The sequence below is a fragment of the Thamnophis sirtalis genome, unplaced genomic scaffold (genome assembly GCF_051295495.1).
Source record: "Thamnophis sirtalis isolate CommonGarterSnake01/CBP01778 unplaced genomic scaffold, rThaSir2_p1.2 scaffold_10, whole genome shotgun sequence".
NCBI lineage: Eukaryota > Metazoa > Chordata > Lepidosauria > Squamata > Natricidae > Thamnophis > Thamnophis sirtalis.
This window is the reverse complement of record NW_028261390.1, coordinates 14,326,556-14,398,644: the sequence shown is the minus strand read 5'-3', so window position 1 is coordinate 14,398,644 and position 72,089 is coordinate 14,326,556.

The window sequence follows — 72,089 nt, the reverse complement described above, 5'->3', positions numbered from 1 at the left end:
ATGGACAGGGCCAGCCAGGAGTGGAATTTGGGGGTTCTCCAAACTGCACAGAATCTTAGCTAGAGGTTCTCCCCAACCCTTGTGAACCCCCAGCAGCCCACCCCAATATATCTCTTCATAAGCCACAGTATTCTCATCAGAGTTGCCATTGGCTTTTCCTATGTAACTTTGAGAGGTGTCCATCTCAAGGTTTCCATTGAATTCCCATCAATGGCATTGTTCCTCTAACGAACCAAGAAAGTCATTGCAATCTGTGACCATACTTCAAGCCGTAAGTTGCCATGGTAACGGGAATGCTGCCAACCTCTTTCCTTCCCCATGTAACGCTTGCTGGCATTGACCATAAGACCATTACTTAGGTTGAGCGGTTAGCTCCAACTTGTACCTCATCTTTATCTACAACCGAATGTGTGATTTGGGATGACCCTGGTGGAAGCTGGTTTTGCAAACCGAGCTTAAATGTGACCACAAAGCAGAGAGATTTCGGTAGCAACTAGGTTGCCATGGTGATGGATGAGTCAGGTCCAGGAGGAAAGATGTTTCAGGAGACAATGATAAGGGAGATTAATAAGGGTCTGATCACCTAATAAGCTTGATTTCTAAGTGACAAATGGAACCTATTTCTTAGGCTGCTTCCAGTCATACTAATGTTGATTATGAGGATGTAATGGTAGAGGAAATACTTCTGCTTGAAGACTGAGCCGAATTGTGCGTGTTTTAGACAGAGGAAAAGAAACATGAAATTGTTAATGGTTAAAAAAAGCAATAGAAACCTTACTTGACAAATGAAGTGAAACATTTGAAAATGGGATGTGTTAATATCAACACTGAAATTGCAAGATACAGGCCAGATTAGCAAATCCATCTGCTCCTGGAAAGCAGGCATGTCTTGTCTTATCATAGAGTATGAATGAGACTATGCATGCCACAGCTCACATATTTGCATTACAATCTTTTACTGGCTGGCACCTTCTGCAGTTCACAATCTCAGTTCCTCATCTGTCACACTCCAAAAGTAATCACACACCCAAAAGAGTTGTTTGGGAGAGCAAATGGAATAATTAATGCAAAACATTTGGCTATAAATCATTCATCATCATAAATCTGATTATCTGAGTGGAAATATAGAGCATGTTCACACTTCCATTTCAAATCGCAATGGATTTAGCCTGGTATTAATTTCAGCTGCAGCAAAAAAAAAAAAATAGCACTAAAATATTCACACTGCTACATCAGTAAAGAAGGAAACTTCTGTTGCCCTTTTCTGTTTGTCTCTGTTCCAATAAGAAACTGAGAAATATATTTTTATGCCCTTGATTTTAATTAGGATAAACAAGTGCCCTTTTGAAAATCTGACGCTGTCCAATAATTTCTGTTCAAACATTATTTTTTTCCAAACAATTTACCTGATTGTTTCTGGGAGTTTCTGCAAAGCTGGGTGCAGGATCTAAATGATACGTTCCCGTTATCATTTATTTTTCATTCTTCTATTAATCAAATGCGAGTTGCTATATTGTTGAAGTAAATACCACTGGTGGGTCAAACACGAAAGATCTAAGCTCAGAGAAAGCAAAATGATTTCAAAACCCCATACATTTTCTACAAATACTTTCTCAATAGTGGGGTACAATGCATGCATATTACTGAGCTTTGTGTCTCTAGCAACACATAAATCAGATTGTGAATAATCATCCCATTAATTATTACACTATCCAGAAGTAGGATGATGACCCCCAATTTTCTCAACATTTTCTCAAAGAGATAGATCTTTTTGGAGATTCCTAACAATTTTGAGAACACAGGCATAATTCCAACTCCTTTTGTTGTTTTGAGCCTTTGATTAATTGCGTAATTGGACGGTTTCCATCATCTAAACTTCAGAAAAGGGCAAAGATTACTCTAGAAAGCCTAATTTTAATGTTTGCATAGAGAATCTCCAAAGATCAAATGCAGCATGATGGAATTCTCATGTGTACACCCTGTTCCTTGGGAAGCAGCTTACCAGAATCCTGGATTTAGTATCAAAGCAATAGATACAATATGTTCTGACCGAGGCTTCCCAAGAGCATGAAGCAAAGTCCTTGTTCCGACAAAAAAAAAACCCTTTTATTAATTTACTGTGAATCTGCTCATTCACATCCAGCAAATTCTTTCAAGGGAAGATTTACAGTCACAGAACTTATCTGAATTGGAGAACTGCCAGGCTGATATCTACAAAATTTGGCAAGGAGTCTTGGAGAGTCACAAACCAATTAAGCGAACTAATTGTCCTGCAAACTCCACTCCCCTTTCACTCCTCTTTTATGTCCTCTGGGAGGGGCCATTCATCATCCACCTGTGGTCTTACTCCCAAGTCGACCCCTGTTCTTTAGCTGTTCCCTTCGTCTAGCAACTCTGTGCATGCGCACACTGGGAACAGCCTCCAGCTGTTCTTTTGCCTCACTGATGTCTGACTGCAAAGCAGCTGATAACTGTAATACAACCCTGGCCCCCACTCTGCCTCTGACACAGAGCCCTCATCAGAGCCTTCCCCAGACTCCAGGACTGGCCCATGTTCCTCCCCAACCTCCTCACTGTCTGAATCTGCTGCCAGTTCCACTGGCTGCTGGCAGGCTACAAAAGGTGAAATGAATATTGAGCTACTAACAAAGGAGAATATTTGCAGCTCAAGGTTTTGTACTCCAGGTTGAAAGGATTAGACAGAGACATCACAGTCTGCCTCACTGATGTCTGACTCTGAAGGCAGCTGATAACTGGCATGTGGCTCTGGCCCCCTCTCTGCCTCAGACACAGAGCCTTCCCCAGACTCCAGGACTGGCCCATGTTCCTCCCAACCTCCTCACTGTCCGAATCTGCTGCTAGCTCCGCTAGCCACAACACAATCCCTCTCTCTCATTATGTTCTTTATGGGCATATTTTAATACTTGAAAACTTCTAAAATCTATAGCACATGCAGGCTAGTATGAGGGAGAACTGTGTCAAAAGGGAAAAAAAGATTGAATTCCCAGTGAAATAGAGATGCTTAGATGTTCTAGAGTCCTTTGTAGAGCACATGGATGTTCTTTCAAACTCCAGTTGCTTTGTATTTTCTATTGCCTGTACTCAACATATTTTAGGTCCAGAGACTTCTTTGAATTTCTGAGAAAGTATTGATGGATTCCATCATATATATATGACACACACACACACACACATACACACAGACGAAAAAGCTATTCCTGCTACAAAACAGAAAATTAGTTTTATGTTGCAAAAAGAAGGGGGGAAACCAACCATTTTGCTGGGAGGCAATTCCCCCATTTTAGATTACTTCTAAATACATTCTTCAAAAATTAATTCCCTCAGTTTAGTTTTCTCCACTCAGAGTGTCAACTTTTTAATGTGAGTGCGATAGATGCTGCTTATTAAAATAGTGGACAGGTTGCCAGGCTGCACACAGCATTTTGACTGTTAACCCACCCAGCTGACACTTCTATCTGCCAAATAAGTTCACATATCACCTTGTTCTTTCCTCTATAACAGATAGCCCATATCATTCAACATACAAAGAATTTTGAGTCTCCTTAGAACAGACTTCACGTATAGGGAGGGACAGTTATCAAACTACCCTTGATTATATCAATGCCTCTGTTTCCCAGAGCTGGAGGTTGCAAACACTGCCAGCACATACAACATACAATTTCAATTTGAAGTGGAATTTTTAAGCTGGTATATCCTACAGCAGGGGCGTCAAATTGAAGGCCCAGGGACCACCCTGGAAACAGCAAAGGACCGGCCCGCGGTGCCTCTGCCAGTGAAAACAGAGTTTGGGAGCCTGTTTTTGCTGGCAGAGCACTCTGGCCATCATAGGCGCCCCTGACACAAGTGACGTTGAGCTGGCTATGCCCAACCTGGCCACACCTACCATGGCCACACCTACAGCACCCCATGAGGTCAACACAACCCTGATGTGGCCTTCAATGAAATTGAATTTGACAACCCTGACCTACAGGAACTTAAGAGGTGGCTCCAACTTTCTACCAGAGCATTAGGGGAACTGTTATCCTCAAGCAATCTATAGTATAACAACAAACATTCCTCTTCTTTGAGTTCTACAGTCTCCTTAATGTGTTGAGATATCCTAGTTGCATAGATAGTTCAATTTAATCAGGGCTGAATCTGCATTATTTTCTATTAGAAGCTGTTGATGAAGAAAAAAAGTCTTCATTTACAAGTCATTGTCAATAATACATAATTCATTAAATTGTTCAACAGATTTGATGAAAAGATAGTAGAATTTTCATAAAAATCATTCTTGTCCATACAAGAATGATCTGTAAATCCTGCGGAAATGCACTAATAAAACTCCATCTATTCCCAGGAAAAATATTTCAAAACCGTGGAGTGTTAAATGTATTTTATAAATAGGCTAAGTGGTACAACTACTACTACTAATAAGAAGGACCCAATAGGTAGATTAAAAATGACAAATGCAGTCTAAACATCTGGCTGATAGTACAATTAATCATCACCATCATAATCGTAACAATTGTCAATGAGAAAAGCAAAGACGATTGGTATGGATGCGGCCTGACCTGGAGATAGCAAAATAAAAGAGGAAAAAGTGGAGAAAATCGCAAAACATAAAGACCCAAAAATAAAAGCAAAATGATTATGGAGGGGGGAAAAAGGCCGTAAGTGTGAAAAATGGTCATCAGTCACTTTTCCCAATGGTGTTGTAACTAAATGAATTGTTGTAAGTCAAGGACTTACAACTGTACCAATGGTGATTTCAAAATGCATAAGAGTTAGACAAGGGGTGTCAAACTCGATTTCATTGAGGGCCACATCAGGGTCGCATGTGTTTGACCTTGGCGGGGCTGGGGTGTGGCCAAGTTAGGCATGGCCCGGATGACATCACTTGTTACATCACTTGTGTCAAATACAACGGAAGGCCTAGGCTATGGCTGTAGGCGAATATTAGGAATAATAATTAAGAATCCTAAAACACTCAAGTACTAAGGTTAAAAATAACTCACGAGAACTTCCTGGCTCTGACAAGATCATTCCCCAGAGCAGGAAAGACAAAGGTGCAAAGACGGGATTAAATCATTAGGGCAGGCAGACAAAAATGAGACACAATCACATACACAAAAGAGGCATACAAATCTCATCTAGCTACACAAATGTCAAAGGAAAAAGAAGTATAAAAATCACATACTCACATAATAACATTTGCTTGCAACCTAGGAATGCTTGAGCTGAGTCCCATTCACTCCTTGCCTTCCTTCAATAAAGAATCCTGCTTTCCGGCAGCTGGCTTTCCAAAATTCTTTTCAACGTCCACAGATGTTTTCCCCCCTAGCCGGGAACAAACTGGGTATTTTCTTCCAACAATGGCCTCCTGCAATCCTCTGCCAGCGAAAATGGAGCTTGGGGGAACCATGTGTGATCCTCGCGAGCTCCATTTTTGCTGACAGAGGCACCATGGGCCAGTCCTTCACTATTTCCAGGGAGGCTCCATGGTCCTTATCTAAGCATCTTGCAGGCCGGATCCGGTCCCCAGGCCTTGAGTTTGACACCCCTGTGTTAGACTAAACTTTGGAGCTAAGGCCAGTGTAAGAATTCTTCATATGTTAAAGGGGATGCGAAGATCAGAATTGGAACTGGTATCATGAATATATTGGGGTCTATCTTCCCCTTCACTTTTTCACTTTAAGTTCACCTAAAATCAAATCAGTGCTAGAATAAAGCTTCTCTTATTCTCCCTCTTCCTCACACCAGTCCCTCAAGCAGCATGGCACAGTTGGCGCTGCCAAGCCAGGTAATTACTGTACATAATTCCAAGTATTTAATTGATTGTCAGACTAGATGGGTAAATTTTCCTTATCATCGTAACTGCCTATGCTATTTCTTATTGCCTTCAGCTTGAGCCATGTTTCCTTTAGACCACTGATGGTAGGTAAATTTAACCAATCAACTCTCTGACATTTATTGCACATTATTTTTGTAAGTAAAAGGCATCTCTGCTTTTTTTCCTAGGAAGGTCAAACGGCGAATGCTTTAGTAAAAACAAAAAAGTCACAAAATACAGGTAGTCCTCAACTTGCAACCACAGTTGAACCCAAAATTTCTGTTGTTAAGTGAGATATGTGTTCAGTGAGTTTTGGGCCATTTTATGACTTCTCTTGCCACAGTTGTTAAGAGAATCACTGCAGTTCAACCAGGCTGTGACATAACCATCATAAATATGAGTCAGTTGTCAAGCGTGCAAATTTTCATCACATGGTCGTGGGGATGCTGCAAAAGTCGTAAGTGTGAAAAACGGTCATAAGTCACATTTTTCAGTGCCATTGTAATTTTGAACAGTCCCAAACGAACTGTTGTAAGTCAAGGACTACCTGTATTGTATTAGACTTATTGTCCTGAAGATGCTTTTGCAAACGATAACTGGACTTTCTTTGTTTTTCCTTGAAGACGTTTTGCTTCTCATCCAAGAAGCTTCTTCAGTTCAGAAATATTGGGGAGGAAAATGAACGTGAATTGTCATTTGAACCATCGAGTGATAGTCAGGCCTCTAATTTATCCAGAGGATACCAACATTCCACAATAAACTTATTGTATAAGTATAATCTTTATTGTCATTGTACTTAAATACAACGAAATTGGTTTTAACCAATTGGGAGTGCAAAATTATAACAGAAATGAAAAAAAGAAAGAAAAAGAAAAAAAGTAGTGTGTGCATGGAGTGATTGTGGTTGTCTTGCATAGAAAAGAAATGACAAACTAATTCAAACTCAACCACTAGAGCAGTGATGGCTAACCTTTTTGCCTTCATGTGCCGAAAGCACGTGCACACACATAACCAAGCCTCTACATCTCAAATGATAAACTTGCTCAAACAAGCATTTCCAAGGCATATATTCTGTTTTAAGGCTTAAAATGACAGTCTTCATACAGGCCCAAGCAAGCAAGACTGCCACTCAAGAATTCTTCCTTTTCTCTTGACTATGTTTATACCAGTGGTGGGTTTCAAATTTTTTTAGAACCTCTTCTGCAGGTGTAGTGCTGCTTTGTGGGAGTGGCTTACTGGCCATTTGACCAGGTGGGAGTGGCTTGTCGGCTATGAAACTGGGTGGGAGTGGCTTGCCAGCCATGTGGCTGGGTGGGCATGGCCAACTTGTAAAATGTGGTGAAACTCACTTAACAACACTCTTGCTTAGCAACCAAAATGTTGGCTTAGAAACTCTGGCATTTGAAGCATGCAAGTCTTAAAGCTGTCAAGTTACAAGACCTTTGCACCCCTAACCCTTTAGAAAAAAACCCCAGGGGTGTTCAAACTTGACAGCTTTAAGACTTGTGAACTATCTTGAAAGACTGTGGGAGAGGAAAGACTTTGCATTCACTGTAAATTAATAAAAGGAGTTTATCGGGATGAGGACTCCGCTTGGTGCTGCTGGGGAAGCCTAGTTCAAAACACAGAGGAGAAATTAATTTTTTTTTCTCCAATGGGACTGGTCTGTCAGGGCAATCTGGTCTACCCAATTATGGGACGGAGCATGCTACTTCCGCTTTCGTCTTTCAGCCCCAATCCAAAACCCGAGCTACAAGTATTCTCTATTATTTCAAACTGAAGCTCCCTGAGTGCATGCAAACAAAGTCCGCCTGGTCCTTGTTTGGGGGCCATATTTTCCCCCCCTCTTTGGTGGTGGCTAAAATATTGGTGAGTTGTCTGGAGGAGGAAGCTTAGACCGCTGAATGATGTTGCCCTCAACATACCTTGAAGCAACCCAGACTATTCGACCTTCAACTAATGCTGGGGGGGAGGGGGGAGTCTCCTCTTACTGCTCCTCAGTAGCAAGACCTCTGTAACAGAAGGCCGGAACCAGAATTAGGTGAAATAACATTGCAGTTTTGGCCTTTGAAGGGAAAAAAACCCACAAGACGGGTTCAGCAGAGTACATTGCTTGAAGCTTCATTAAAGCCAGGAAACTCTTCAAAGCTTGACACCTCTCTAATGAGTTGCATTATTACACTAGGCTTCACCTGTCTCTGCAGAAGCAAGAAAGGCCATCAGTTGGGGGGAGGGGGGAATCCCTATTCCTTTGCATGTCTCCTTAAAAGTGAAGTGAATCTCCCTAGATTTACTGTAACTTCTTTGCAAACCTGTAGAAGATTATAACCTCCTTAGAGAGACGACAGAAAGAATACACTTAGCACACATTTAATACAGCAGCAATAGAAACCCTACCAACCTCTCCATATCTGGCACGTACATCCTCCTGTACTCACCTTTGTTTTCATTCCCTGAAAACCAGAGGTGGTATTCAGTCAGTTCTGATCAGTTCTGGTGAACCGGTAGCGGAAATTTTGAGTAGTTCAGAGAACTGGCAAATACCACCTCTGGCTGGCTCTGCCCCCATCTGTTCTCTGCCTCTTGAGTCCAGGGGTGGGTTGCTAATCCCATTCCAACTGGTTCGGTTGGAACGGGGCCGGCGGCGTCCTCATGCACGTGCGCAGTTCACGCATGCGTCTTAGCACCTGCGCAATGCTCCAGCTGCTCGCGGAGAATCGCGCAGGTGCTGTATGTGCCATGCGCCTGCGTGGAAGCGCAGAAGCCTTCAAAGACCGGTAAGGAGCGCGGGCGGGTGGGTGTGCCCTTTGCCGTTCCCGGAAGTTACTTACTTCCGGGTTCGCCGACCAACTGGTTCGCGGGGACTGCCGCGAACTGGTTGAAACCCACCCCTGCTTGAGTCCCAGTTAATCAGCGTCTCAGCTGATCGGCTGGGTCTTCTTCTGTTACCCTGCACTAGAGAATGGAGCTGGAAAGCAGGATAGTGGGGTGGGGAGGGAATGGCGATTTTACAGTATCCTTCCCCTGGAGTGGCGAGGGAATGGAGATTTTACGTATCCTTCTCCTGAAGTGGGGAAGGAATGGAGATTTTACGTATCCTTCCCCTTGAGTGGGGAGGGAATGGAGATTTTACATATCCTTCCCCTGGAGTGGGGAGGGAATGGAGATTTTACGTATCCTTCCCCTGGAGTGGGGAGGCAATGGGGATTTTGTAGTATCCTTCCCCTGCTTTGCCCACTAAGCCACGCCACATCCATAGAACCAGTAGTAAAAAAGATTGAATCCCACCACTGCTGAAAACCATATCAGGAAGCAATTGTTACCTATACAATATTTCAGGAATTGCTGGGTAGGGGCATTGTACAATGCTATGCTACATTTGCCTACTTGTGCTCAAGTCCAATTGAGTTCCCTTAGGCTTATTCCCAAAGAATAGAGAATGTAGCTTTTTGAAAGAGAACAAAACGTGAAGAGCAGGGTCAGATAAAATTGATTGCACAGTAGCTTCGGAAAAAGACAAAAAAAAAATGAATCACCTCCTGATAATTATTGGTCTGTAATAAAAGAAATATTAATTGCTGCTGGCTGCATTAGAACTTCCTAGGTTTGCTCACATAATGGCTTTGTTCTTAGCCATTGATCAAGCTAATATTCTTTCTACCAATTTGGGGTCTTAGAAATAAAGGAAATAGACACCCAGTACATTTCTATGGCGAGGGTGAACTTGAGCCTGGATACCTTACTCTTAGCTCAAAGTCTTAAGAGCTCTATCATAAAGGAGGATATTGTCATTCGGCCAGGTGATTTATTTTATTTTAATGACAAGTAATAGAATGCATTGTTCCTGGAATGTCAGCTCTCCTTCTAAGTCATCTGCATAACCATGACTACAAAGAGAAATTCTGCATCAATAACAAGGATACACACGGTGAGAGTATCGCTGAAAATTGCATTTTAGCGTACCTAAGTTGCAAAAATTTATAGCTGCAAAATAGCTGCAAAGTGTCAGATTTTTTTTTCCTACCTCTTTCTGCAAATAGCAGTTGTGTGAAATATTGCAGCACAAAGCATAGAAAATGCTTCTCCAATTGTTCTGACCTTCTATACCATGGACACTGACTATTATTGGGCCTAATCCCTTATGCAGCCAAAACCATAGGACATCCATAACTTGCCCCACCATGCGCGTATGCAGAGCTGGACATGACATTTGCCTCTGCTATATAATATATATAACTATGTGGATACCTGTGCTTCACTACAAAACCATGTGATTGGGCCAGCCCACAGACCAGATGAGTCACATGCTAGCCACTCCCATATAAGGCAACTGGCAGTTGGAACAGAGTTTCTTTCAGGTGGGGAGGGGAAGTAGAACGCCTAACTCCTTAGCATCGCTGCATGTTAATATAATACTGTATAAGAAATACTGATGATCCAATGGTCATTTTGAAAAATCCTTTCTTAGCAAGCACCTAGAAGCCAAGAGGAACATACATGCCAAATTTCACGTTTGCAGGCTTTACAGTTCTGGAGCTTTCGTGATGAGTGAGCGGTATATGTGTGTGTGTGTGTGTGTGTGAGAGAGAGAGAGAGAGAGAGGGAGAGAGAGAGAGAGAGAGAGAGAGAGAGAGAGAGAGAGAGAGAGAGAGAGAGAGAGAGAGAGAGAGAGAGAGATCAGAGTTCAGACAACTACCATCATAATTTCTTTTGAAGAATTCTCTGAGGTGGATTAGGAAAACGAGATATCTCTTTTCAGAATCATGGCCAATGGCATACTAAGAATCATAGAGTTGGAAGGGACCTTGGAGGTCTTCTAATCCAGCCCCCTGCTCAGGCAGGAAACCCTACACCACTTCAGACAAATGGTTGTCCAACATCTTCTTAAAAACTTCCAGAGCTGGAAGGCTCCTATATTGTTTTGTTTAAAAAAACAAAACAAAATTGATATCATATAATTGGAAGGGACTTTAGAAACTATCTGATCCAAATCCTTGTTCAGTGCAAGATCTCTAAGATTACAAACCAGCTTCTATTGGAAGACCTTCAATGAAGGAAAACACAGCACTTCATCTGGCCCTCTAAAGCTATTGTCTAAAGCTATTTCATTATAAATTTAGCCCACTATATGACATTTCTCTTTAAGTACATTTTGTTGCACTTCATTCTTAAAAGTTCAAGGAGGATATGTGCTACCGTATTTTCCGGAGTATAAGATGCACCCTTTCCCCTCAAAAAAGAGGCTGAAAATCTGGATGTGTCTTATACATTGAATACAGCATTTTTTGCCTCCTGAAGCCCCGCCCATTCACCAAAATGGCTGTGCATAGCTTGTAGGAGGCTTTCAGAGAGCTCCTGGGGGTGGGGAGGGCAGAAATGAGCAAACAACAGGGCACTTTTTGCTCAATTCCCCCCCCCCCCAAGCCCGCAGGAGCACTCAATAAGCCTCCATAAAGCTATGCATGCAATTTTCTTGACAAAAAACAGGCCCATTTCACAAAAAACAGGCCATCTTTTGCTCATTTTTGCCCCCCCCCAATCCTCCCAGAAGCACTCTGGAAGCCCCCCAAAGGCTATTCATGCCCCTTTTTTTGAAAAAAAAGCGGGCCCGTTTTCGTAGAAAGGCAACAAGCGATCATACAAAAGGCATTAAAAAGGACTTTCAAATTAAAAGTCACTCTCTCTTTATGACCGACCCTGTCTTTCTACATAAAACCACATCTCTGTGCCATTTTGACTGCTGTGTTCATGAATACTCTATTCAGAGTTATCCCGAGACAAAACTTAGATAGTGGATGTTGGCTGTGAAGTGTAAAGGAACAATTATTTTGTTTATTTTTTTAAAGGAATGGTATAAAAGTAGATTATAAGGGTATAATAATAAGTATTTTCAAATTTTCCAAAGAGTTAAACAAGTTAGCGTTCTGCAGGGGAAAAAAAAAAGGTTGGGGAACTTTAAATTGTACTAATTTTACTGTTATTATCGCAATGCTTATATAAAAAAATCTAACTCATCTGATGTATGTAGCAAGGTGTTGAGAAAGAAACATTTTATATCCATCAAGTGTTTTCTTTTAGGATGGAGGGAAGGGAAGAAAAAAAATATGGAACAGTGAGGGCAGACACTGTGAAGCACAAAGAGACTTATTTGGGAGGCAAAAAGTAGAAATTCTTAGATAATGTCCATGAATAAACTACAAAGTGGTTGTTCCCAGGGAAATAGCACTATGAATTTATTGAAACAAAAATAATTCAGAGGCTTTTTGAAAACTAATAAATCAATTATCACCTGATCTTATTGTGCCGAAAAAGAAGTAGATTTATACTGTTGAGTAGGAGACGAGAGGGAGAGAAGAGGAAGAGAAGAGATAATTAAAGAGAGAAGAGAGAGAGAATAACAACATGAAAAGGAAAGATGACAAACCGAAGTGCATAAAGAAGCATTTAGCTACCATCTAAGTATTCTCACCCTGTAGAGGCCTGTATAAATATCCACATCCTGGGAACTGCTATCAGAATGATAGTGATAACAGATTTCTTTTATGATTTATTTTTTGCCAGAGAACTTTATAGACGTTGCTTTCCCCTTAAGACATTTAAACTAAAACAGCCACCGAATCAATACGTGGGACTGTATATGTGCTCTGAAAATAAGGCAACAATGAGTATAACAAATGACATTTTTGTTCTGTACGTTAAGATTTTAGAAAGTTTTACTTGCATTCAAGCATTTATTAAGTCAGCCAGGGAAGCAGAAATCTAACAAACAGTGTCAGTCACTTTAGCGATGATGGAGGGGGTGGGTGGGTGGGGATGGATTGAATACTACTTATTTATTTATTTACTACATTTATTTGCCATCCATCTTGTTTCAGAGTGTTGTGACCTTATGTTGCCTTATAGTAACATGTTCTGATACTACCCCTTTACTAGACCGGGCATGGGTGTGGCCAGTGCATGACTCATCCAGCTTGTGGACTGGGAATTTAGACATTCTACTCCCCATCCCCATTTAAAAAGAGCTCTGTTCCAACTGCCAGTTTTGTACTGAAGCATGAGTATCCAGTTAGTAATGCTTAAGCAGAATCTGGGAGATGAATTGAAACAATTATGTGTGCCTGTATGTATATATGTGTATATGTGTATAAATGCAGGCCTAGAGGGTGCATGGGTGGATGGATACATCAAAAGCAGGGACGTGCAGTCAGGGGAGGCAGGGGAGGCAGAGCCTCACCACTGTCATCATGAAAAGAAAAAAATGTAAAAAGAAAAAGGCAAGAGATGAAGTCAGGCTAAGCTAGTTGCTGCCAGAGTTACCGTGGATGACACTGCTTAACTGTTTAAAAAAGCCTCTAAAAAAGCGCCCTCTACAGGAGGAGCCAGAGAACGACGGGCATCATCTAATCTGACTGTAGGCATTTTATGATCACTCGAGCAGAGTTAAGCAAGGGTTAAAAGTCTAGAAAATTCCTGAGGCTCGTCGTGTTCATCCAAACTTCATCCTCAAGTGTAGATCCCTCCCCAAGTGTAGTTTGATTGCAGGCAGAGCCATGTTGCCTTTTCAAACACATATATACACACACACAGCTGGATAAAACTATATAAGCCCAGCTTCACTGATTACAAGTTTGAAAAGGCAATGTGGCTCCGCCTGCAATCAAAGGCTCAGATCGGCTCCAATCCAACTTCTGTGTTTGTGTTTGTTTGAGAGAGAGTGAGTGAGAGAGGGAAGGGGGTAGGAGAGACAGTCCAATCCAACTTCTCTGCGTGTGTTTGTTTGAGAGAGGGGGGAGGGAGGGAGAGCGCGAGGAAGGGGGAGGGAGAAGAAAAAGAATGAAGGAAACTTTTTCGCAAAGGAGAAAAACAAATGCTGTCGCTTTAAATTGGAACTGAACATGCCTGGCTGTGGAATTCTGGGAGTTGAAGTCCACAAGTCTAAAAAAATTTGAAACCCATCACTGTGTCAGTGCCTCACCAGCCATAAACCTCACCGCACGTCACTGAAAGATAAAGTAAGCAATTAACTCTGTTTTTGTACATGTGTATAAGATACACAGACCTGTTTGTGTAGGTGTGCACAACTTTTCTATATAGATGAACTCTTCATCGGACACGCCAGTTAATGGCAAATAACATCAGCAACCATCAGATGCTTTAAATCAACCATGATTTATCCTACTGCAGTGGATGGAACAAAATTTGACAAGGCCACCGTTGTTTTCAGTTCCAAGATTTCCTAGTATTTCCTTGCTGTCATAAGTTATAGGAGGCAAAGATGACAACACATGTTGGGCCATTAGTCTGTGACTCTGAGATTGACCTTGACATCCTAGCCCTCCAAGGAATGCTGGAGCAGATTGTTAATGTGTCACATCTAATCAGAAATCAAGACGTTGCCTATTCCATATGATTGATACGTTTAATTTGTGCTACATGAAGAATCAATCTTGTTTTCACAAAGTGTACAGTATAATACTTTTAGAAAACAATGCAGTTGGCATTATTTTGAAAGGACCTTTTTTTCTATTCGTTTTCTTTAATGTAATGACACTTTTAAGAATTTCTTTGTTTAACTCAACTTAGACTTACATTAGTTATGACCATTTATTAAATTCATTGGGTGTTCTCTGAATGTCACTACACAATAGTATTAATTGTGAGAGAGATCCAGTGGACAATCACTTAAATATGAGCCAGCAGTGTCTGGCAGCTCCCCGAAAACCCAATACATTTGTAGGCTGCATTAACAGAGGGATAGAATCAAGATCACATGAAGTGTTAATGTCACTTTACAATGCCTTGGTAAGGCCACACTTGGAATATTGCTTCCAGTTTTGGTCACCACATTATAAAAAAGATGTTGAAACTTTGCAAAGAGTGCAGAGAAGAGTGAAAAGTTGATTAGAGGGCTGGAAGGTATAACATATGAAGAACGGTTGCAGGAATTGGGTACTTTAATAAAAAGAAGGATCACAGGTAACATGGTAGCAGTGTTCCAATATCTAAGGGGCTGCCATAAATAAGACAGGGTCAAACTATTCGCCAAAGTATCTGAAGGCAAGACAAAAATGGAATGGAATGGATGGAAAGTAATCAAGAAGAGAACCAGTGGTGGGATTCAGCCAGTTCGCACCTATTCAGGAGACCCAGTTGTTAATTTTAAAGGCAGTTTGGAGAACCGGTTGTTGAAACAAATCTCATTTTGTTTTTTTCCACTTTACAGGGCTAATCCTGTAAGGAAGGCAGGAAGGAAACATTCTTGTGTTGTTTTTAGCCTAATCTTTATTGCCCTGCTTACAGAAACAGCCTCTCTGGTTAACCCTTATTACATTGTAATAGCTAAGGTGAAGCGCCCATCGACCTGACTGATGTTGAGTTGGCCATGCCCACCCAGTCACATGACCACCGAGCCACACCTACCCAGATAGTCATTAGGGCATAGAACTGGTTGTTAAATAATGTGAATCCCACCACTGGAGAGAACCAACCTAGAACTAAGGAGAAATTTCTTGATATAACGTTAGAACAATTAATTAGTGGACCGACTTGCTTCTAGAAATTGTGACTGCTCCATCACTGGAGGTTTTTAAGAAGAGATTGGACAACCATTTGTCTGAAATGGTATAGAGTTTCCTGCCTGAGCAGGGAGTTGGACTAAAGGACCTCCAAGTTTCATTCCTACTCTGTTATTCTTTTGCTTTTTAAATATAAATTCTATATTGTCATTTAATAACACTTATTATATAGGTAAAGGTAAAAGTTCCCCTTGCACATACGTGCTAGTCGTTCTTGACTCTAGGGGGCGATGTTCATCTCCATTTAAAAGCCAAAGATCCAGCACTGTCCAAAGACGTCTCCGTGGTCATGTGGCCGGCATGACTCAACACCAAAGGTGCACAGAACGCTGTTACCTTCCCACCAAAGGTGGTCCCTTTTGAACTGCTAAGTTGGCAGAAGCTGGGACAAGTAACGGGAGCTCACTCTGTTATGCGACGCTAGGGATTCAAACCACTGAACTGATGATCTTTCTGATCAACTAGCTCAGTGTCTTAGCCATAATATATACTATATACTACACACTATATTAGGGTTTGAAAATTTAGCTGATTGTTTCCAATAATCCTTTTGAAATAAAATTTCCTTTTTATCTATTCTTCCCGAGATACTCTCTCTGGAGCATACAGTATATTTCAAGTAGATTCCGGTTTTTGGTTAACCATGCATCTGGGTGATACGGCGGAATTATTATTCTGCAGCAGCTCTAATTTGATTGCTATCTATCTCAGCATGTTGCCTAGAAAGTTGTAAACTGTTGAAAGTACAATGTCTTAGTCACATCCCAGTAGAGTCGTACAGAGAGTACGTTGGATTGCAAAAGTCAGCATCTCATTTAAACATTTTAGTTCTTTTTAATAAGCACATTTTCAACATGACTAGAGAATAGCAGGAGACCAATATTTTGTTTTAAAAATATGTGATTGTAGAAATCCAAATTAAGTACTTATGCCTCTCTGTCTTTGTCTAAGGGGACCCAGTGATGTTCTAGCGCAATGCATTCAATGCAGTTAATCTACTATATTTTCATCATATTCACTGTCTTATTATTTACGTTACATTGATAATTATCATAAGACCAATATAGATTTCATCTTCATCGCTGCATGACCCATCAATATGCAGAGAACAGCAGCATTAAGATAAAAATGAAAAGAATGCCCACATTAGTACTAAACGCAAGTAAAATAATTACATTGAAATATTACAAGGTGAGAATGAACTATGCCATTGTTTCTCAACCTCAGCCATTTTAAGATATGTGGACTTCAACTCCCAGAATTCCCCAGTGCAGGCTGTGACATTCTGGATATTAAAATCTACCCATTTTAAAGTGGTACAGTTGAGAAACCCTGTACTATATGTTCGCACCTTCTTAGGAATGTAAGAGACTAGAATGCACTTAATTAGCCTTTTATAACTCTTTAATTCTTTTATCTCTATATATGTCAAAATAGCTCTGTATGTGTGTGTATATTTCTCCAGCCTAACTCTAGAATACCTTGAACAATTTCAACCAAACTTGGTAGACAGATGACTTACTCTCTGGAAATAAATACTGTGGGGGTAAGACACCCCTAACACCCCTTGGGGTGTGTGTTCTGTTATGATACAGCCTGTTGTGCCTTAAAATGGATTCTACTGTACTGCCATAAAATAGCTTCTACTGTACAGTGCCGTGGAGTCATGCCACCTGGAGGTTTATTTGTGTCCTCAGGATCACCTGAGTGGTGCAAATGAATGTGGAGCCTTCTTGGAACTGTTGAAAAGACTGTGTTGCAGACTGGAGATAGATGATTCTATATCCTCCTCCACTGTTGAGAGAAGGCTGTTCAATTTTGACACAGATGGCCTCTTTGATGGCACAGATAAACCTCCAGGTGGCCTTAATGACTCGCTATAAGAATGCAAATGACCAGCTGTCTGCAAGGAATATAAATCCTTTCATTCCGTTCTATCAGTCAGAACTGAAGAAGCTTCTTTAGATGAGAAGTGAAACTTCTTCAAAGAAAAACAAGAAAGTCCAGTTGCCTCTTGAAGAAGCACCTTTGGGACATATGACCCTTGATTATTATCGATATCTCTGATTTCTGAATTGTCTCGATGCATGTGCAGTTTCTGTTCAAGGATTGTTGTTGTTTTTTTAACTTATTTATGCTGAAAGGTAACCTTATTTTTCACTCCTCTGGGTGCCATCTACCAGCCAATGCCACCTGGCTATTACCCGGGGGAGGGCCTTCTCTGTGGCAGCTCCAGCCCTTTGGAACGAACTCCCCGCAGGGATTCGGACCCTCACCTCTCTCCAGGCCTTCCGAAAAGCCGTCAAAACCTGGCTTTGCTGGCAGGCCTTGGGGTGATGAGTTCCCTCCCTTTCGACATGTATGGTTGTGCGACTGTTGTCTATTTTTATTATCTGTATTTTGTCTTTTATGTTCCCCTTTTTCCCCGCTTGAATTGTTCGCCGCCCTGAGTCCTCCCGGAGAAGGGCGGCATACAAATAATAAAATACAAAAATACAAAAAATACAATGAATAGCTATTCAGTCACTTTAACTCTCCTAACAAATATGCTTTTCTTCTATCTCCAGTTGAGACATTTCTCTAAATTGTTCAGTTATTAAATTATTTCTTTCATTCTATTTCTAGTGATACTGGCACGGAAAGAAGCTATTGTTAAATATATATATTTTTCAATTTGGACCAGCTTAAAAGCAACAATAATGTTTTGTTTAGATTTCAAAATACAGTTGAAGTGGCAGGTAGAAGTCCAGAAGGTTGTCAGAAATGTTCATAGATTGTACCTTGATTTATTTTTTAAGGGTTGTCAGATTCTATTGTAAATCATGTGCTGTGTACACCTAGGAGTTTCAAAGATAACTGAATAAATGAAGTATGGAATGGCATCAACAGTTTCTAAGGCTTCCGATAATGCTGTCATGCTTTCAAATAGTGAACAAAATGATGAATACTGACCATAACATAAATCTTTATTCAAGCTCTTTTCATGCCCAGTTTCTGTAGATTTTTCACATCAGGGCTGGTTAGCACTTTACTTTCCTAAGAATATCTGGAATTAGGACAGTGGAGGGTTTCAAATTTTTTTAGAACCTCTTCTGTAGGTGTGGCCTGCTTTGTGGGAGTGGCTTTCCAGCCATGTGACCAGGTGGGAGTGGCTTGGCAGTCATGCGACTGGGTGGGCATGGCCAACTTGTAAAATGTGGTGAAACTCACCTAACAACGCTCTTGCTTAGCAACCAAAACGTTGGCTCAGAAACTCTGGCATTTGAAGCACGCAAGTCTTAAAGCTGTCAAGTTACAAGACCCTCGCACCCCTAACCCTTTAGAAAAAAAACCCAGGGATGTTCAAACTTGACAGTTTTAAGACTTTAAGGTTTAGATAGGACTTTAAGATTTAGAGGCAGGCGGGGCAATTGGTGAGCCAGCCAATCAGTGAGCGGTGGGCAGGGCAAGCGTGGTGCGGATGGGCAGGGGGAGGGAGCTGGAACCAGTTCTAAACAGCATGGTAGATTTGTGGAACCTCTTCTATAGATGGTTAGAACTGGCAGGAACCCACCCCTGAATTAGGAGGAAAAAAAGATACAAATCATTTTCTTATAACGACCCCATAATCCCTTGCGGGGTGGAGTCTGGACAATTGACTGGCCGGATGCCCTTCCTGTTGCCAATGAGGAGTTATATTCAGAAACATACTATTGTCACTGAAGTTTCTGGCTATCTAATATACAAGGACCTCCTTTCCTGCAACCTGCCTCCATTTTATTTAAACATCTTTCTCTCAGCTTGGAATCAGACCTGATTTTTCTTCCAACACCTTTAAAGGCCTTTAACCCTGGCCTGCAGCTGGGTTATCTAAGGCAGGTCTCAGTAGGTGGGCCTTCTCTGCCGTGGTTCCTGTCCTATGGAATCTTCTCCTCCCCCATGGAAGTGATGTTAATGTTCTGACCTAGGCTTCCCCAGTAGCATGAAGCTGAGTCCTCATCTTGGTAAACCCCTTTTATTTAATTTACAGTGAATTTCTCTCCAGCAAAGTCCCGGCACACAGTCTTTCAAGATAGTTCACAATTATCTAACTTTATCAGGCTTGGAGAGTGGCCAGGTCAATATCTTTCAGATGTTTCAATACTTGGCAAAAATGCAGGGCTGGACTAATTGTCTCCTGCAAACACCCTCCCCTTTTGCTCCTCATGTATTCCCAATGGGAGGGGCCATTCACCATCCACTTGTGGCCTTACTCCCAAGTTGACCCTTGTTCCTTAGCTGTTCCCTTCATCTAGCAACTCTGCGCATGCACACCCTGGGAACAGGCTCCAACTGTTCATCTGCCTCATTGATGTCTACCTCTGAAGGCAGCTGATAACTAGCATACGGTTCTGACCCCCTCTTTGCCTCCAACACAGAGCCCTCATCAGAGCCTTCTCCAGACTCCAGGACTGGCCCATGTTCCTCCCCAACCTCCTCACTATCCGAATCTGCTGCCAGCTCTGCTGGCCACTGGCGGGCCACAACAGTTAACTCCATTCCACTTAATTTTCCACATGCCCTCCAAATTTGACAGGTGAGGTGGAGGTCTCGGGGTACTGGGGAGATCTTGTGATGGCTTCCTTCAGCAAACATCATCCTGTTGTTATTTTGTGCTTCTATTAGTTTTTAAATATGAATATTATATATATTTATTTTTAAATTAAGTGTAATCTGCTAGAGTCCCTTTTTGTGAGCTGAGCAGCCGTATAAACAAAGAAACAAACAAGTGAACAAACAAATAATTGTACAGTCATGAGTTCAAACATGCAGTCCAAAACTTGCATTCAAAGCTGAATATATAAATATTAACAAAATCTGCCACAGATTTCTATAAGAGTAGATTTGTGCCAAAATGGATTATGCAGCACTGAATGAATTCTATTGAATCCACTCACATTTGTTATTCTCTCTGTCTCTCTCTCTCACACACAGAGAGAGATTGATACATTTGAAAAATAAGAAATGCCTCTGAAAAGGAAGTACTAAAAGGAAGTATTCATAATTTTTTAAAAAATTATATGGGGCACAGTGGGACATTACAAAACAATTGTTCATGTTCAAGAAAGTTGCAAATGAAAATGAATGTAGAATCTTAATGGATTTTTTTGTAAAAGAAATCTATAAACAATAACTGTTTAATATAGACCTTCTAATAATGGTAGTAAATCATCTCAGATTTATCTCTATCTCTAGCTATCTATTGATCGATCAATCGATCTATTTCTATCATCCATCCTAGTCCAGTTGGAAGTGTAACAAGTATACCCTATTTTGCGGAGTATAAAATGCACTGGAGTATAAGACATACCAAGATTTTGAAGAGGCAAATTTTTTTTAAAAATTGCACTGTGCAGATCTCCCAAAAACGGCCCCTTTTTTTGCAAAAACAGCCCCCTTTTTTTCAAAAACGGGCCCCTTTTTTGCAAAAACGGGCCCTTTTTTGCCAAAGAAAGGGCATGCATAGCCTTTAAGAGGCTTGTAGAGTGCTCCTTGGGGATGGGGGGGGCAGAATTGAGCCCCAAATGGCCAGTTTTTCACTCATTTCTGCCCTGCCCAACCCCCAGGAGCACTCTGAAAGTCTACTAAAGGCTATGCATTTTGGTGAAGGGGGCAGGGTCTTGAGAGGCAAAAAATGCTGTATTCAGTGTATAAGATTGTGAGGGTTATAAATTCAGCCCTGTGTTTGAAGAGAGGTTGAATCATGGTTTTTCCTTGGAGTATATCTTATGATTAAGTAAAAAAATCCCGAGGTATATTAAAAAAAAACATATTTTAATTGTAAAATAAATAACAAACTTATTGGCTAATAACTACATTCTGGTAAAGTTCCTAGCCTACCTCTTGGTGGCAGGCAAAACAGAAAGAGAAGGAAGAAAGGCAAAAGAGACATGCATAGTAGGCTCACAGAGAAGAATCAGCCTACCGTATGTCTTAGAATATAAGCACAACTGGCAAAACAAAACAAAAACATCATGACAAAGATGTACCCAGATTTTCAGCCTCTTTTTTGAGGGAAAATGGTGCGTCTTATACTTCGAAAAATACAGTACTTTTTGTAAGAGACATAAAGCCCATTTTTAATTAAAAGATTAATTTCTAGGTATTAAAGATATTATTTCTATGCTTTTGCTTCTATACATAAATTATCCAAAGCTATATTTGGCATAATTAGTCCTATACCTAGTTATTACCTGAACAAATCCTTAAAAGCTTAATCATAGCCAAACCTTAAATCATCTTTTAATTTCCTACATGTATATCTTACGGTTGAATCATTCCTTAATGTTGCAAATGTCACTCTTAGACCCATCATGTTGATTCCAATAAATATTAAATTGGATTAATGACTTATCTCCCTAAGTAAATTATTTTTAATTTAAATTTGTGTTATATGAGTGCATTCCCCCCCCCACACACACACACTCCAGTGTGAACTATGACTAAAATCAATTTGACTTCAACTGGTTTCTTAAAATCAATCTGCATTTTACACACTTTTCTGACCAAAGCAGATACGATTACCATATCTTATATAACCATTTGTCTGAAATGGTATAGGGTTTCCTGTCTAAGCAGGGGTTTGGTCTAGCAGACCACCAAGGTCCCTTCCAACTCTGTTATTCTATTCTAGTTTAATGAAAAGGAGGACTAGGGGAGACATGATAGCAGTCTTCCAATATCTCAGGGGTTGCCAGAAAAAAGAGGGGGTCAAGCTATTCTCCAAAACACCTAAGGGTAGAACAAAAAGCAATGGGTGAAAACTAATCAAGGAGAGAAGCAACTTAGAACTAAGGAGAAATTTCCTGACAGAACAAGTAATCAGTGGAACAACCTGCTTCCAGAAATTATGAATGCCCCAACACTGGAAGTCTTTAAGAAGATGTTGGATAACCATTTGTCTGAAGTGGTGTAGGGCTTCCTGCCTAAGCAGGGGGTTAGACTAGAAGACCTCCAAGGTCTCTTCGAACTCTTTTTACCTCCCAATTACCTCCCAAAGACCCATTAGATCACACAGATTAGGCCTCCTCCGGGTTCCGTCTACTAGCCAATGTCATCTGGTTACTACCTGGGGGAGGGCTTTCTCTGTGGCGGCTCCGGCCCTTTGGAACAAGCTCCCCACAGAGATTCGGACCCTCACCTCTCTCCAGGCCTTCCAAAAAGCCGTTAAAACCTGGCTGTGTTGGCAGGCCTGGGGTCGATGAGTTTCCGTTCCCCTCTCGAAGCGTGTGGCTGTTGGTTGTTTTAAATTCCCTGTACTGTTTGTTGTAGTTCTTGTGTTTCCCTTCCCCTCCTTTGGGTTTGTGCGCCGCCCTGAGTCCCGCTGGGAATAGGGCGGCATGTAAATAAAATGAACCTTGAGCCTTGAACCTTGAACCTCTGTTATTGTATTGTATTGTATTGTATTGTATTGTATTGTATTGTATTGTATTGTATTCTATTCTATTCTATTCTATTCTATTCTATTCTATTCTATTCTATTTCTTACTCATGCTATCTGCATTCCATTGTTTAAATACATTTACTGAAATGTGCCATCAAAGTCTTGGTCCTTTCAAAGTCTCAGCTCTTCAGCCATTCCCAGTGCTAGTTGAACTTAAAAACAATTGTCTAGATGGGCAAGAAAAAAAAAGCAATTTAAGCTGTTTTCCTCAGATTGCTCCAGATGGAGCGGTGTATTAATTTTCTCGGCTTTCCATTACTTCCTAGTTCCCTTAACTCTTTCCTATGCTCCACAGTAAAATTCACAAACTCTAAAAAGCAAGGATGAAATTAGAGTATTTTGATGAATTGAATTGAATACTTTATTTGGCCATAATATAGCGTTATTAGACACACAAGGTAGACATTTCTACTTGAAGTGAGGCAGCTTCACTTTCCACAGTAGAAATGTGTGTACACTCACAGCAAGACCTCAGAGGGAGGGAGGGAGGGAGAGAGAGATGAAAGGAGAGAGGGAGGTAGAGGACAGAGAGAAAGAGAGAGGAAGATGGGGAGGGAGGGTGAGAGAGAAAGGGAGGGAGAGATGATGGAAGAAGAAAAGAGAGGTGGAGGGGAGAGAAAGAGTGCAAAGTAGACGGAGAGGAAGGGAAAGAGAGAGAGAGAGATGGGAAGGGAGGGGAAGAGGGAGAGAGGGGGGAGAAGAAAAGAGAAGTAGAGGTGAGAGAAAGAGAGCAAAGTAAGGAGGGGGACAGCAATAGCAATAGCAGTAGACTTATATACCGCTTCATAGGCCTTTCAGGCCTCTCTAAGCGGTTTACAGAGAGTCAGCATATTGCCCCCAACAATCTGGGTCCTCATTTTACCCACCTCGGAAGGATGGAAGGCTGAGTCAACCCTGAGCCGGTGAGATTTGAACCGCTGACCTGCTGATCTAGCAGTAGCCTGCAGTGCTGCATTTAACCACTGCGCCACAGAGAGGGAGAGAGAAAAGGAGAGGGGGGAGAGAGGGAAAGGAAGGAAGAGAGATAGGTAGAGGAGAGAGAGAGAGATGGGAAGGGAAAGAGGCAGAGAGGTGGGGGGGAGAAAAGAGAGGTAGAGGGGAGAGAAAGAGCAAAGGAGAATGAGGGGAGGACAGGGGGCCAGAGAGGGAAAGAGGCAGAGAGAGGGAGAGAAAGGGAGTAGGAGAGAGGTAGAGGAGAGAGAGAAAGAGATGGTGAGGGAGGAGAAGAGGGAGAGACGAGAGGAAAAAGAAAAGAGAGATAGAGGGGAGAGAAAGAGAGCAAAGGAGAGGGGGGGACAGGGAGACAGAGAGAAAGAGAGAGAGAGGGAGGGAGCACAAGATGATAGGATAGGATCGGTGTAAACATTATGGCTGACCACACTTTAGAAATGATTTGGAAGCAAAGTCAGAGTTTTGCAACTCTTTGCTGCTCATTAAGGCAACCGTATTAAAACATAAACCTGCAAAAAAAGATTCAGCTGAATTAGTAAGCTGGTTTATCAATACATATGAATATACTGCAAGGTCTAACCTTATTATTAGGCAGGTCCTGATGGAATACGCAAATTGCTAAAGGGATGACAGATGTGTGCAGAACACCAGTCGGAGCCTTCTGACGTTAGGATTGTCCTTAGGTAGATGACGGCTTAAACTGGTGGATTGCGGGGTTTTTTAGTTAGCCTTTCATAAGGCATACTTAATGATATTATCAGGAATAACTGTGGGTTGGAGATCTGTTGTTCTGGGATGGCTGAAGGATATGTTATGAGAACTAACCAAATCCTCTGAAGGAAACATTTCATTTTATAAGCAAGGGCTGAGGCAGTCTGTTAGTTGGAAAAATGACAACAAACTTTCAGATTCGGGTTAATGTCAGGGTTCCAAGTAATCAAAGAAGACTCCGAGGCTTGGGTTTCCTCAAAGTTCCTCTTTATTAGCGATGTCATATTGACACATCTGGGAAAACCTGAACCTGAAAGCTTCCAGGTTTTCCCCACCCAAATGAAAGTCCAGCCCCCACAGGTCCATCACATGGCCCAAAAACTGGACATGCCTCCCAGTCACACCACTGCAGGTGCAGGGCAAGGTGTCCTTGACTCTGAGAAAATAATGTTATTTTGACTATATCTCACCCATACTCCATATAATCCCCCCCCCTTTCCCATTTTCCCACAGCAAAAAACATGGCAGGCCTGAAAGCCCAATGTAAAAGATGACTTCCAAGTGACATCACTTATATTTCCTTATAAATGGGCAATTGCTAGCGTAAAAGTTATGGGGAAAAATGGTCTGCACCTGTTCTTCTCATTCAAAAAACTCTTGCTAGTTTTCTCCCCCTTTGTCATCCCACCTAATTGTCTCATTCGGTCCAATGCCAGGACTGCCCTTTTATGGATTCTTTCTCGTAGTAAAGTAGTGTTTCCATTCTACAGAAATAGGAGCTAATTTCTGCTGTCCACTAACTCAGTCCTTTCCGCTAAGTGTCTCTTATGCTAAAAGCTGTTTAATGCAAGGCAAAGTGAAGAGGGATGATGGGCAAGGCAATTGCATGGAGCAGAGCATGATAGTAGATTTAAATCTTAAATCTAAGAGCTTGGTGAGCAGCAAAAGAGGCCTCAATAAGCTAAAAAAAACAAACCCCCAAAAGGTCAGTTGCCACCTGAAAAAGCACCTTTGGGACAACCGTGACCTGGATGACGGAGAATCTGAACAGACCTTTAGCTATACAATTTGGGATGAATCCCCTTGGAATGGTGTGGGAGTAGAAATGGATTTCCAGAGGAGAAAATTGCAGACTACAGGAACCAGCAGTATTACTCAGGTGACCCTGAGGACAAAGCTAAACCTCCAAGTGGCCTCCAAGTGGCCTCAACGACCTGCTAAAAGGATGCAAATGACCAGCTGTCTGCAAGGAATATACATCTTTCCATTCCCCACCATCCTGTCAGAGCTGAAGAAGCTTCTTGGATGAGAAACAAAACGCCTTCAAAAGAAAAAAAAACAAGGACATCCCATCGTTTCCTAGAGAAGCACCTTTGGGATTGTGAGGGTTGTAAATTCAGCCCTGTGTTTGATGAGGGGTGAATTGTGGTTTTTCCTTGGCGTATACTCTATGATTAAGTAAAATAAACCCGAGGTATATTCTTAAAAAACATATTTTTATTGTAAAATAAATCACAAACAAACTTACTGGTTAATAACTACATTCTGGTAAAGTTCCTAGCCTACCTCCTAGTGGCAGGCAAAACAGAAAGAGAAAGAAGAAAGAACAGACATGCTCAGTAGGCTTACAGAGGAGAGTGAGCCTACCGTATGTCTTAGAATATAAGCACAGCTGGCAAAACAAAAGAACACCGTGACAGGGACAGCCATGACCTGGATGACGGACAATCTCTACAGACTATATAGGCTCTGGGTTTTTTAACCCCATTCAGAATTGCAGTTCTTGCAATTCATTGAGGAAAACTCTACAGCAGTGATGGCTAACCTTTCTCTAAAGGTGTGCCAAAACTGTGTGCATGTATTGCTATTGTGTGTGCGTGCCCACTTGCACATGCACGAGCGACCCATCTACCTGTGCATGCACAAGCAACCCCCCCCCCCCACCGCACATATGCAAGTGACCCCCTCACTCGCAGTGGGAAGCCATTTTCGCCCTCCCCAGGCTTCAGGAAAGCCTCCAGAGCCTGGGGAGGGCGAAAAACAGGCTCAAAGGTCTAACTGGAAGTTGATTCCCAAATTTCTGGTTGGCCCAGTAGGCCTGTTTTTTGCCCTCTCTAGGCTCTGGAGGTTTTCCTGAAATCTGGGGAGGGTGAAGACAGCCTCCCCCGGCCAGTGGTGGGTTTCAAAAATTGTTCGAACCTACTCTGTGGGTGTGGCCCCCTTTGTGGGAGTGGCTTGCTGCCCATGTGACCGGATGGGAGTGGCTTGCCGCCCATGTGACCGGATATGAAGATGCCGACAACACTTGTCAGAACCACCTTAAATTACCTCACACACAGCACTGGCATGCATAAAAATATGATGTAAACTTGTTTTTTAAAAGGCATCTTTGCGTTTGCGTTAAAACAACTTCAACACACGCAATGTTCTGATTGCACCACAAACGCAGTAGTCATCCTTACCTTTCACAGAGGCACTGAGTTTTATAAATATGAGCATGATAGTGTAGAATAATCATATCCAAGGACCAGTGGTGGGTTTCAAAAATTTTTGGAACCTCTTCTGTAGGTGTGGCCTGCTTTCCGGGTCCACTGGTGGAACCTCTTCTAACTGGTTCGGTAGATTTGACAAACTGGTTCTACCGAATAGGTGTGAACTGGTAGAAACCCACCTCTGCCCCCAGCTCTCCGGAATGCCAAAAATCAGTTGGCCAGAGCTGAAGACTGCCAAGGGCTGCTGTGCTGGCAAATATCACAGCTCTACAATATTTCAGGTAGGATTTTGTTCCAATCTTCTCTGAGGCATCAGGTAGGTGAGATTTCCTGTATGCAGCCATTGTGTTATGCTATTGACATAAGTTCCTTTCCCAACATTTACGAAATGAGTGAAATTCGTATAAAGGGGAAAATATGCCAAAAAAGCTAACTGAATTTAATGTGGCATATCCCATCAGACGCATCATTGCTTAGGAACCACAACGGTTTCTTTTATCAAGCAAGTCGCAAGGCACCTCAACTCAGAGTAGCAGAATTAACAGGTTGCAGATGCCAACAGATGGTCCTTCTGAATGATTGATTTGCCTGCTGGGTCTAAGAAAAGCATTGATGTACTAAATGTTCAGAATTAGGCTATCAAAGGCTTTTAGTCAGGAATCCCCGCAAAACACAAATCTAACACAAAACTAAATCAAGAACTTTGCTGATGAGGAGCTAAAACTTTCTAAAGGTTACCGAAGAAAAATGAGAAGACGAGGTAGTGTTTTATTCTCATTGAATTTAAGTGATTTTGGCTGTAATGGAAGAATGAGGATGCAAAAATCCCTTTCTATCCTTCCATTCTCTCCCTCCCTCCCTCTCCCTCTCCCTCCCTCTCCCTCCCTCCCCCATCCCTCTCCCTCCCTCTCTCTTCTTCCCTCGCTCTCCATCTCCCTCTCCCTCCCTCCATATCCTGTGCCTCCCTCCCTCTCTCCATCTCCCTTTCCTTCTCCCTCTCTTTCCCTCTCTCCTTCCCTCCCTCTCCCTCTTGCTCCCTCTCCCTCTCTCTTCTTCCCTCACTCTCCATCTCCCTCTCCCTCCCTCCATATCCCTGTGCCTCCCTCTATCCATCTCCCTTTCCTTCTCCCTCTCTTCCCCTCTCTCCTTCCCTCCCTCTCTCTCTCCCCTCCCCTCTCTCTCCTTCCCTCACTCTCCATCTCCCTCACCCTCCCTCTCTCCATATCCCTGTCCCTCCTTCCCTCTCTCCATCTCCTTCTCCCTCTCTCCATCTCCTTTTCCCTCTCTCCCCCTCTCTCCTTCCCTCCCTCTCCCTCTCTCTCTCCCTCTCCACCCTAAAGAAAACATTAACTCTGTGGAACAAAACAGCAGATTTAAGGCAATTGTTTAATATCATTAAGTATAAACATGTGTAGCATTTATTTCCTACCTATGCTTCTTTCCCACAATTTACTCTGTTGTTTTGTTCCACAGAGTTAATGTTTTTTTTTTTCATTTCTTTATTAATCTGAACATTTTATTTTTCTGGGGAAAATAGCAATAATACTTAGACTTAGCATATTTTTGGAGTATAAGACGTACTTCCCCCCATCCCAAAAAAGAGGCTGAAAATTTGGATGCGTCTTATATACTGAATGTAGACCTGCTCTCCTGCTGGCCCCCACCCTTCAGCCTCCACACATCGTGTTTTAGATCTGTTCCAGGTTGCAGGGATTGCCACAGATCATCGCCCCCTTGCATTTTTTTGCGTCTGCAACTCGCATTTCCATCCTTTGAATGCTCCGTTTGAGACCCATTCAAGGCTGTGGGAATCGCCAGAGCATATCTAGTGGATTAATGGATTGCATATATTGTGAATTCCAGAAGAGCAGATTAGGTCACCTGAATGTGCAAACGTTGAAGTGCTCAAGCATGTTCAATTACCACGTATTGTTCTCAGATTATTATGAAAAGGAGAACGCCTATTGTAATTTAAAAGCAAAGTGCAAAACATGCTAAGAAATGCCATATGAAACACAGTGATTAAGAACAATACAAGGCTAGAAATAGGTAAAATATACCCAGATAGTGAACTAAACTGGATAAATCTGGATAAATTGAACAAATTGCATATCTGGATTATTTTATTTCATTCCTTTAATTCCTTGCCTTGTTTACTTTAAAGTGTTTGTCTCACTGTTTATTATAGCCCTAACACCCCCCCCCCCAATTCTGCTTTATTGTGGTAGATTAAGTGTTACCCGACATTATATGGGAAAAATAGCAATAACACCTAGACTTACTTTTTTCGGAGTATGAGACACACTTTTTCTCTCCTAAAAGAGGCTAAAAATTTGGATGCATTTTATAGCCCAGTCCACCCACTGGCCTCCACATGTTACGTTTTAGACCTGTTCCAGGATGCAGGGATTGCCACAGACCATCGCCCCCTCTTTATTTTGTATTTTTTGCCTCTGCACCTCACATTTTCAGCCTCTGAAGACCCGTTCAAGGCTGTGGGAAATGCCAGAGCACATCATCTTTGATCGCTCCCTCTACGCATTGCATTTTTGGCCTCTGCCCATTGTTTTTTCAGCCTCCACACATCGTGTTTTCAGCCTCTGCACATCCCGTTTTTGGCCTCTGTGCTTCACATTTTCAGGGGGCGATGTGCTTTGGTGATCTCCGCAGCCTCAAACAGAGCATTGAACAGGTCTCAAACTGTTGTGCCCTCTTGACGCAGCCGGCAGCCAAGCCACGCCTTGCAGGAAGCTGATTGGAAACAGATCATTTGGAGGCTGAAAACCCAAGGCCCAGAGGCCCAAATGGCAACCTGGAACAGCTGATGCCTCGTCTGATTGCTTCCGCGCTTCGCCTGCTGTACTCACTGGAGCTCCCTGCATTGATCAGCTGGGCTTTTGAAGTTGTGTATCAGCCCCAACAAGGCTCATGCGCACTCACAACCAGCGAACCTGTTGCTAAAGTTCACCTCTGGGATCAGCTGACTGGGGTTATTCCGGGAGGCCAATCCATCCACCAATCAGCTACTCATACTGAATCAGGATAATGTGCTGAAGCTGACCAGGCTGTTTTCTAAGGACGCTAGCCAGATAAATACCGATGGATGCTGTTAGGCAGAGGCAAAAAAAATTCCCCTTATTTTCCTCCCCAAAACTAAGGTGCGTCTTATACTCCGGAGTGTCTTATACTCCAAAAAAATGGTATATACCATTTCACAGTTCTTTAAAGCCCTCTCTAAGCAGTTTACAGAGTCAGCATATTGCTCCCCAAAATCCTGATTTTATTGGCCTTGGAAGGATGGAAGGCTGAGTCAATGTGGAGAGGTCACAATTTCATCAATTTTCAAGCAAACCATCGGTAAGACTTAGTGAGTTCTTGTTTGTCAAGGTAATTGTGAACATACATATACATTTTTTTTCAAATGAAACCAATTGAGGGAAGCAATGCATTAATCTTATTTTGTTTTTATATTTCCCGTGACTGGCTCACTTCCAATATCACAGATTGAATAAAGGGACATGTCTGGAAACAGCCAGATATGGTAGAGGTTACTATGTCTCACTTTTAAAATTCCCACTGCACATTTCATTGCATGCTAAAAATAAATACATGCACGGATACTTTACAGCCAAACTGAGCACCAGAGGCTCATAGATCCAGTCAGATCTAAGAGAAATGTCAAATTAAGGGAGCATGGACCATTCCACTCCACTGCCTATGAACCTCCATTGCAATAAATTGCACAAATTGCATTGTAATAAAAGCCACATTCCCTGCATCTCATAATGCTTTTGAACAAATGTAAGAACCTTCTTTTGCAAATTACATAATTTTCAAACAGTAGCAATAAATCTGATTCTTGTGTTGTTCTTCCTTCTTGAGAACCAAGAAATGAGGTTGAGACCATGTTAATAAAAGAAATCTCACTTGCTTTCCACATCTTTTAAAAGTCTTGCAAGAAAAGTACTAATTGCAATAGTTTGGTTTTCCCCTCTGAAGATAGAGGAAATCATGGTCCTTCAGAATCTCCATCACAATAGAAGGCGATGCAAGAAAGCTGCATCAAGGTTAAAGACACCAGACAGAGTTCTCCCAATTTTTTTAAAAAATCTTAGTTTTATATTAACAGAAAGTTGAAAATGCAGAGAAGAATCTGGGACTTCTGGAAACTTGTTGTAATAGGCCTTTTGCAGGAAGTTGGCAGTTTTGATATCATTAGAAAAAAATGATTTGCTGGCCAAATGTGGCCATCCTTCCCCCTCCAAAAAATAAACAAAGAAGAGGTGAGGAGGGAAGGGAAGGGTGAAGGGGTAAGGATAGGAGAGGATAGGAGAGGAGAGAAGGGAAGGGATGAGGAAAGGAAGTAGTGGTGGGATTCAAATAATTTAACAACCAGTTCTCTGCCCTAATGATTTCTTCCAACAACCAGTTCACCAAACTGCTCAGAAAGTTAAGAACCGGTTCTCCCGAAGTGGTGCGAACTGGCTGAATCCCACTACTGAAAGGAAGGGACAAAGAGAGGAGGGGAGGGGAGAGGAGAGAAGAGAAGAGAAGGGAAGTGAAGAATTATATACTACTGTGAAGACTTCACTTGCACATTTAGAATTGTTTAGTAGCTGTCCTGAAAGAAATTTGTATAATACTGACCTCTGGAATATTTTTCTCCCCCAGGGCTGCTGTGAGTGTTTTCATGTCTTCAAGATTGCTGGAAATTTCTAGTATATCCTAACCATCTTTAACTAGCCATAATTGTGATACAGATACAGATAGACAATGCTTACGATGATTTTTTTAAATGATGGCGTTGGTATCAGAATCTTGAACTCTGATACTTGTATTTCTTTTCCCTTTGATCTAATAATAAATAGAAATTAAGAAAACCCTAATGTCTTTTCCTCTGCTAGGGAATTTGAAATTTAAAGTGGAATTTAATCCAAGTGTTCACAACTTGTGGAGATCATGCTTCATGATGACGCGAAGCATGATTCTAGTCACTGTTTTGAAGTAAGTCGTTTATTTAGTTCCTGCTTCCATGAAATAATAAATTCCAAGCTCTATATGGATTCACACGTGCATACTCTGTAGTTGACAGATTTTTAAAAAATGTAATTTTATCTATGCGCTGGACAGTCATTTGCACACATAGCATTCAGTATTTACAAAACTATAGAATAAATAATAAAAATATATATAAAATAAAATTACAGACCCTACAGAAAAGATTACTCTTTCATTTTTGTTTCTTATTAAATCAAAATTTAGAATTAGAATCCCTGTGGTGCCTAGATAAACTCTGAAACTGGCTACTGCAAGCTGTAGTGACAGCTGCAATATGGACAGTGTTGGAAGACATATCTGGGTTCAGTTCCAAGTGGGGAGAAAGTCACTGGAAACATGGAGGCTGATTGGAAAGATGGGTTATTGATAGACAGGACCTCATGGGTTTGAGGTCCTGGACAGCTGACTATGTGGACTGGAGTGAGGGTTATTTATACCCTCTTTTGGGCCTTGGCCTTGAGCTTCCTGTTCCTGTGGCAAGGACATGTAGTCTACTGGTTGCTGTCAGACTCTCATGGGGCTATGCAGGGGTCATAGCTGATTTTGTAGGTTATCTCAGTCAAGCTTGGTTGAAGCTTGGGCTGATTCAATGAAGGAGCTTTGTTGTGCAGTTCCTGTTGTGGATGGCATTGCCATGAAGGATAATCCCATCATCCTGGAGCTGAAGGTCTTTTGTTTTGTAGAAAGGTTGGCCCAGTCCTGCTGTGCAGTGGTGGGATTCAATATTTTTACTACCGGTTCTGTGGGCATGGCTTGGTGGGCATGGCAGGGAAAGATTACTGCAAAATCCCCATTCCCTCCTGGTCAGCTGTGACTTGGGAGGCAGAGAATAGATAAGGCCGGGGCCAGTCAGAGGTGGTATTTACCGATTCTCAAAACTACTCAAAATTTCCACTACTGGTTCTCCAAACTGGTCAGAACCTGCTGAATACCACCTCTGCTCAGGGGTGGGTTCTGGCTGGCATTACTGCCGGTTCGCTCATGCACGCACTGGAGGCACGCTGTGTGTGCATGCACAGTTCAATGGAAATTGTTCTGCACATGTGCAGAACTCCAAAAAAAGATGACAGCAGCAGCAGCGGCAATCGGAAAACCGATTTGGGGGCATGGACAGCCTGGGTCACTGCCATTTCTGTGACCATGGCTGGCGTACTACTACTGGTTTGGTCAAACTGGCCTGAACTGGTAGGAACTCATCTCTGCCTCTGCTGCTGTGGCTATTAAGAAAGGTGGGAGCTGTTTTCCAAGAGCATGTTCTTCCTTTAGGAAAATATAATATTCTGCCTTTTTAAATATTTCTCAAAGTAGTTCATTCTTCTAGGAAAGGGGCGGGTGCTAACTTTCTACAACACTTTTGGAAAAAAGAATGAGAAAAACATTCCAGTGCATATTCTAATTTGCCACAAATCCCTCTGTGCATTAAAGGCAACACAATTTATCACCTATGTTATGTATATAGAACTTGGATATGCTGGTGGAAATAACACTCTTCCTTTTATTTTTAGAAGCAGAAAAGGGGGACCATTATTTTGCAAACTAGTTCTGCTTTTTCAAAGCATCATCAAAAGGAAGACTATCGATGTCTTGAACTTTGCCATTGGAAAATACCATGGATAGCCAAGGAAACTATCAAATGGATCATCAAAGAAACCAACAGAGTTCTCACTCAAAGTACAAATAACCAGGCTCAAAATATCCTACTTTGGACACATTATGTGCAATCCTAATTCTCTAGAGAAGCCTGTAATGCTGAGCAAGATGGAAGGAAGAAGAAGAGTATTATCTGTAGCATGGTGGAGGGATGTAGTTATAGTGGCAGTGAGTTTAATATTGGAGAAGGTGAAGGACCAGATTAGTGACAAATCACCATGGAGAACATCTACGTAGTTGGTAGAAGTCAGTAACAACTTAATTACACATTATCAATCAATCAAGATCTTCAAGTCTGAGCAGTATATTTAAGAAACTACTTTTTAAAACATTTATTTGATGTTGAGGTCCCTCAAAAATGGAGACTATGCACCAAATAAAATTTAAATTTTCTTGCCAACAAAAGTGAAGTGTGAACAATTCCACCATATGAATAATATGAGCTTTCTAGCTTTATTCATACTTCCAAGATCTGTTCTACAGAGCTAGGGGACTTATGGTGGACCCTGGGTGCTACAAGCACCAAAACTTGGTTGCGCAATATTGGTATTACATTGTTAAATGTAACATTTTGTATTCCTTTTCACATGTGGCCAAAACACATAAATAGATTAATGGAAAATCCCCATCATTTGTAGACTTCCTTTGTCAATTTTGGTATCATATTCTTCTTCTTCTTTGTTCAAAGGCTCTTTGATTCAGAAATTAATGGAAAATTGGTCATTGTATATAGAAAGGGAATCATTGATGACCTAAGAATTTGGAGATTTAAAGCCTATTTAAAGCCTTGTTTATATGTTGAAAGGAATATAAATCCTACCACATAGCCAGAAGTCCAGGGTTTTCATTAAAAGGAGCAAATTGCCTTAACTGTTTGTCTTCTCTGAAGGAATCATAGTTAAAATATGAAGGTAAACTATCGGATAGACTTTAAGCATTACTTATCTTTGAAGTAGATGCCGATGGTCAAGGCTCAAGCCATATGCAATGGAAGGTCACTGGAGTTTGAAAGAAGGGCAGAAGCTCAGCAATTTACCGGTAGGTCTCTCTGGAATCAGTGCCGAAAATAAAGTGGATGTTTATAAGGTACTCTGTTTCCCAGAAAATAAGACCTCCTCAGATAATAAGACCAATCAGGCTTTTGAGTGCATGCACTAAAATAAACCCTCCCGTGAAAATAAACCCTCTCTGAAAAATTTTGCAACACAGCAGCAGCCATGAGGTGACCACACTCCCCGCCTCCTGTACCTCCAAAATAATAATATATATATAGCAATATAGCAGTAGACTTATATACCGCTTCATAGGCCTTTCAGGCCTCTCTAAGCGGTTTACAGAGAGTCAGCATATTGCCCCCAACAATCTGGGTCCTCATTTTACCCACCTCGGAAGGATGGAAGGCTGAGTCAACCCTGAGCCGGTGAGATTTGAACCGCTGACCTGCTGATCTAGCAGTAGCCTGCAGTGCTGCATTTAACCACTGCGCCACCTCCCTGAAAATAAGGCCTCCCTGAAAATAAGGCCAAGTGTTTATTTGGGGGTGGTCAAAAGTAAATAAGAATCTGTCTTATTTTTAGGGAAACACAGGAGGTTTCCTTGAAAGAAAAATGTTCAGCTGAGTATATAGTTGCAACCAGAAGGATTTTTTTAAACAGGATTTAATGGCTGCAATTTCAATTTGTTCTAAAAATGTGCTAGAAACCATATAAGTAAATTAATTGGGAAAGTATATTTTTATTTTTCCACTTCAGTTTTGGGTAGCAATCATGACACTATATCTCCTGGAAATATTTCTAGTCTATTTTTTAGGACAGTGCATTTTTAAAATAAGATAATCACTTATAGGATTTACACATTTACCAATAGTCATACCATCTTTATGCATGCAGAAAGAGAAATTACATTAAAAAAAAAAAACCTACACCAGAAAGCACATTTACAGAAAGATGAAAGAAAGAAGCTAATCTATCCTACTGCTGCTAAAAGAAAAAAAAATGATAAAGAAAGTGGTTATAGAACCCTCTGGGAAAACACCCACTTGCTAAGGCAGGTTGAGCAGAGCAATTCTGCATTTTACAACTCCTGGTAAATTACATCATCCTGTTTAACTGCACAAAATGAGTACAGGGAGGGCAAAAATGACTTTCTTAAAATAGGGGAATAATAGTTACGTATTTGAAAATATTGCTTGCAAGTTGCTGACTTTTTCTGTTGATGCCATTCTATTTTTTTTTAAAAAAATAGTATTTATTGAATTTTCCAACATTTAAAAACAAAACACAGATTTACACTTATACCAACTTTTCCGTATTGGTATCAATATATTTCGCAACAATCCTAGTTACAAAAAATTCTATTTCAATTATTACCATCCTAAGTTATATTTTACACTCTATATATTATACTTCTAGCACTTATGCCTTAGGTTTTACATTTACTCTCAAGCCAGGAATACCATCTATTTGATTGTACTTGGTTTCTTCCCTCTCCTTCATTTGCATAGACAGTCTATTCATTTCTGCACATTCATAGATTTTCCTTCTTATAATTGGGTCTGGAGGAGTATCTGTTTGTTTCCAGTTCTGTGTTAAAACGATTCTACTTTCCATTAGTATATGTAATGTTATGTATTGCAATTTTTTCCCCATTTTCCCATCAGAAATACCCAGGGGGAGCCCAGTTCCGGCTTCAACTCTATCCTCTGTTTGGTTATCTCTTCCAGCCATTTTCTTATCTTATGCCAATATTTTCTGACATTGGGGCACCACATGTGGTAGAATGTTCCATGTTTATGTCCACATCTCCAACACTCCAGCGATCGGTTTAAGAACATCTTAACCAGTGGTGGGTTTCAAAAATTTTTGGAACCTCTTCTGTAGGTGTGGCCTACATTCCGGGTCCACTGGTGGAACCTCTTCTAACCGGTTTGGTAGATTTGATGAACCGGTTCTACCGAATAGGTGAGAACTGGTAGGAACCCACCTCTGATCTTAACCAATCTGGCTAAATGCTATCAGTAGAACATTTTATAGAGGTTCTCCTTGTAAGCATCTGACATTGTTAGTTGATGCCATTCTGATTTGCAATTTATAGTTATTCACGCTTGGGAGAAACTATTGAAGGAATTCAGTTCTTTGACATAAATTCAACAGTATGATGACAAAAATCATAGCCTACCAAGGAAACCCTGGAGCCATCTTGGAACATCTTCAGGGTTGCCAGGATGAGGCTGGAGAGAGCTGTGGGAAAGGGAGGGGAGTGTAGAGATAGCTGGGGGAATATGTAGCCAAAATAACATTCTTTCCTCTGGGAACCAAGGACCCTCTCACCAGCACCTGGAGGGACTTGGATGGGAGCCATCAAGGTTGGGGAGGGTGACCTGATTGGGGCCTGTGATGATTGTGTGTAATGGGGGGGAAACTTTGGATTTTTGAACTGGGTGAGGAAACCCGTGGGACTTCAGAGTTGGGTTTTCACCAGTTGTGCCACTATGACATGCCTAATAAATCTATACTTTGAGGAAGCCTTGGGCCTTGGAGTTTTGTTTTCATCTGGGCTGTTACTTGGAACCCTGACATGATCTGAATATTGCATTCAAAGCTACCTTATGGGTGTAGTGAAGAACACAGGCTGGTCAAGTTCAGTGTATGACTAAAACAGAGCTCTATTCAGCATTAATTGGAAATGCCAAGAATTAAGCCCGATAGTTTTTCCATGACCAAATCTATTCTTGAATGTTGTCTCCTTTCTGCAAAAATCACGATAATAGTCACATGGTTTACGTACTCCGTAGATGGTACCGTATTTTTCAGAGTATAAGACGCACCTTCCCCCCCCCCCAAAAAAGAGGGTGAAAATCTGGGTGCATCTTATACACTGAATACAGCAATTTTGGCCTCCTGAAACCCCACTCCCACACATCCCATTTTTCGCAAAAAAAAATGGATATGCAGAGGGTTTGGGAGTGATCCTGGTGTCTGGTGAGGGCAGAAAGCGAGCGAAAAACTGGCTGTTTTGCCTTCCCCAACCCTCCAGGAACACTCTATAAGCCTCCCAAAGCCTTTGCATGCCCTGCAAAAAACAGCCCTGTTTTCATGAAAAATGGGCCATTTTTTCTCATTTTTGCCCCACTCAGCCCCCAGGACCACTTTGTAGGCCTGTCAAACTCCCTGCATGCCCTGTTTTTCACAAAAACCAAGAGATGCAGAGGGTTTAGGAGGCCTGTAGAGTGCAAAACCTTTTTTTAAAAAAAATTGCCTCTTCAAAATCTTGGTGCGTCTTATACTCCAGTGCATCTCTTAGTCCGAAAAATACAGATAAGTTTGAATGGTAAGTACTTTTAACTATGGTTTTCAATGTGCTGTGGAGATTAACATGTCTGTGTTTTGTTTTTCCCAGTAAAACAGGAATCTCAGGGACTTTAACTTCTGTTGATTAAATCATTTCCTTGTTTTATTTGTAAGGTAGAGAGTGGTTGAGATGTATAGATATAGACAGATGATAGATAGGTAATAGATAATCTGTTATCCCAAACTTCTCTTCTTTCAAAATGTTGCTTTTGATTGTTTACACTTCTAAATGCAACCTCTATTGGACACAACTTGTACTTGCTTTTCAACTCATGTACTGCATATTTGTACATTTCATTTAAAAATGTATTTTTTCAACAAGCAAAAAAAAAGATGATGATATAATTTCAAAAGAAGTGGTACAAATACTTTGTTTATATATAAAACTGTTTGCCTAACATTAAAGGTAGAAAAATGCAACAGAAGATTAACTAAATAGACTTGTATTAGCATTTCATTTTTTAAAAAATGTTTATGATCTCTATTAAATTATATTAAAAATCTGGATATTAAAGGAAAAGACTTGTCCTGCCACAGTGGTATTTATTAAATGATTCTTTCCTACTAACCACGAAGCTTATTAAATAGTAGCAGAACCTCTGTTTTTTAGAGGTGGGATTCATTGTTATTTGTAATATTTATTGAAAATGAAATCTAGTTTCTCTACTCATTTTGCACCATAGGAATCCATCTAGAAAGTTTTCTTGGCATTATTGATTTCTTCAAAAGGAAGCTTCAGTAAGCAGCACTTCTGAAAACAACATCAACTTCATTTGCTGAAATGCGTGCCAAATAGTCAAAATAGTCAAACTATGTGGAACTATTCCACATAGTTCATGGAAAGAAAAATAACAGAATAACAGAGTTGGAAGGGACCTTGGAGATCTTCTAGTCCAACACCCAGCTGAAGCAGGAAACCTTACACCATTTCAGTCAAATGGCTAGCCAATCTCTTCTTAAACACTTCCAATGTTGGAGAACCCACAACTTCTGGAGGCAAGCTGTCCCACTGATTAATTGTTCTTTCAGGAAATTTCTTAGTTTCAGGTTGCTCATCTCCTTGATCAGAGGTGGGTTCCTACTGGTTCAGACTGGTTTGGCTGAGTAGGTAGTAACTCAGCCAGCCATACCCTTGAACCGGTTCTATCAGCAGCCCCATAGGTGCCATCTTATTTTTTGCTTCTGCGCTTATGCAGAAGCATTTTCTACCTACTGCGCATGTGCGTGTAGCATCAAACGTGCCTGTGCATGAGCATGTATGCATGTGAAGCGTGCATGCTCCTGATGCACATCCCTGAGTGAACCGGCAGTAGAAGAAGCCACACCTGTCCTTGATTAATTTCCATCCATTGCTTCTTGTCTGTGTCAGGCCTGCAATTATATTCCTTTTAGAATTTTGGCCTGCCACCCTTTCTCTTATTTCATTATGCTGTTTCTTTAGCATAGTTGATGGGAGGGGGGAATAGAAAGGATTGAGATTGTGGAATGTATTGTTTTCATTCTTTACTAGAAGCCAAGGTCATCCTTTGTCTCCGCACCAGTACACCTGACCAGAAGAAGCTGGGTGTGGATGCCAGCGTGGAAGAAGAAGATTGGACCATGTGATGGATTGTGGATGTGGGGACAAGATCATGAACTTTTAACTGGGTGGAATTCTAATGTCATTTCCAGTATTGGGATTAACACAGATGTGCTAAGATGTCTGCTTTATTAAATTGGAACTTTAAGGATCATTTTGCTTTTGATTCTGATTTAATTCTACATGATACTTGGAATGCTGACAGTATGCCTTCAGCTGCCTTGGAAAATAGGTTGACCCCCTCTTCTTTGTGGTAGCCCCTTAGATGTTAGAACACTGCTAACATATCACCCCTAGTTCATCTTTGTATTAAACTAGACATACCCAACTCCTGCAACTATTCTTCATATGTTTTAGACTTCAGTTCCATAACCATCTTTGTTGCTTTTCTCTACACTCTTTCTAGAGTTTCAACACTTTTTTAATATCATGGTGATCAAACTGGATGCAATATAGAAAAGAACATCAGTAAGATAGTTTGAGACTATATGGTTAAATAAGATTTTTTTTTTGAGCTACAGTGGCATTTGCTAGAACTCTTGCATACTACAGCTTGAATTCAAGATGTACGAACAAAGAAATAGGAGTATTTGAACCTATAGCAGGGAACATTTTCATTTTATTCGTCTATTGTTTAAAACCAACTTCATTGTGATATAGCTCATTTCATCACATTAATTCCATGCTTTGGCAATTATAATGATTTCAAAGATAAAAGCCACTGTAAAGTACAACAGATTTTTTATTAAACAGTTTTCCTTTGAAGGGGGATAAATTAAAGCCATTTAGAACAACGAGCAAAAGAAATCTGTTGATACATGAACATCATTGAGTTCTGCTTGACAATAGAACATTGTCACAATAAAAAATGTTGTTTCTGAACATCCAAAAATAGCATTCTTGTACTCTTCCCTCCAACTTATCATGAATACATTGACAGACAATCGTTTGCAAGATCAGGCAAGCTGTTAATAATCAAATGATCCGTAGAAGAATGTATAAAACATATAAAAGGGTATAGAAGTTTAAAAGCAGTTCTATAACTCCAGATTTTCCAATGTAGCAAATGAAAACCATTATTCTGCTTGCTTAATTGTTACATAGACCAAGCTTCCCAGTCTGTGCTCCACAGATATATCGGGCTTTGGTTTCCATAATCCTGGATGGCAGATGGAGAGATACCATAATACAGAATTACATTAAATAAGGTCATGTGGAATTCCTCTATGGATGGGGGAATGTCTGTCCCATTCAGTGCATGTAACTTTCTCCTATGCCTACAGAGATTTTTCTATCCTACAATGAATGGTAAATATCTGACAGAGCTGTTATGATCCTGAATTTCAAGCAGACCCCTGCCATCTATGATCAACGCATTTCTGGGCTAAAACCTGGCTAAGTTTCAGTTTTGTAGATGGGAAGTTTGAATTAGAACATGTAGATCAGAGGTGTCAAACTGAAGGACTGGGGGCCAGATTGGGTCTCCAGGGTGCCTAGATATGGCCCATGGGGCCACCCTGGAAACAGCAAAGGGCTGGCCCATGGTGTTGAGGGTTGCATGCAGCCCTCCCGAGCTCTATTTTCACTGGCAAAGGGTTGCAGGACACCATCGCAGCCGAAAACGGAGCTTAATACTGGCCGAGAGCTTGGGCCACCACATGCACTCCTGACACGAGCGATGTCAAGCTTGTCAATCCCCCTAGCCATGCCCCCTCCCCCCCTTAGGTGAAACACAACCCTGATGCAGCCCTCAATGAAATTGAGTTTGACACCTCTGATGTAGATAAATTCCAAGTCAATCAAGCCATGCCGCACAGAACTTGCAAGAGGAAAAAAAATGGACCTACAGTAGTTATTGTTTATGTTAAAAGACTTTAGTTCCAGCATCTATTTTAATGAATAAAAATAATCAGGCTGAGAATTCCAGCAATTCGAAGCTAAAGAAGCCAAGATATTGGAAATTCATTTTTTTATTTCATTGCTTTTACTGTAATTTAGCAACGTTTGTAATTTTTTCCTTATTCACATGGCAAAATGATTAAAGATAAAGCAAATCTATCCCATTTGTTGCACACACTGAATATTTGGAAATAAAAAAAATTACAGAATGCTATCATGCGTCATGCAAGGGTATCAGGTAGATGCTTGTGGAAGGCTGCAGAATCTTCCAGAATGAGGAACTAAGCAAAGAATTGTGCCAGATTGACAGTACAGGACAGTGGTGGGATTCAAATAATTTAACAACCGGTTCTCTGCCCCAATGGCCAGCTGGGTAGGTGGGGCTCAGTGGTCACGTGACTGGGTGGGTGTGGCCAACTCAACGTCACTCCTGTCAATGGGTGCTTTGCCTTAGCTTAAAATGTAATCAGGGTTACATTTCTGTAAGCAGGTCAACAAAGATGAGGCTAGAAACAACACCAGAATGTTTCCTTCCTGCCTTCGTTACAGGATTAGCCCTGTAAAGTGGGAAAAAACAAAAAGAGATTTCTTCCAACAACCGGTTCTCCGAACTGCCTGGAAAGTTACTAACCGGTTCTCCCAAATAGGTGCGAACTGGCTGAATCCCACCACTGGTACAGGAGCACCTAATTCTTAATCATTCTCATTTACAGCTGTCTGTCTGTCTTAATAGATCAACCTTTTATTAATCCATTCACAGAAATCTGACAGATTGTTTGAATCAAAAATGAGTGAACTGATGTGAATATAATGGACAGGAAAGAACATTGAAAAATATTATTTATATTTTTTTTGACCCAGAAAATGAAACAAAATGTGAAAACACGTTTCTGTCAAATTCACTGGAGACAGATTCTATTTAACAGATTTTGGCTTTAGGTTATATAATTAATAGCAATTTCCTACAAAGAGTGGAAACACGTGAATTTTTCCTTAAAGTGACAAGGAAACATTGTTCTTGCTTTCTATCAAATATGGCATGCCGGTGTTAGAGCTGAACAGGTCTAAATCAAGCCAGCGCTTTACTTTGGAGAAGTGTTTCTCAACCTTGTGTAGCTTGAATATGTGTGAACTTCATTTCCCAGAATTCCCCAACCCGCATACTAGAATTCCCCTACCAGAATTCTGGGAATTGAAGTCCACACGGCTTCAAATTGCCAAAGTTGAGAAACACTGCTCTAGATGTATAAAAATGGATTTTAAAAAAGACCAAGCTTAAGTCTAAGGACAGTGTACATTTAATGGATTTGCACCCAGAAACAAAGACACACACACACACACACACACACAAACACACACACAAACACACACACACGTCTAATGACAAAACTAAATGGGATAAAGAGACCTGTAAGAGCTCATACTAGACTTGAAAATGATGCTGAAGGAAATGTGCCCCATCTCATTACTTCACTGTTGTTGTTTTTTTTAAAAAGAAACAGGAAATCTACCTTTACAAGTATATTAATTTGCAGTGAATTTAAAGGTAAAGGTAAAGGTTCCCTCACGCATAGGTGCTAGACACTCCCAATTCTAGGGGACGGTGCTCATCTCCGTTTCAAAGCCAAAGAGCCATCACTGTGCAAAGATGTCTCATGGTCATGTGGCTGGCATGACTAAACACCGAAGGCACATGGAACACTGTTACCTTCCCACCAAAGGTGGTCCCTATTTTTCTACTTGCATTTTTACCTGCTTTTGAAGTGCTAGATTGGCAGAAGCTGGGACAAGTAACGGGAGCTCACTCTGTTATGCGGCGCTAGGGATTCAAAACGCCAAACTGCCAACCTTTCTGATCGACAAGCTCAGCATCTTAGCCACTGAGCCACTGCATCTGTAGGCTGGTGTATGAAACAAAATGTGTAGCAGAAAGAGCACTAGAACTTTGGCAGCAAAAATCCTTTTCCCGTTAAAAGTCAAATGACATTAACAACCTCTGGAAGTTTCTTAGGAGTTCCTTTCTTTGTTCTGATATTGGGCTTCTTCTTCCTTGCATCGAACACTTGTTGCAGCTTTTTTTCCTTGTTTATTAAGGAACTGATTAGAATAGAATGTCTTAGAAGCCCTGTGGATAACATGTCATCTACAGCACCTCTGTGCTGCTATTGTCAGAAGAGCTAACTGACAATCTGTCATTCTTCCCATCAGTCTTGTGCAAAACACCTGCTCTTCTCTTCTTCTGAGCTTGGGGTTTAATCTTGTTCCTTGGCTGACTGATACTAAGAAATACCGGCATTTGTATTTCTGATGCTCTTTTTTCCCCCTAGCTTCCAAAAATGGACTTGGGAAGAGCAATATGGCAAGGTACACCACTGCTGTTAGAATGGGATAACAAGCAAGAAAAATAAAAGCCAGGGATTATTAAAAGAATCCGACAATGTAGCAGGCAACAGTGTGAAGACAGCCCCGTTTCTCCTCTACCTAATTCTGCACTCTCCTCTTCACGCATATTGAGAGATTTTGAAAAATGTATTTTTTTTTAAAGAAAAAGACTAATTAAGAGGGCCCAGCTCTCTGCTGTTCTGTGCTGCAAAAGACAAAATCTGTTGTCGCTGTGTCATGTTTGATGTTTTGTTGCACCAGTAAAGCCAAACATCAAACGGGTCAACAATATTTGATATAACCCTCAAAATATTTGTTCAAAACCAACATCGATCAAAAGGAGGTTTAGTCTCTCATCCAATCCTGTGGAAGCTACTACTCCCAGTTCATTCATGGTTACGTAGCGCACACATGTGCAGGACTATAAAAAGGCTCTGCATATGCGCAGAAGCCAAAAACAAAATGGCAGCACGTATGGCAGCAACCAGTTCAGGGGGTATGGCAAGCCAGGGTCACTGCGACCCAGGACGCACTCTGAAAATCTCCCAAAACTGTCCCCCCCCTCAAAGGCATGAATAGCCTTTAGGGAGCTTGCACAGTGCTCGGGGGGGGGGGGGGGCAAAATGAGCAAAAATGGCCCGTTTTTCACGAAAATGAGCCCGTTTTTGGTTTAAAAAAAAGAGGGCATCTTTAGCTTTTAGGAAGCTTATAGAGTACTCCTGGGGGCTGGGGTAAAATTGAGCAACAAAATGGCCCCTTTTTTGCTCATTTCTGCCCTCCCTAGCCCCCATGAGCTCTCTAAAAGCTTCCTAGAGGCTATGCACAGCCATTTTGGTAAAGGGGGTAGGGTTTCAGGAGGCAAAAAATGCTGTATTCAGTGTATAAGACGCACCCAGATTTTCAGCCTCTTTTTTGAGGGAAAAAGGTGCATCTTATAGTCTGAAAAATATGGTAACTATGAAAATACATAGGCATAATCGTTAGGAAGAAGATGGTACTCTTGTCTACTTATAAACCTAGCATCATAGCCCAAACCGACATAATCTGTAGTCAAGGCAGACATTCATATTATGCCTTAATGTTCCTACCTAAATAAAAGATCAATCACTAAAGAAGATGCAGTGATTTTGCATTTCCGCAAGATATACCAAAATACGGTGAATTTTTAAGGGGAAGCTAAACTAAATGAATACAAATGCAATATGCATAACTTAGCTGATCACAGTGAGAGCGCATGTCTGGCTGTCATGATTTATTCCATGTTCTTTTCGCTACTCAAAATTGGCTGGTGTACATCGGCTTGTGTTTCATTGACTCACTGTTCTAAAACCTAAGTAAGAGTGCTTCACACAAAAGCTAAATTATAATGGTGGTGTTTGGCTCTGGCATAGCATGTTGCATTAACCTAGCAATTATGGCTTATTCAAAAATCATGATTAAGCATGGCCCACGTGGTGAACAGCCTAGCCAACAATATCTTACCCTATGGGGTAAGGGTATATGTCTGAATTGAATATGAACTCAGTAACTCCAGTCTGGACTGCATTAGGTAGGGTAGAATTTAAAGTAATGTGGGAGCCAAGTGTACATCTGCTATTTAAAAAATAATAATATAGCCAGTTGCCAATGTGAGAAGCTGGCATGGCTTGGCGGGCATGGCAGAGGAAGGATACTGTAAAATCTCCATTCCCCCCCCCCCCCACTCCAGGGGATGGTTACTGCAAAATTCCCACTTCTTCCCAATCAGCTGGGACATGGGAGGCAGAGAATAGATGCAGGTGGGTATTTACCGGTTCTCTGAACTACTCAAAGTTTCCACTACCGCTTCTCCAGAACTGGTCAGAACCTGCTGAATACCACCTCTGCACCTTTCCCAAGCATTAAAAGGAACTAAGATGGTAAAATAATTAAGAATCACATGAATCTCATCTGCGATCAATAGTTATACCAGCACTCAAGTAGTTTTGATTTGCACGTAGATTAAACAGTGATTCTTTGGAAGATAATTTTTAGGTTCCTTGCAGTACTGAATGTGTTGCCTACAGGGAACATTTTAAATAACTGCTTAGATCTTTGGATAGACAACAAGGCTGTATATTGAAAAGGCTGTAGCTGTAAAGCACTCTGTAAAGACAGAGTCAAGCATTCAACGTCAGAATGTTAAGGCGACCACCTCCTTCAGTAGCAAACAATGGTTTCTGGCATCAATAGCATCAATTAAGGAAAAGGGAGATGTTGAAACATCTCTTTGCTCCACTATCTAGAATAAATTCTACCTATGCAAACACTATGCTCCACCTAAAGGCAACTGGGCTTCCTTTGTTTTTTCCTTGAAGACATTTCACTTCTCATCCAAGAAGCTTCAGCCAGAACATATTAAGCTTCTTGCATGAGGAGTGAAATGTCTTCAAAGAGAAAGCAAAGTCCAGTTGCCTCTTGAAAAAAGACCTTTGGGACAACCATGTTCCATCGACTTTACAGACACAGAGAGAGAGACAGAGAGAGAGAGAGAGAGAGAGAGAGAGAGAGAGACAGAGACAGACAGACAGACAGACAGACAGAGACAGGGAGACAGAGAGAGACACACACAGAGAGACACAGAAAGACAGAGAGGCAGAGAGAGAGAGACAGACAGAGAGAGAGAGACAGAGAGAGACAGACAGAGAGAGAGACAGAGAGAGAGAGAGAGAGAGACAGAGAGAGAGACAGAGAGAGAGACAGAGAGAGAGAAGACAGACAGAGACAGAGAGACAGAGGGATTTTAGCAAAAGCTTATCAGTGAGATTTAAGATCTTTATATTGGTAGAGGTCAGAACCATTTTTTCAACTCTGCATATTAATTTTTCAGCATGGAAGCACATGAGGTTCTAGAAGCTATCAGATACAGGCAGTCCTCAATGTACAACCACAATTAAGCCCCAAATTTTTTTATTGCTAAGCAAGACAGTTGTTAAATAGGTTTTGTCCCATTTTACACTTTTCTTGCCACAGTTGTTAAATGAATCACTTCAGTTTACCTGGTTGTAAAGTGAATCTGGCTCCCCCATTGACTTGTATGTCAGAAAGTGATCAAGTAACCCCCCCCCCCCTCTCCAAGTACATTGCAACCACCATCAATACATGCCAATTGTCAAGGGTCTGAATTTTGATTACGCTGCAAAGATTGTGTCAAAAACGGTCATAAATCATTGTTTTCAGCCACATCCTACCTTCAGTCACTAAATGAATGGTTGTTCGTTGAGGACTACCTGTAGCATAAATGATCAAAAGCACCATAAATTGTGTAACTTTACTGACGCTCTAGCATCAGAACGTTACTAATTTCTCTTTATCAAAACTCTCTTATGCGTGAAGGATTGGTAGCCCTTTTGTCTCAATGAGAAAAATAAAAATGTGTCAGATTGCCATAAAAACATTGTTTTTCTTCTCTCTGAAAAGATTCCAATTTCCTTAAGATACCAATTAAAACATCCACTCTAATCGAAGTGTCATACTCGACAACAACCGTTCTGGAATAAACAATAGAAGTTTGTATGTTTGTTCATGTGTGTGTGCATGCAGACAGACAGACAGACAGACAGACACACACACACACACACACACTACACGCAGAAAAAGACACACATACCAAAAACACATGATTTTTGGCTGGTCAGAAAGCTCAGCTCTGTGCAGCCTTGCAAAGTTGTATAAATCATTTTTACACAGCACTGTCTTACAAAACTAGAGATCTTTTTTTTCAGTACAAAGGTTCCTATTCATTGGAAAAAAAACCGCCTGCATGTGGCTGTTTTATGTGTTGTATTATACACAAGAGTATATGACCTCTGCTATGGAGGTGTTGCTATTGTACAATCTTTACATAGCTGCCGTCCTCTCAGGAGGTGGTACCGTTTCTGGTATTGCAAGAAATACTATACGATTGCTGGAAACACTGATAGAAAAGAAGGAACAAGCATATATTTTTTAGCTTATACCCCTTGTTTTAAGTCTTGTATTGCTTTTTTTTAAAAAAAAATAGCGGAACACATTTTTTTAAAAAAAAGTTAAGAAAATTACAGAGTTATATATTCACTGGCGTTATGCAATTTTTGAGACGTAAGAAAAACACACACCCCCTCCTTAAGACCTAGACTTTAGACGTGCATAAAATGGAAGAGGCACCTTTATTTATATCCAGGAAAGAATTGCTTTTGACGTTGAAATGCTAATTGTACATCAACAGCGTGGCTAGAGGGCTCCAAAGAATTAGCCTTTCCAAAAGCCACACTGAAAGCCATCGTCCTCATTGGGGGTGGGTTGCTACTAGCATTACTGCCGGTTCGGCGGGAAAATATTTTGCACATGCACGTCAAACGCCCGCTTGTGCACATTTACACCTAAAAAGGTCTGCCCTTGTGCAGAACATTAGAAAAGGGGGAAAATATCATTTCTGCAATGGAGATTGTTCTGCGCATGCGCAGAATCGAAAATCAGGATGGCGCCGCCAACAATAGAACCAGTTTGGGTGCATGGGCAACCGACTTACTACCTATTTGGCCAAACCCGGTCCGAACCTGTAGGAACCGACCTCTGGTCCTCATGTATCTTTTACTTAAAATATATATATTTCATTAATAGGAGATATACTTCTAAATCAGAACAGTGAAATCGTGATATTGACAATTGCCTGACTAGTTTTTTTAAAAAAAACAAAACTTTTAAATAAAGCAAGTGTGGCCCTTACGAAACATAGGTAGTCCTCGATTTACACCCACAATTTAGTCCAAAATTGCTGTCGCCAAGTGAGAAATTTGTTAAGCGGGTTTTTTTTCCCATTTGATGACTTTTGCTGCCTCATTTGTTAAGTGAGTCTCTGCAGTTGTTAAATTAGTAACAACTAATCTGGATTCGCCATTGACCTGGCTTGTCAGAAGGCCGCAAAAGGTGATCACATGACTCCGGGACCATCATAAATATGAATCAGTTGTCAAGCACCTGAATGTACACCACGTGACCATGGGGGTGCTGCAATGGTTGTGAAAAATGGTCACCAGGTTTTTCAGTGCCGTTGTAACTTTGCACGGTCATTAAATGAACTGCTGTAAGTTGAGGACTACCTGTAAGGAACAATCAAGTGAGATTAAGGTATATACAGAAGTTTGAAGAAAGCCTACAAAGAAATGCCTTTTAAAAAGATTTTCCCAAGAACTAAATTACTCAATGCCAGTTAGCTATAGAGGGCTAGGCATAAAAAGTAGAATGTCCAAACCAGTGGTGGGTTCTGGATCCCATTGCAACCAGTATAGTGCAATGGGTCCAGGCATCCACCACATGCATATGTGCAGCGCCCACGTACTTACTGGCCACGATGCTCCGTGACACTACAGCTGCTCGGCGGAGCGTCATGCAGGCACTGTATGCTCCGTGCGTGAAAGCCCCAATCGGCTCAAATACCTGTAAGGAGGATGGTGGGCACCAGTACGCCTGTACTGGGGTGTACTGGTTGTATCCCACCACTGGTCCAAACTATAGCTGATGCAACTTTTAAACATTCAGTTTACTTGAAGGAGCTTTTTCACAAATTTGTTTCCATAAAAAAGTCTGGGAGTTACGGTAGGTTATGATTATAGATCAGGGGTGTCAAACTCGATTTCATTGAGGGCCGCATCAGGGTTGTGTTTGACCTTGGGGGTCTGGGTGGGCGTGGCCAGCTTGACATCACTCGTGTCAGGGCGCCTGAGCACTCTGCCAACAAAAACGGGCTCCTAAGCTCCATTTTCGGTTGTGATGGCCTCCTGCAACCCTCTGCCATGGCTCTTCTGAGCTCTGTTTTATCTGGCAGAGGCATCATGAGCTGGGCTTAATTTATAGTAAGCATCCACAGAATTGCACCATATCTAAATCATAGGCAAAATGTGAGGAAAGATGCATTTTATAAAGTAGAGTTTCTAATTTGTTTCAATTATTTTTAAACACAGAATAATTGAATTCATGAACAAGTTTCAAAATTTCTTACCATGTCTCTTATGAAGTTGATAGGAGGAGGGGGGGAAAGGATATATACTGAATTAAGTGGTGTTCTGAATTTTGCTTTCAACTTATGGTATGTTATAAATTAATTGACTCTAGCATATTTTTCTAATTTGACCTTGTATTACGTTATTAAATGTCGCTATCCCCCTATATGAAACAGGTATTGTGAGCAAATATAAACACACCAACCAGATAAAGAAGGAAAACGAATTAGCATTCAATTTTCCTTCCCAAATGATAAGTGAATTTTACAAAGCTAAAAAAGTGAAAGATACAAACATCAATTGTGAGAAGATACAAACAATTGAAGCCCTTGTGCCTTGTTATGTTTGTGAGTTTCACAATTTTCCCGCCTCAAAATGAAGGTGGGAATTACAGAATGGTTTCTGTAAATGTAAGGGGCAGATTCAGATAAATTTTGCACAATTTATCAGAACTTGTGCAATTAGTGTGCACAAAATATTGTTCAACAACGCTTACAATTCTTTATTGCACATTATCCACCTTGGCTCATTTTGATATTAAAGGTAACAAAATCAACAACACATAGACTATTATTCATTTATAATTAATTGGCTGATTTGACGCCCTTACTAATGTGGTTATTTAATGTGGTGATATGCAACTTCTGACAAAATATTCTGACAATTTGGTTATGAATTGCAAATAAAGTTGTAGTGATTTGCAAATCCGCAAATGAGTATGTGGAAAGTCAGCTGCTATTAACCCTATCCGTGATAACTAAACTGATTGATGTTGGAATCCATCAACATTAGGACATTTTTAATCCATGTATTATGCCACCAACAATGCAGTATAAAATCTGTTGCAGCCCAAATGACAAAGAGCAGAAGCAAAATGATTACCGATACTGAGCCTTGAAAGCCAAATCAAACCTTGTGGTTTTGATACTATTTAATATTACGTTTGGATCCAAAATAAGAAAAAAAAAGACCCCTGAAAATATTTGGAGATTTGATTTGAAGGCAATTCTAAATCAAATTAAAATGTGTTTTCAGATATATATTTTTTAAAATATGTGTGCCCCTAAATCAATTTGGATGATTTAAATACTTCGGCTCATGTGCAAAAACTGCTTTTTTCTAATCAAATTGAATCAACCCAGTTTGCTGAATCAATGTGAAAGTCCAAAGATAATTGGATTGATTTTCCAGTTTGAATCAGCATTTCAAATGAAATTTTGCGTCATTTATGCAGAACTAGATTTTTATCTTCTTCTGCTCTTGGTGTAAATGAGATATGGAGTGGGCAAACAACTCCTGATAGTTAAATAAACAAACAATACTATATATGCAAAACAAAATGAAAGATGGATGGAAATTCCCAAAGACTACAATTATCTTCTCACCCCAATTTAGGAGTGGTTACTAATCCTATTCATTCCTCACATTTACATCTACATTAACGTTATTAAAAGAACAGAAGTGCTGTTTGATATATTCTTCAGAAATTGTAGGCAATCAAGTGATGGATAGCAAAAGGGAAAAAAAATAGAATGTTGGACCTCTTCTGGATGTTCAGTCAAGGTGTCCCATCCATTCAATAGGAAGCCAAGGCAGTTATATCATCAACTTCACAAAAATTTGGAATTTACAGTCTGGAGAATTCTGGAAAAAACATTTCAATGTCTCATTAAAGTTAACATGCTAGCTCCCCTATTTCACCCCACCCCACACCCCTCACACCCAATCCTTGTCTTTATTTTACAGGAAAAAAGCTCCAATTTCAGAAACAACCGTTAGAAAAAGTAAAACAAATGGGTAGCAGCAGCTGAGAAGAATCGAAGTCATTTAAATTGTCCACCTGAAGAAATACGTGCGGACTCTCTTTACCCATCTTGCTGGCCTAAAGTCTGAAGTTCAGAGGTGTGAAGATTGTGGTGAAGGAACACGTTTTTCCTGCTGTACATGTGCAAAGAGATTGGTCCTCTTGGAGGTTGTCCAAGCCTTCCTATGAAGGTGGAGGGCTGTCTACTGAGGGAAGGTTGATCTTTTGGAGGACCCGTGAAAATGGCACCGTTATCAGCCTTGGCTGTTGATTTTGACATGCTTTGCATGACTCCTGTTACACCGTTGTGGTTCACCTCAGAAGGGAGGTCTTCATAAGGGTCTCTTGTATGCTTGATAACTTCCACAATTTCTTTTTCCTTCAGGAGGTCGCCGAGACAGACACTTGACAACTGGCAGTTTTTGTTTTCACAGGAAGTGGCTGGGCTGCCTGGTGAATATCTAAAATGGTCCTCTGTGGCTGTATGTACTGATCTTTTGCCCTTTGTGTTGAGCGTTTGGCTCACCATTTTGTTTAGGTATGTAGCCTGGAGCAAAGGAAACAGAAAAGAGAAGGAGAAAAATATTAGAGGAAAAAACATCTCTTTTCAGCAAGGTTGCTTAGGGCACGCAAAATATTTCTGTTCATCTCCACAGCTACACAACTGGGTGTGTTTTCACCACTTCTGCATTAAAATTAAGATCCTTGTTCCTACCTATAATATTCCCTTAAATGGCCATCGTATTTTTTTTCCCCTTTTGATCTTTAATTGTCATTTTATAATTTAAAAAATGCCATCCTAATTTATTTATTTTTTAATTTTAATGTTAATTTTGAGACATTTCTTTATTGATCGAGCCCCCCCCCCGTGAAGGAGAGGTGCAATTTAAAAGTATGAAATATAAATCAATAAAATAGCAACGAACACCAATGTCTGATATTTCCCTGCAAATATAAAGAATATAAAGAGGATTCAACTTTAAAAGAAACAAAATTTCACGTACATTTTTTCTCTGAACAAAGCATTTATTTATCTACCCCAGGAAATAGTTTAAAAATTAAATCTTGTCCTAGTCTTATAATACAAATTTCATAAATAACTCTAATATGTTATTATATTTATCAAAACATTCATTCCAAATGATAAGCTTTTCTCCAAGTTGTTGTTTGCATTCTTTGGTGCGGTTATGCCATTTGGATCCCAACATTTTATTTCAAAAGAGGCATCCAATTTAAATTACAAGCATCCCTCAACATATGACAGCAATTGAGCCCAGAATGATGGTTGTAAGTTGTGCGAGTCGTAAAACACATCATCAAATGACCTCCTGAATGTTATAGCCCTTTTTTGTGTGGTGGTTATTAAGCAAATGCTGGGATTGCCAAGCAAACCCATTGTCTGCAATGATTTTTTTTTCTTTGCCAGAATGTGGAAGTAAATGTTGGTTTCCAGCAAAAAACAAAAAAAAACCCTCATAATAAATTGTGGTCACATGGCTGTAGGATGCTGAAAACATCTGTAATTGTGGGTCAGTTGCCAAACTCCCAAAACACAATCAGGTGACTGCATGGGGATCCAGCCATCGGAACTTTGAATCTGGTTCGCAAATTCCTTTCTGAAGAGATCATCATAACTTTGAAGTGTTACTAAGGGATTACTTACATTTCAAATAGATGCTGCCTGGCGTCCTTTTGAACATACCCATTGTTTTAGATCTAGTGACAAGAAACCCTACATCTTTATAATTGCACAACACCCTGGAGTAACCTTGGCTCCACCAACATAACAACTGTCCTGAGATCCAAGTTTAACTCTTGGAAAAAGTCCTAAAGTAAGTTATGTTCTTATCACTGGACAAATATACAACTGGAAAGATATAACTAGATTTCATGAATAGAGACATCTAATAATACGAGATAAGTCTGAAAAAAGACAGCCAAACACCTCTTTAGGTGTCAGATGTTACATTTTTTCTATCCTGGTCTATGGAGTGGAGAGTTGGTCTCTGACAGAAAACCAATTGAAGAAACTAGAAGCGTTTGAAATGTGGATTTACAGACGACTGTTATGTATAAGCTGGGTTGACAAAATCACAAATGAGGAGGTGATAAGGAAAGCAAAGGAAAATCATCAAAGCCATTAAAAAGTGAAAGTTAGAATATTTGGGACATGTGATGCGGCACTCAGAAAAATACGGCATACTTCACTTAATCCTCCAGGGAAAGATTGAAGGCAAACGAGGTCCAGGCAGAAGAAGAACATCATGGCTTCAAAATCTAAGGGATTGGTTTGGACAAAACTCAACAGCACTTTTTCATGCGGCTGTTGACAAAAATAGGATTGCCCACATGATCACCAACGTTTGATGATAGATATGGCACAAGAAGAAGAAGAAGAAGAAGAAACACTTCTTCCCTAAGAAAGAATGCTAAAGACCTCCCATGGTACAAGTTCCCTACTTATAGTTACAAAAAATCACATTCATTTTTTTCCCCTTAAAAAAGTGTGTCATAATACCTCCTGCCAAATTCACATCTTCTAAATGTATTCGTGTTGATGTTGTCAAGTAAAAGAATAACTGAATGTTTTAAAAAGAGATGTGCCTGCTTGTATGTAGATACACAAAGATATGCACAAATACATACACATACTTTGCTACCCAAATAGGGACCATGGTAACTTCTAAGGGAGTTATTTAAAAGCTATGGCATACTGCAATTAACAAGTTATGTTTCTCACTGCTTTCTGAAGATAGGAAAAAAACCCACACATATTACAATTCTAAAGTCCCAGGTTGTTATATATGAGAACTGACTGTCTTTTGTACTTTCCCTTTATGTTATTATAATTATTCTCTAATTACCACATTTCCTCATTTGCACCTCTCTATGAATTTGCCTAGGTATACAAGTGTCCAAGAAAAATTGAAAACACAGAGATTTTTTTTCTCTTCCTATATTCAGTCAAGTTCATCCAAATTGGGGGGAAAAAATCAAGTACCAAATTCTAACCGGCTTTTTACAGTATAAATTTAACAATGTTAAATTTGTTAATTCAACATACCTAATTATAAGTGCAATGAGAAAAATGATTAATGATATGGAAACTGTAAAGCATCCTTTAGCAATGAACTAGTAGATTATCCTGAGTAATAAGATAGAACAGGAAAAGTAGCAATCGGAATTCCCTTCCGACTTTTGATTTTCTCAAATTGTAACTTACCTAGGAACAAAGAGAGCATTAAGCAAATGTTGAGGCTATAAGAAGTAGCCTAATCCAGTCTTTCTTCAATACCAGTAAGTCTTTAATGCTTTCAAGGGTGTCTCAATCAGAATAGAACTAGAAGGGACCTTGGAGGTCTTCTAGTCCAAACCCCTGCTCAAGCAGGAGACCCTATACCTTTTCAAACAGGTGGTTGTCCAGTATTTTCTTAAGAATCTCCAGTGATGAAGCCCCTACAACATCTGAAGACAAGCTGTCCCACTCATTAATTGTCCTCACTATTAGGAACTTTCTCTTTAATTGCAGGTTGCTTCTCTCCTTGATTGGTTTCTATCATTGTTTCTTGTCCTGCACTCCAGTGCTTTGGAGAATAATTTGACCCCATTTTCTTTGTGGCAACCTTTCAAATACTGGAATACTGCTATCATTTCCCCACCAGTCCTTCTTTTTCTCTAGACTAGCCGAACCCAAACCCTGCAAACGTTCTTCCTATGTTTTAGTCTCCAGGCCTTTCATCATCTTAGTTGCTCTTCTTTAAGAGTTGCCTTGAGTTGGTTTGCAGTATAAAGAGCTTTTATATGGATATGGATCCATACAGTTTCACTAGCCGAACTCTCAGAACAAGTCTTTCCTCACAAAGTTTAGGTATATAAACCTTCCCGAGCTGCAGCACATTTCACTCTGCTTTGCATCGTACCAGTTTCCTTTTCTAAATTATGAAAATCCAGTGAAACAAATAGAGCCACGAGGCTGGCAAGTGAGATATTGTCAGACATACTGACCCTCAGCAGTACTACCAGTGGTGGGATTCAGCCAGTTCGCACCTATTCGGGAGAACCGGTTGGTAACTTTCTAAGCAGTTCGGAGAACCGTTTTTTGGAAGAAATCTTTTGTTTTTTCCCACTTTACAGGGCTAATCCTGTAAGGAAGGCAGGAAGGAAACATTCTGGTGTTGTTTCTAGCTTAATCTTTATTGCCCTGCTTACAGAAACTGCCTCTCCAGTTAACCCTTATCACATTGTAACAGCTAAGGCGAAGTGCCCCTCAACCTGAGTGACATTGACTTGGCCACGCCCATATGATCACATGACCACCGAGCCCCGCCTACCCAGCTGGTCATTAGGGCAGAGAAACAGTTGGTAAATTATTTGAATCCCACCACTGAGTACTACCCACAATCTCACAACCTCACAAGGCTCACAAACTTTGCATAAACACAGAGATATGGTTTGAGCAGTGTTGGGGTTCAGGGTTTAGTGATTGTAATCTAGACAACAGTTTCCCTGTCCTTTCACTGGCAACTGAAGCTGGCAATTTCAAGACCATCTCTTCCTATATGCTATGCAAACTACAGGCAACTGAACAGGGATTGACTCAGTTCCTTTCTTCACAGTGAAGTGTTTTGACTGCTGATTGGTTGAGCCATGCAAGCTTACATAAATTCAATAAACCATGATGCAGCAAGGTATGATTTACTGTGTTGTCTGGATAGGGCTTTTAAGTCCTCTGCCACTCAGATAACTATTGGATAAATGGCAAACGATGGCAAGATTAAATGATGCTGACAAATGATAAACTACCAATGGGCTATATAATCTTTTCTTTTTTCATTTGCTTCCTAGGGCTCAGAGTGCATGAGTTGCCCAAAGTCATCCAAGGTTTCTGGCCTGATGCCTTCACCAATACAATAAACTGGCTTTCTATACATAATCTCACAAACGTGCAGTATGCAACTCAGAAACTAGAGGTAAAATCTACACAGACATACCCATACCCATCAATTCTTTTCCTCTTTGAGCAAAGTGACCTCCTAAAATTTGCAAAATAGGGTAAGAAATAGTAAGTCAAAGGAATGAAGACATGAGATAAGAAAAAAATCTTCTTCTTGTGACATATCCGTCATCGGACATTGACGATCATGTTGGTGATCCTATTTTTATCAACAGCTGCACGAAAAAGTGCTGCTGAGTTTTGTCCAAACCAGTCCTTTAGATTTTGAAGCGACTGGTTCAAAATAGTTAAATCTAACTTGCACCATACAATTTGCTATTCGTCTTCATATTTTTATATCCCTCTATATTATCCCTGAGAGCCTGTTTGGTGTCGTGGTTACAGTATCAATCCAGAAATTAGAAGACTGAATTCTATTCCCAACTTAGGCACAGAGTGAGCTGGGTGACCATGGAGCCTGTCACTTTCTCCCACCTAGGAAGGAGGCAATGGCAAATCTTGCTAAAAAATCGGTAGGGACTTCAGTCTCCAAGAATCAGATCCAATTGATTGTAAGAAAAAAAATCTGCTTCTTCCTCGTGCAATAGCAATAGCAATAGCAATAGCAGTAGACTTATATACCGCTTCATAGGCCTTTCAGGCCTCTCTAAGCGGTTTACAGAGAGTCAGCATATTGCCCCCAACAATCTGGGTCCTCATTTTACCCACCTCGGAAGGATGGAAGGCTGAGTCAACCCTGAGCCGGTGAGATTTGAACCGCTGACCTGCTGATCTAGCAGTAGCCTGCAGTGCTGCATTTTAACCACTGCGCCACCTTGGCTCTTGCCTTGGCTCTTGCGCCACCTTGCAAATACTGCTTCTTTAATTACCTCTATTTGTTTTTGTTATTGTTGTTCCTTCTCTAACCATGCCTCTACAATCCCCGTTTCTCTTGACCTACACACTTTTCCTTTTCATATTTCTGTTAAGATGTGATATTTATTCTCTTTATATAACAAAGTCGTCTTGATAGATTACTTCTGTAGCAATCCATTCCGCACCAATTCATTATTCATCTATTTCACATGTGCTTAAGTAATCCACTGCCACTGCATTCTTCTTATTTTTGTATTTTTTTTCCAAATTTACCCAACTTTCACATTTGTCTCTTACACAGACATTTTCATTTATTCTGACAAACATTAATTTCTTGCAACAGATAACATACTACCTGTGACCTTCTTAACAGCATTTGTAGAGCTTAACATTTCTTCCATTCCCTTATCTTTAGCACACATTCATCCACTATTCCTGGGTTGTTGTTGTTTTCTGCTATTTATATACCACCTGCAGAAATTCACTTCACATTCAAACCAATCTACCTTTGATTTTAATGTGTTAATTCTTTTTTTCAATTCATATTCCTCAATTTATCAGAGTGGAAATCACTTGGTAAATACGGGCAAATCTCACACAAGATAAATTTATAATTCAAGCCTGTTCACTTTATTATACGCCGTCTCTAAAGAAAGAATCATATAATGCATTTTCTCAGTCATACATTTCTTGTAATTTGCTGAAGAAAAAGAATAAAGCAACAGTTTGGTTTCCAAATTTTGTTGATGTCAATTTTCCATACAGCTTTGATCCAAAATTGTGACAATTACACAAGGCACTTTATCAATAGTATAGGGTTTCCTGTTTGAGCAGGGGGGTGGATTAGAAGACCTCCAATGTTCCTTCCAACTCTGATTCTATTCTATTCTATTCTATTCTACTTTACTCTACTCTACTCTACTCTACTCTACTCTACTCTACTCTACTCTACTCTACTCTACTCTACTCTACTCTACTCTACTCTACTCTACTCTGTTCTTTCAAATGAATACCCTTTTTCATGAGTTGTAGTTCAGGCTATCAATGGCTATTAGTGTTTGTCGAGCATGCCTCCTTCAATAACCAAGAAAGGAAAACCTCAACTCCATTTTAATAGAGATAAAGTACTTTTACTAGATATGAAGTGAAAACAGCTAAAGGAAAGCAAGATCTGAGCCAGAAAGGCGGGAACATATACATATCAATCATTTACCCAGCAGCACCCTTCCAATTCCCCAACCCATTGTCCAATCTGCAATTCCCTAAGGTGTCATGTGGGGTGCATCTTCAAACAGCCTCATCAAGTTGGTATGTGGAACGGTTGGCCATGACCAAGTCCAAACATCAGCCGCTAGCATGTGCAGAAGATGGTGAGAACAAGATTCCTCCAGTACAATATAATTCCCTTCCCTAATACTATGCACACACACAAACCCATTCCTATGGCAGCCGATAGCAAGCAAGCATAGCAAGCAAAACAGAGGCTGACAGTGTTGAGGGCAGTGTAACTATCTCTGAAAGCCATCTGGGCTGCCCTGTACAGTTGGTTGGTCACTATGAGAATATACTGCTAGAGTAGATGGGCATAGAATAGACAATAGCATTTTCCAACTAACTGTCAAACAAGAATAGAGTCTTCATTCACATGTTATATATAAAGAGCCCTTCTCCTCCATGGGTGAACCACTTCCATATTTTAAGGCATTTTTTCTTTCCTGGTACTCCATCTACATATTCAAAATGCTGCACAGTTTTTCCCAAAATGGTTATCCGCCTATGATCATTTTTGTATGACCCCACACAACAATTTGCATGCCAGAGCAGTTCATGCTTTATAGCTTCATTTAGCTATTTCCATTTATAATGAAATCTATACTTTCACTTCCCTGCAGGTAGCCTCAACATTACAAGATCAAGCCACCTTCATTTAGAACGATTGCATCCTTCTCCTTTCTGTTAGTTCTCCAGACAATTTTTTTTCCATTCGTTCATGAATTCATACATTCAATCAATCAATCAATCATTCAATCATTCACTAATGCACACGCTCTACTATTTACTTCTCTTACATTTCAAATCACAATCTTCCCTATGCCATGGGCATTCCACAGATTGGCCCACACATAAAGACACATAAAGACATCTGCTATCATCATTACTGTGATCAGTTTCAGTAAGGCTTGCATGTATAATCCTTTAGACACAGCAACAAGATTGAGGGAGAGACTTCCAATCTTTTACCCTTATGGACTAGAATTTAGAAGGTAAAAGCCTAGAAATCTCAAATCTTCTTCCCATTAATCTTCTATATTTCCACATCTTGATGTAGCACATGACCCAACAAATGTGCGCACAACAAAAGCGCGCCGACAAAAGCGCAGCGCTAAAACCGCGATGTCATCAACGTGGCGACAACAGCATGCTGACAGAAGTGCGATTTAAGTTAAGGTAAGGTTTAGGTTTAGGTTTAGGGTTAGGGTTAGGGTTAGGGTTAGGGTTGGGGTTGGGGTTGGAGTTAGGATTAGGTTTAGGTTTACAGCGTGCTTCTGTTTCTGTGCTGTTGTCGCCACGCTTCAGCGCTCATTCGTTGGCACACTTTAGAATTCGCGGTTTTGTCACCGCGGTTTAGTCGGGCACATTTTTGTCATTCGCCCTTTTGTCGGTGAACAGATGTAGCATCTTGGCAATTCTTGCCACCATGCTCTATCTTTCAGGAGGATATCTCTGGAACCTTAACATATGGAAGGAATAGAATCCCACAACTTATACACTTACTCAACAAATAATAAAGTTTATAGAAAATAATGTAAGATATCAACAACAGCAATATTAATAATTAAAGAAGATACTTGGGTGATACCTAGGACGCTGGCAGCAATCTGTATCAACCATCAGCACCAGGCAATGATATTTATGATACATTTTTAAATGTTCAGTTGACTGAGATTCATGTTTAATAAATAAAAGTTAATAATAATCATCATAATCATCATAATAGTCACCATCGCTATACCAGGAGATGCCAGAGTCAAAGAAAAAGAACTGGAAAAAAATCACAAAATATCTCGACCTGGCCATCGAAACTACACAGCTATGGATGAAACATGCAACAGCGATACCCATTGTCATTGGGGCACTTGGTACCATGTCCAAGAATTTTACAAAATACATCAAGAAATTGCAGCTTCCTGCAATAACACCAGCTGCAAAAAACTCGGAACATCATACATTTTAAGAAGATACTTGGTTGATGCCTAGGATGCTGGCAGCAACCCGTATCAACCATCAGAGCCAATCAATGACATTGGTGATACATTTTTAAATGTTCAGTGGACTGAGTTTAATGTTTCATTAATAATAATAACAACAACAGCAACAATAACAAAGTACAAAGATCTACAAATAGAAATCGAACGACAATGGCAAAAGAAACACAGGTAGTACCATTATTAACAGTGGGGTTGAGCACAATCCTAAACAACTGAAATACCACTTGAACACCATTAGCCTTGACAAATTCATCATCAGTCAATTTCAAAAGGCAGCTTTACTCAGAAGATCTTATATAATGCGACAACATGCCTCTAACACCACAAAACATTATCATTTGCCTATCCCAGGTCCTTGGGAAGAACTTGATAGGTGGATAAAAATGCCAAATCCTGGTTGAATATCTGGATGACAGTGTGACAAACAATAAAAAGAAAAAGAAATAATCCCTTTTTTTGTCAGAGGAAATCATCCTTTCCCTGTGGAAAATAGAGTCCACAATATATTGTGATTAATCGAATGTTATTTGAATAATGAAGGGAAAGAAAAATAAATAGAGACTATTTTCAAAAGTCCTCCTTTCTAATGTTAAGTAGCTACATGTGAGCATAATCAGTGATGGAGGAAGCGTCTCTTTAAATCATGCACAGCAATTTAGAAGAACATTCTGCAGAAAAATATGCAGGAAAATGTAAGAATCTGAGCATATCCCAAGACGATCCCAAGGCTTGCTGTGATGTAGAAGCATCTGTAATGCAAATAGTTGCCAATTTGCATAAATACACAAAAACTAAATTTGTATAGAGGCAATAATCGCCAGAGACAAAATATTAGATTTAGAAACAAATACATAAAAAGATATTACGTGCTTATCACCTTTCTTAGTTAACTTTTCTTTATTTCTCTAGAGAACAGAAGACCTTGGAACAGGTATTACTTCAATGCCAGCTTGTTCCCTGAAAAATATTTCTGACAAATTCTAAATTTAATAAGAAAGAGAATCTTTGCTCTTTATTTCTGCTCCATGCCTTAGTACCCTTATGGTGAATCTATGGCATGCATGCCAGAAGTGGCACATAGAGCTATCTCTCTGGGCATGCTAGCCATCGCCTGTTGCTTTTCCAGGTTTCAGTGTGCACATGCATGCCGGCCAGCTGGTCTTCACGTACATGGGAGAGCAGCTCCCTGGCACACATGCGCTTGCCGGGAAGCTGAGCTTACAGTTTCTGGCACACACCTGCATGCTGGCCAGCTGGTCTTTGTCCGTGCATATGTGCCAGAAACCAGAAGCTCAGCTTCCCAGTGCACATATGCGCACCAGGGGGCTGTTCTTCTGGTTTTGGGTGCTCCCCTGCGCATGCGTGCACACCATGGGTCGGTTCCGGAAGGCAATATTGTCGGTTCACTCATAGCCACACTGCATGCTCTTGATGTGCACTGTGCTCTGCACATACATGTGCAATGCAATAAAAATTGTTCTGCGCATGTGCAGAAGCAAAAACCAAGATGTTGGCACCTACGGCTACGCCCGGAAAACTGGTTTGGGTGTGTGGCAGGCCTGGGTTGTCAAACTACTATCAGTTCAGCCAAACCAGTAAGAACCCACCACGAGTGCATGCGCATGGTCCCATTTCGGCACTCGGAAAGGTTCGAACAGTGCCTTAGCATAACACATCTTCCAAAATTTGGTCATGTTTTCCAAAGGAGCCCAAATATTTTACCTCTCACAAAAAGAGAGGAACTGAGGAATTCTTGTTGTATTTGTGCTTAAGATCATACCAGAGAGGAGATGTTAACTTTAATGTATGAACTGAAAACATGTGTCGTTTGATGGGTGTGGCAGGCAGGTTAAGAGGCAGGATAACACGGGGAAGGTTGTTTTCCTGTTCCCTAGGCATATAACAAAGCTTTGTTTTCTCAATAAAAAGAAATAAAGTTGAGCTTTGTTTTTTTTCCCTTTTATCTCCATAGGCTTCAAACCTCCAATTATTATTTCCCCAGTGTCTGTGCAAATAGGCACAGTGGAAATCTTTTCGTGCATTCATTTCAGTTTCATTTAAGCAATCAGATAAAGACATTTGGAAGCAGATTTAGAGAAGCCACCAAAGATTATTTTTTTGATCTTCAAAGCTGTTGGTTCAGGGATCCCCCAAAGCTGCATGTCTGGTACCCTTTTCTCTCATATTGTTCCTTAGCTTCATTAGTAGCTGTTTATTTTGAAAAGTGCTGAGTTGAGTCACCGACACACGCTGACTGCAGATGGGGATTTTTATTCGTTCAAGAATATCTTTGGCAAAAGACCCGTGGTGAAAAATATGCATAGCAAAAGAAAGAACCAAAGCAAGTCAAATGGGCCAAGATCATCTCAAGCAAAACTACATTATCAAAATCAAAGCTGGATGTTTGTGATGGAAAGAAACACTCAAATTAGGTTTGGGCGACCCGACTGAAAAGAGAAAATCAAAGGAAAGGCTATGAAGTTTTGCAAAGGAATACACGTAATTCAGAGGTGGGTTGCTACCAGTTCGCACCAGTTCGGGCAAAACGGTAATGAAAATTGGGACTGGGTCACCGAACTGGTAGGGACGGCTGGCCAGCCACGCCCCTGAACTGGTTCCCTGGTTCCCTCTCCCATTGTCGGCTTGGTTTTTAGTCATTTTTTTCATGTTCTGCACCATAGAGCCAAGGTGGCGCAGTGGTTAAATGCAGCACTGCAGGCTGACTGCTAGATCAGCAGTTCAGCGGTTCAAATCTCACCGGCTCAGGGTTGACTCAGCCTTCCATCCTTCCGAGGTGGGTAAAATGAGGACCCGGATTGTTGTTGGGGGCAATATGCTGACTCTGTAAACCGCTTAGAGAGGGCTGAAAGCCCTATGAAGCGGTATATAAGTCTACTGTTATTGCTATTATTATTATTATTATTGCTATACCAGTGCAGAACAATATACACGCAACTGTGCATGCACATGTAGCTAGTTTCCGGTTCCAGGCATGTCTGAATACCAGCTGGCTGGTGCGCTTGCGTGAAGGGTGCGCAGAGCAATTCGGCAGTAAAGCCACCAGCAACCCACCCCTGCACAATTGCTCAAATTCTAAATAGGTATGTTGCCCTCCGTTTAAAAACAATCACAGCAAAAGCTAAAGCGACAAAATCCAGGCGCAAGAGAGAAACGAGCAACATGGTATTCAGTGGAATTACAACATTACAAAAGTAAGAGTGGACCAGTCCATAATAGGCTAATGCAGACTGGTATGGATTAACTGCTCAATTTATTTTTATAGGAGGAATCCTAGGAGAAAGGAGCAAGGAAAGAAGCTTCTTGAATGAGAAGCAAAACCCCAAGAAATTTCTGATGCTTTTTTTTGGGGGGGGGACTTTAGTACAAGAGGTCAAAGCCATAAACAGAAATATTTCACTCTGCAGCAGTTTGTGGCTTAATGTAATCAACACTGATGATTTTATAGAAAGGAGATAAAAAGGAAAACTGCTCGCCCCCTTTCTATACTTATACAATTTTAAACAGCTTTTGTAGCCCTGACAGTTTATATAACTGCGGATCTAATTTACTAGCACCAGTTTAATTTACCAGTTAAAATCAGCCCCATAGTATGTATCCCATCTGTCAGCATGTCAGCTGCTTAATTTGTACAGTGCCTTGGTTCCATGCCCACCAGCATTCAGTGCAGCAAATGATCCAACAGAATGTAATTTAGATAGACTAGGTAATAGTTCTTCATTTTAGTTTGTTAAGACCTGTTCTTATTTATTGATTTGGGGATGCACCTAAACCATCCACTGTATGTTATTTTATTTTTACAACCTGAATCTGTTTCCATTGATCAAGTTCCTTCTGGCAAATATCTACTTAGCCAAGAAAACAAAGGTCTCATTCATCCAAATAACCCCGTAGCAAAGAAGCTTCAGGTGTGCCGAAATTAAAGCACAACAGGTAAATTCACCACCTGTAAAACTCAGCAGGGTGCTAAGTGGTTTACAACAATACAGAAGGAAAAAAGAGAAGAAAAGATTGATTAGCCTGCGTTCTCCAATTTTCATTTCCTAATTTAATATCTAAAATCTTCCAAAGTTGGTGAAATAGTTTATAAACGTCTTGTTCTCACGTCCTGCTTGTCGTGCCAGGAAGATGTCTTACAATGCTATTTTTTTTTTTTAAAGTATGTCGTCTTGAGGTTATCTCCACTTCTCAGCTGAAGCAAACTAGAATCGTTTGAAGTTTTTTTTTCCCAATTTGAAAGTGATATTTTTCTTCTCCCCCTACTCCCGAAAAACCAATCTAGGATAGGGGCGTTAAACTCAATTTCATTGAGGGCTGCATCCGGATTGTGTTTGACCTTGGGTTGGGTTTGGTTTGGTTTATTGAATTGACGAATGATGAAATATTTGTGTTTTAAAAGAAATAAAACCTTTGAATCTGAATTTATATGCAGCCCATCTCCTAAGGACTCAGGGCGGCGTACAACATTTTAAAAAACACATATTACAAAAGTTATAAAAAAATTAGATAGAATATCCAAAAAACAAACACAATTAAGATTAACAATAACAATTTTTTTAAAAAAAATTGATTAAAATTAACAATAATCAATAATTTATTTTGTTTTGTTCAGGCCAGGCTGGCTTGCTGGAAAAGCCAACTTTTAGGGAAGGACCAGAGGTCGGGGATTAAACGAAGGGGGGGGGTAGGGTGGACATGGCCACCTCGACATCACTCGTGTGTGTGGGATCTGTGGTGGCCCGAGTGTTCTGCCAGAGAAAATGGGCTCCTGGGCTCCATTTTCAGGTGTGACCCTCTGCCAAGGAAAACGGAGCTCTGGAGGGCCAAGGGCCAGTCATTCGTTGTTCCTAGGTCGGCCATGCAGGCCAGATCTAAGCACCATGTCATTCATTCATTCATTCATTCATTCATTCATTCATTCATTCATTCATTTAATTTCTATGCCACCAAATCCCGAAGGACTCTGGGCGGCTTACAGAAATGAAAAAAAAATTAAAGAATTATAAAAAAACAATGGGACACAACAAAGTTAAAAAGGAACACAACTAACACCCAATAAGGAGGGGGCTGGACCTGAGTCGAGGGGTCAACAGCCCCAGGCCTGCTGGAAAAGCCAGGTTTTAATGGCTTTGCGAAAGGCCATGAGAGTGGGCAGGGCCCGGATCTCTGGGGGCAGCTCATTCCAAAGGGCCGGAGCGGCAACAGAGAAGGCCCTACTCCTAGGCGTTGCCAGCCGGCATTGTCCCGCTGAAGGCACCCGGAGAAGGCCCATCCTGTGCGATCTTATTGGTCTAAGGGAGGTATGTGGCAGAAGACGGTCTCGCAGGTACCCGGGTCCTAGGCCATGTAGGGCTTTAGGTACCCGGGTCCTAGGCCATGTAGGCCATGTGTGGGCTGGATCCGGTCCGCGGGACTTGAGTTTGACACCCTTGATCCAGGGTGTGGACAGGAATTACAATCTGGTCAGCCTCAATTATTTTGGCAAATTAGTTTTATTAATGTCCCTTTCTCTAATCTGAGCTCTGGAATTCTAAAGAAAGATTGCACGGCTCTCGCTCACCCTTGTTTGTGTGTATGTGCTGTATAAACCACAATTTAAATTAAAGATAAACCAATTTGATCTAGCTAGAAACCAGGAGAATATGAGTTCTAGTTCTGACTTAGTCACAAAACACTACTGGGTGATTTGGGGATAATTATCAGGAGTCTGTGGGCTCTTGTCCAGCGTAAAGCATAAAAATTAACTGGGTAACCTTGCATCAGTTCCTCTCTCTCAGCCCATCTACAGCGGAAAACAGGAGGAGGAAAGAGTATTAGGTATGTTTGTTTCCTTGAGTTATCTATAAAAATAACCAAAGCAGTACAGGTAGTCCTCAACTTAAAACAGTTTGTTTAGTGACTGTTCAAAGTTAGGAAGACACTGAAAAAAGTGACTTATGACCATTTTTCACACTTATGACCATTGCAGCATCCCCATGGTTATGTGATTTCCATGTGGATGCTTAACAAATTTCTCACTTTGCAACATAAATTTTGGGCTCCATTGTGGTTGTACATTGAGGACTACCATATTTTTCAGAATATAAGACCCACCGAAGTACAAGATACATCAAGGTTTTGAAGAGGCAAATTTAAAAAAAAGTTTTTGCACTCTGCAAACCTCCAGAAAATGGCAATTTTTCACAAAAATCGCCTCTTTTTTGAAAAAAAATGAGCATGAATAGTCTTTAGGAGGCTTGCAGAGTGCTCCTGGAAGCTGGTGGGGGGACAACTGAGCAAAAAACGGGCTCATTTCTGCCCTCCCCAGCCCCCAGGAGTTCTCTGAAAGCCTCCTAAAGGCTATGCACGGCCATTTTGGTGAAGGGGGCGGGACTTCAGGAGGCAAAAAATGCTGTATTCAGTGTATAAGATGCACCCAGATTTTCAGCCTCTTTTTTTGAGGGAAAAGGATGCATCTTATATTCTTAAAAATACGGTACCTGTATATAAATAAATGAAATGAAAATGTTTGACAATTTAACATAAGGACTGTAGAAAATTGCTTTGTATCAATTCAAAGGTTTTTTTTCCATCGAAGGGAACACTGTCCATTCGAAACAGCGTTAAGAATTCTGGACATAAATAGGATTTTTTTTTCAATTCTTAATGGAAAATACTTAGAGAGGGAAACTTTGGGCAATTGCACTCAAGGCATGCCTATTATAACAAAATGTATATTACCCAAATGACACACAGCTTTTTTTTTCTTTTCACACAACTCTTCCAACAGCACAAGCATCATTTAAATATTAGCCCAAGAACACAGAAACAATTTATTAAAATGTCTTAGCGTTGGATGTATTTTTAATTTCTGTTTTTATTAACTGTTGGTTTTACTGACATTTAATCAAGCCATCACCATCATTTGATTTGATTTTGTACATGAATTTACTTTTATAAGTCATTTGTGGAAGCTTGACTGATTGTATATTCTTAATTAAAGAAATACTGATATTCAAAAAGATTGACAGTGTAACAGTAGCTAGCCAAATAACAGGAGCTTTTAAGATTTATGCCAAAAGTTTAATTCATTTTCTTATTTTAAAAAACAGATAACCAGGTATTCTTTTATAATTTTTCATGGAAACAAATGGCAAGTTGTTGAAACCAATGGGTAAGTTTGTGTGACTCTCATTACTTTTCCAGTTAACTTTTTTTTTGTATGTCACTGCATTGCAGATTCTCAAAATGCTGAGAAACATTATGTCTTTATAAGGATTTTCAGTGCAAAATAAAAATATTCAGTGCATGGCTGGAAAATTATTTTAGTAATGCTGAGTTCTGCCATAGAAGAATATATCAATATCACCACCTTCGCTGTGAAATTCTGGAGTCTATCTCTGGCATCAGTAAACTGTCTGTACTATGGAGAACTGAAAATCAATTTTCACCTAAGACCTTGGAGAATCACTATTTTTGGGACTATAATGGGCCAGATTTATCAGTAATCCCAGGCCTGAGAGACAGATGTGTGAATATTATAAAGCAGCTACGCATATTCAATCTCAATCAACTTCCATTAATTGAAAACTAGACTTATAAAAGTTTCCATTTCAATTTACCTAGTGCTAATGGTGTATCATATCACTCACCGATTTTAAACCTCTCTGTGGTATATTTTCCAGATGTGCTAATTATATATGACACCCTTCATTCATGCCATTAAAGCCCTCAAGCAAACAGTAATATAGACGTGCCCTTATCAGCCTTCACCATTTTGGATATCTTCCAGTTTGTGATTTTTGTCCTGCAGGCTAGGGAATGCTAGGAGTTGAATCAGGGGTGGGTTCCTGCCAGTTTTAACCTCTTCTATAGAAGAGGTTCTACAAATCTACAGTGCCGTTTAGAAACAGTTCCAGCTCCCTACCACCGCCTGTCCGCACATCATCAAGATGAAGAGTGAGAGGTCCACAAGTCTTAAAGCTGTCAAGTTTGAACACCCCTGGGTTTTTTTCCCCTAAAGGGTTAGGGGTCAAGGGTCTTATAACTTGACAGCTTTAAGACTTGCACACTTCAATGCCAGATTTCCTGAGCCAACATGACTTGAGGAGGAATTCTGGGAGTTGAAATCCACAAGTCTTAAAGCTGAACACCCCTGGCGGGTTTTTTTTCTAAAGGGTTACGGGTGCAAGGGTCTTGTAACCTGACAGCTTTAAGACTTGCATGCTTCAAATGCCAGAGTTTCTGAGCCAACGTTTTGATCGCTAAGCAAGAGCGTTGTTCAGTGAGTTTCACCACATTTTACAAGTTGGCCACTCCCACTCAGTCACATGGCCAGCAAGCCACTCCCACAAAGCATGCCATACCTACAGAAGAGGTTCTAAAAATATTTGAAACCCACCACTGAGTTGAATCCACATATCTGAGAAGAATTCAGATTGGAAAAGGTGACTCTAAGGCAGAGGTGTGAAACTCGATTTCTTCAAGGGCCAGATCAGCATTGAAGTTGTCTTCTGTGGGCTGAATGAACCGGCAGTAAAAGAAGCCGGAACACTCCCCAGGGTGGGATCCTACTTGTTTAACAACCGATTCACTGAGCACGCTTGCGCCCCATGCATGCTGCATGCACGTGCACAGTTCACAGGAAAACAGCTGAGGCATGGCAATCCATTCTGTTGCACCAATCAGCTGGGCTAAAAACAAGGAAATATAGGTGAATATAACCTGGTGGCAGATGGTGGGCCCACCTGAAGGTCAGAGAGAACCAGGTCACTCTCAACTGATCTATCGATTCACCCAAACTGGGCCGAACCAGTAGAATCTCATCCCTGGTGTACTTTTCCTGTAGAAGTTCACAGGTTTAATCCCTAGTATCCAGCAGCTGTTTGATAGCTTGCTGACTATCAGCAGAGTGAATACTAAGCAAGATGGGACAATGATTTGATTCTGTTCAGTGTAAAGTAAATTCCTATTAGCTTTATGTAAATTGCAGGCATTAAATAAGACAAGAACGCTCATTATCAAGCAGCTGTTAAATAATAATGGTACGGTTCCACGCAAATGTTTCATTTTAGCATTAATTGGAGTCACGACAAGTGGCATTTCTTTATCACTATTAGACCACCTGTTGCACCTTTATGTCAGTTGGGACACATTTTTTTTAAAAAAAAAATTCATCTAGAGAACAAGGCTAGACTGCTTGGAGAGCAAAAGGAATGCAATAAACTTTGCAATGTTTGAAGATAACCTCATCTTTTGCTTTCCTCCAAAAATTGGGCCATGATAGCATGTTGATTTAAGGCAGGAGTGTCAAACCCAGTGGTGGGATTCAAATAATTTACCAACCAGTTCTCTGCCCTAATGACCAGCTGGGTAGGCGGGGCTCGGTGGTCATGTGATCATGTGGGCGTGACCAACTCAAGGTCACTCAGGTCGATGGGCACTTCGCCTTAGTTGTTACAATGGTAATAAGGGTTAACTAGAGAGGCAGTTTCTGTAAACAGGGCAATAAAGATTAGGCTAGAAACAACACCAGATTTTTTCCTTCCTGCCTTCCTTACAGGATTAGCCCTGTAAAGTGGGAAAAACCAAAAGATTTCTTCCAACAACTGGCTCTCCAAACTGCTTAAAAAGTTACCAACCGGTTCTCCCGAATAGGTGCGAACTGGCTGAATCCCACCACTGGTCAAACCCGTGTCATCACATGACATATCAGGACTTTCTCCCCCTTTACTAAACAAGCCACGGGCGTGGCCAGCATGTGACGCATCCTGCCTGCGGGCCACAAGTTCGACAGCCCTGATTTAGGGTTTGAGCTTTAAGCTTTCACAAATTTCAGCCCAGTTCATATCAGGGATGATGTCATGTTATCATGAGTGATGTTGTTGCAAAGCTTGCTCATTCCTGCTCTACAATTTAACAATTATAAGCTGCCGAGAGTCAGGTGGCAAAAACCTTGAATAAATTGTTGCCAATCAAACTCTGAATTCAAACAGATAAGCATCTCCCACATAATATCAAGACTTAAGAATTTCCGATAAAAAGACCAAAAGAAAAAGTCTGGATAATGGGAGTCAATCTCTGGACTTGGCAGAAAGAACTGGAGAAAATCACAAAATACCAAGGGCAGCAAACAGAAATAGAATGACTGTGGAAAAAAAGAAAGCAAAGATAGTACCAAGAGTGACAGGTGCCTTGGGTGCAATCCCTAATCATCTCGGAGCATCACATGAACACCACTGGCATTGACAAAATCACTGACAGTCAATTGTAAAAGGCAGCTTTACTTGGAACAGCTTTCATTCTACAACAATACTTGTAACATCATCAAGCAACAACCTCTCTCTATCCAGGTTCCTTGGGAAGGACTTGATAAAGGTCAAGTTAAAGGTTCACCTCGCACATATTTGCTAGTCATTCCTGAATCTAAGGGGGGGACAGTTTGCTCATCTCCATTTTAAAGCCGAAGAGCCAGCGCTGTCCTAAGATGTTCTCTGTGGTCATGTGGCCGACATGACTAAATGCCGAAGCCGCATGGAATGCTGTTGCCTTCCCATCAAAGGTAGTCCCTATTTTTCGGTTCACCGACAAAAGGGCGAATGACAAAACCGCGCCCGACTAAACCACGGTGACAAAACCGCGTGTTCTAAAGCGCTCCATCGAATGAGCGCTGAATCGCGCCAACAACAGCGCGGCGACAGAAGCGCGCTGTAAAACTAAACCTAACCCTAAAATAAATAAATAAATAAATAAAATTAGTAATAAATAATATATGGGCTAATCGACTCTCAGCCCCTTCCTAAAGTTATTCTATTTCATTTTCGAGTGAGAGAATCAATATGTGCCTGTCTCTGGAATAATACTATCTTGATATCAGCTTATTTTTAGCCTTAACCCCCCCCCCATTTCTAATTGCATAATCTATGCAAAAGCTGGACAATCACCATTACCCCTCAAGATATATTGTATGAATACTGCAATCAAGACATATGAAAGTTGATAATCTCACTAGGATTTGCTGCTACGCTGCCAGCTACTTGCTTAAAAAGACTTTGGAGAAAATAATTATAATTTGTCTCCCAGCCACATATACAGTATATTAATTGAAAAATAATCTATATTTAATACCATTCATTTGAATAATAACCTCCGCTTAAATGCATTTCATTTGGAAATGAAAAAAAACCCCATGTTTTGTAGTTTTCATACTGGATTTAATCAAAAATCTGTTAGGCACTCATGTTTTGAAGTAAAAAGCCATGTCATTAGAG